The 72,089-nt window shown below is 40.2% G+C and overlaps 1 long non-coding RNA gene across 1 annotated transcript; it reads right to left on the reverse strand.

The window, feature by feature from the left end:
- Positions 1-24,039: 24,039 nt before the first annotated feature.
- LOC135964537 (uncharacterized) lies at positions 24,040-60,308 on the reverse strand. Its single transcript, XR_010577021.1, has 7 exons — positions 60,265-60,308; positions 32,476-32,612; positions 29,253-30,951; positions 28,423-28,442; positions 25,383-25,396; positions 24,616-24,931; positions 24,040-24,302 (listed from the first exon to the last, which is right to left on the reverse strand). It is a non-coding gene; the product is annotated as an uncharacterized lncRNA (long non-coding RNA).
- Positions 60,309-72,089: the final 11,781 nt, after the last annotated feature.

Consider the following 72,089-nt stretch of genomic DNA (forward strand, 5'->3'; position numbering starts at 1 on the left):
TTTGTTTTAATTCTGCTTATGTGGTGTATCACGTTTATTGACTTGTGTATGTTAAACCATGCCTGCATCCCTGGTATGAAACCCACCTGATCATGGTGGATTCTTTTTGATATGTTGTTGGATTCAGTTAGCTTTTGTTAAGAATTTTAGCATCTATGTTCATCAAAGATAGTTTTCTTTTTTGGTTACATCCTTTCCTGGTTTTGGTATTAGGGTGATACTGGCTTCATAGAATGAATTAGGGAGGGTTCTTTCTTTCTCTATCTTGTGGAACAGTGTCAAAAGGATTGGTACCAATTCTTCTTTGACTGTCTGGTAGAATTCTCCTGTGAATCTGTCTGGTCCTGGATTTAATTTTGTCAGTAATTTTTAAGTTACCATTCCAATCTCACTGCCTGTTATTGGTCTGTTCAGGGTATCTAATTTTTCTTGATTGAAGCTAGGAGGGTTATATTTTTCTAGGAATTTATCCATCTCTTCTAGGTTATCCAGTTTATGTACACAGAGGTGCTCATAGTAGCCTGGAATGATCTTTTGTATTTCAGTGGTGTCAGTTGTAATACCTCCTGTTTTGTTTCTTAGTGAGGTTATTTGGATTTTCTCTCTTCTTTTCTTGGTTAACCTTGCCAATGGTCTATCAATTTTATTTATCTTTTCAAAGAACAGCTCTTTGTTTCATTTATCTTTTATATTATTTTTGTTTCAATTTCATTCTGCTCTGATCTTCGTTATTTCTTTTTTTTGGCTGAGTTTGGATTTGGTTTCTTCTTGTTTCTCTAGTTCCTTGAGGTGTGACCTTAGATTGCCTGTTTGTGCTTTTTCAGTCTTTTTAATGTAGGTGTTTAGGGCTGTGAACTTTCCTCTTAGCACCACCTTTGTTGTATTCCAGAGGTTTTGATAGGTTGTGTCATTATTGTAGTTCAGTTTGAATAATTTTTTAATTTCCATCTTTATTTTGTTTTTGACCCAATGCTCATTCAGTAGCAGGTTATTTAATTTCCATGTATTTGAATTGCTTGAGGGTTCCTTTTGGAGTTGATTTCCAATTTTATTCCACTGTGGTCTGAGCAAGTGCTTGATACAATTTCAATTTTCTTAAATTTATTGAGGCTCGCTTTATGGCCTATCATATGGTTTATCTCGGAGAAAGTTCCATGTGCTATTGAATAGAATGTGTATTCTGCAGTTGTTGGATGAAATGTTCTGTGTATATCTGTGAAGTCCATTTGTTCCAAGGTATAATTTAGATACATTGTTTCTTTGTTGACTTTCTGTCTTGATTACCTGTCCAGTGCTGTCAGTGGAGTATTGAAGTCCTCCACTATTATTGTGTTGCTGCCTATCTCATTTCTTAGGTCTATTAGTAATTGTTTTATAAATTTGGGATCTCCAGTATTAGCTGCACATATGTTTAGGATTATAATATTTTCCTATTGGATAAGGTCTTTTATCATTATATAGTGTTCCTCTTTGTCTCTTTTTAACCACGGTTGCTTTGAAGTTTGTTTTGTCTGATATAAGAATAGATACCCCTGCTTGCTTTTGATGTCCGTTTACATGAAATGCCTTTTTCCACCCCTTTACTTTAAGTTTATGTGAGTCCTTAAGCTAGTGTATGTCACCTTAAGCTAAGTTTATGTTACCTTAAGTGAGGTGAGTCTCCTGAAGGCAGCAGATAGTTAGTTGGTGAATTCTTATCCAGTGGAGCATTTAGGCCATTTACATTCAATATTAGTATTAAAATGTGAGGTATCTTTGCATTCATCATGCTCTTTGTTGCCTGTGTACTTTTGTTTTTTTGTTTTTTGTTTTTGCTTTTTAACTTGTATTTTTGTTTTATAGGTCCTGTGTAATTTATCCTTTAAAGAGATTCTGTTTTGATATGTTTCCAGGATTTGTTTCAAGATTTAGGGCTCCTTTTAGCAGTTCCTGTAGTGGTGGCTTGGTAATGGAGAATTCTCTCAGCATTTGTTTGTCTGAAAAAGACTGTATCTTTCTTTCATATATGATGCTTAGTTTCACTGGATACAAAATTCTTGGCGATAATTGTTTTGTTTGAGGAGGCTGAAGATAGGGCCCCAATCCATTCTAGCTTATAGGGTTTCTGCCAAGAAATCTGCTCTTAATCTGATAGATTTTCCTTTAGAGGTTACCTGGTGCTTGTGTCTTACAGCTCTTAAGATTCTTTTCTTCATCTTAATTTTGGACAACCTGATGACAATGTGCTTATGTGAAGATGTTTTTGTGATGAATTTCCCAGTTGTTCTTTGTGCTTCTTGTATTTGGATGTCTAGGTCTCTAGCAAGGCCAGGGAAGTTTTCCTCAATTGTTCCCCCAAATAAGTTTTCTAAGCTTTCAGAATTCTCTTCTTCCTCAGGAACACCAACTTTTCTTAGGTTTGGTCATTTAACATAATCCCAGACTTCTTGGAGGCTTTGTTTATATTTTCTGGTTTTCTTTTCTTTTCTTTTCTTTTTTTTTTTTTTTTTTTTGAGATGCTCTTGCTCTGTCACCCAGGCTGGAGTGCGGTGACATGATCTCGGCTCACTGCAACCTCCACCTCCCAGGTTCAAGCAATTCTTCTGCCTCAGTCTCCCAAGTACCTGGGACTACAGGTGCACGCCCCCATGCCTGGCTAATTTTTGTATTTTTAGTAAAGATGGGATTTCACCATATTGGCCAGGCGGGTCTCAAACTCCTGGCCTCGTGATCTGTCCACCTCAGCCTCCCAAAGTGCTGGGATTACAGGTGTGAGCCACTGCACCTAGCCCCTGTTTATATTGTCTTATTCTTTTTTCTTTGTCTTTGTTGGATTGGGTTAATTCGAAGACCTTGTCTTTGAGCTCTGAATTTCTTTCTTCTACTTGTTCAATTCTATTGCTGAGACATCCCAGAGCATTTCATATTGCTAAAAGTGTGTCCAAAGTTTCCTGAATTTTTTATTGTTTTATCTTAAAGTTATCTATTTCCTTCAATATTTCTCCCTTCACTTCTTGTATCATTTTTTGGATTTCCTTGCATTGGGCTTTGCCTTTCTCTGGTCCTTCCCTGATTAGCTTAATAGCTAACCTCCTGAATTTTTCTTTCTTTTTTTTTTTTTTTTTTTCCAGGTAAATCGGGGATTTCTTCTTGGTTTGGATCCATTGCTGGTGAACTAGTGTGATTTTGGGGGGTGTTGAAGAGCCTTGTTTTGTCATATTACCACAATTGGTTTTCTAGTTCCTTCTCATTTGGGTAGGCTCTGTCAGAGGGAAAGTCTAGGGCTGAAGGCTGTTGTTCAAATTCTTTTGTCTCACGAGGTGTTCCCTTGATGTAGTACTCTCTCCCTCCTCCTATGGATGTGGCTTCCTGTGAGCCTAACTGCAATGATTGTTGTCTCTCTTCTGAGTCTAGCCACCCAGCAAGTCTACCCAGATCCAGGCTGGTACTGGGGGTTGTCTGCACAGAGTCCTATGATGTGAACTGTCTATGGGTCTCTCAGCCATGGATGCCTGTTCCAGTGGAGGGGGGCGTGCATGCAATGGACGCCGTGAGGTTTCTTAGCTTTGGTGGTTTAATGCTCTAATTTTGTGCTGGTTGGCCTCCTGCCAGAAGATGGAACTTTCCAGAGAGCATCAGCTGTGGTAATATGAGGAGGAACCAGCGGTGGGCAGTGCCCTAAAACTCCCAAGATTATATGCTCTTTTTCTTCTGCTACCAGAGTGGGTAGGGAAGGACCATCAGGTGGGGGCAGGGCTAGCCTGTCTGAACTCGGACTCTACTTGGGCAGGTCTTGCTGGGGCTGCTGTGGGGGATGGGGGTGAGATTCGCAAGTCACTGGAGTTGTGTACCTAAGAGAATTATGACTGCCTCTGCTGAGTCATGCAGGTTGACAGGGAAGTGGGAGAAAGCCAGCAGTCACAGGCCTCATCCAGCTCCCACACAAACCAAAGGGCTGGTCTCACTCCCAACATGCTGCCCCCAGTCCGTTTCCAGTTGGAGGGCAGAGAGTGGAGAGCCATACAGGCTTGAAAACCTGCCCCAGGCTACCCTCCTCCCAGCTGCGAAAGAAAGGGCTTGGTTCTTCCCCAGCCTGTGGAGTCTGCACACCAGATTTGCACTCTCCCCCAAGTTCTAGCCAGGAGGCTTCTCACCCCGTTCAAATTGTTAGAGTTCAGCTAGAGATTTCCTTCTCCCTGTGGAGTTTTACCCCCTGCTCCTCTCCTGTTGGATCCCTGTGGTGCCAGGCAGGAATGGGCTGCTTAGGGAGCCAGCGAGCTCTCAGGACCTTTCTGCTACTTCCTCTACCCCTGTATTTCACTCCACTCTCCGAATTGACTCAGCTCCAGGTAAAGTTGGAAAATTCTCCCGCTAACAGACCTTCAGCTTCTCCAGTGGGAGTGGGTGTTCAGGAGAGGAGGGTCTCCCTTCCCCACTTCCACAGTTGGGGCACTCACAGTTTTGCGGGGTTTGGGGGGGAGTCTCCCGGGTCCTGCAGGAGCAGTCTATTTCCTTCAGAGGGTTTGTGGGTCCCCTCGGATTGCTGATTTGTTCTTGCAGTTGATCTGGAGCTAAAATTCACAATGCGAGCCCCGCAAGCTTCTCTGTCTGGAGCTGCAATCTAGTCCTGCCTCCCGCCCGCCATGACGATCCGAACGGTCAGAAGAGAAAGCTGGTCTTAAATTTTTCTACAGGACTTATCTAATATATAATTCTATAAACATTTACAAATAGATTAATAATTAAATTATTCACCCTACCGCTACTAATAGAATATTTGTTGGGATTTTAGTTCTTAAAATTAAATGCCTTCATTTATCCTTTCTTCCTTCTTTTCCTTCTTCACCATATATTTACTTTAGCTGCATAGACAGTTTGGCAACAACCTTAGAACAAATGTGAATCTGGCGGGTATAAGAGAAAGTCACCCCGTTTTGTGACCAAGCCCTACCTAAGACAAACCCATGAAAAAGAAATGAAATATATGTGAGGTGTAGAGAAGGCTCCTAAAGAACCAGCCCATCTGCCTTTTCAGACACCCAGTCTCAGATGCAAAATCACTGTGAGACTCATTGGTTCAGGGATGACAGTATAGTTGGCACTAGGCAGGATTCTGAGGACACAGTGCCTGCCTAGTAGAAGATCAAAGGCTGGACAGAAGACAGACATGGAACCAACAATTACAGAGCCATTTGACTAGAGTTGTAGTATGCACCAGATGCAGTGGCTATGAAAGAGTGTTCACCCTTGAATTAAAAGGCTCTCTTATTCTGGTGTATTAACATGTACCGCATATAAATATTTGCTGGCAGGCTGGGTGCAGTGGCTCACGCCTGTAATTCCAGCACTTTGGGAGGCCAAGGCAAGAGGGTCACGAGGTCAAGAGATCGAGACCATTCTGGCCAACATGATGAAATCCCATCTCTACTAAAAAATACAAAAATTAGCTGGGTGTGGTGGCACATGCCTATAGTCCCAGCTACTCGGGAGGCTGAGGCAGGAGAATCGCTTGAACCTGGGAGGTAGAGGTGGCAGTGAGCCGAGATCGCACCACTGCACTCCAGCCTGGCAACAGAGTGAGATTGTCTCTAAATAAATAAATAAATAAATAAATAAATAAATAAATATTTGCTGACATAAAGTACAGATGACAAAAGATCCATATGATATACCCAGACCATCTTTTCCACCATTGCATACCAGTGAGCTTTAACTTATCAAATCCTTACGTCAGCGCCAAGTTGCAGATCACTACCATCCCATGTCCTCTAATATTTAATCTCATTTTCCACCTTTAGTTTCCAAACCAACATGGACTTTGTCAGACACCTTCCAGTTTAGGTTGAAGGTCATCACCTGGTCATTTAGATTGCTGTGTTCTCAATATAATAGAGGCATATGGCTAATGTGTCCTTAATTGTGTTATTTTGTTGTGCTCTGTTGCTATCGCATCTCCTGAATTTTCTTCAGCCAATTGCTGTCAAGTGCATTTAATGTCTTCTATCTCATTTTAGCTCATTGCCAATATTTACCTCCCCATAGAGTCAATATTCTGCTGTAGAAATATTTTACACTGGCACAAAGATTCACTCTGTGATAGTTTCTTGAAAGTGAAGCTATTCCTTTCTGGAAGGCCTGCACAGCCATTGTAAGAGCTGATTTCTTTTAGCTTTTCAGTGTATAGCAACATTCTTTATTCAGTATGTCACTGTTCCCATGTTACACTTAAATTACATGATAATGTACACAGTGTCACTGTATTCTGGGAAAATAGGTTACTGTAGATGTCAGCAACAAGTGGCAGAGCCCACAGACAATGTCATTTACTCACCCTCCAGTCAATAAAAAATACACCTAAGATCTTAATAGAAAGATCTTAAGGTATGAATGAAAGATCCAAAATCTCTGTACTCCTGTATAATGAAATGCTTTTTCCCTGAATGCACTATACTTACTGTAGCTTCAAGTTTCCTCTTCCTTCTCACAAAATGGGGTAAGAACCATTTTTAATATCCTTGGTCTATAATACAATTGAAATGCTTCATATAGAAATTAGAAAACACTGTGATTGTACTTAGTGTATACTTTTCTAATTTTTTACATTATGAAATTGGTTATATGGTTTTACAAAATCAGTTGTATGGTTATATGGTTTTTCTAACCATAGAAACTGAACAGGTTACCTCGTACCTCCTGGACACAATTTACCTTTTTTTTATTTCTTTAATTTTTTTAAGTGTATTGTTTCCACACGTTTCAAACATTGGTTTTAAGATAGAATTTGTGATTTGAATCTTTTAGGTTAGATAACATCTATATTTTCAGTGAAAATCCTAAATGTAGTAAGAAGTGAAGCATTTTTCAAAACTTGATATAGCTTACTCCAGATCATGATTTTTATAATTTTAGCTATTCAGGGAAAACATTACCAACTTACAAAAAAATAGCACAGAGTTTCATTATGAAATTTGTAGTGCATCAATACCAAATTTCTCCACTAAGATTTTTCAAAGGTGTGTAGGCACCAAATTTCTCCACAAAGGTTTTAAAGAGGATATTAGAAGTGGACTTAGAATGCAGGGTGGCAGCTGGTCAGACATGACAGACTTGAACAAATGTGCCAATAAAGCTCTTATGGTTTATTGGGTAATTATGGGAAGTGGCATTGGTGCCAGCCAATCAGATTCCTGGGCAGCTACTTCTAAACCCACTTACTCTTAAAGTAGATCATTAAAAATGCACTTTGGTGGAGAAGCTTTTCTCCTACTCAACATAAATAGTCTATTTGCGAAGTTAGTCATTTGGTCAAAATGCAGCACATCAGTGCTGGTACAGTGAACAACCACCTCTATATTACACAATCATCTTCCATTAAAGGCTTTTCAGAGTGAAGCTTTCAAACATGAGAGAAACGAATGGACCTTCCACGGGCATGCCCCCATCCATTCCTGTCCATAAAACCACATATTGACACACAAAAGCAAGTTCGTTCCATTTGTTTTCAGAGCTCTAAAAATTTCACTCCAGAGCTCCTATGTACAGTACAAGTTGAAACACATTTTTAAAATACCAAACAGAGGACAAATTTTTTAACTTGAAAAGACAAATGTTAATTCCTGGAAGCTGGTTAAGTCCATCTCCTCCTGCCAAACCACTAAACAAAGAGGTGATAACTGAAAAGCCTTCCCCGCCCCCAACCAAAAAAAAAATCACTCAAGAAGATTAGAACTTTTCCTTAATGACCTGGAGGTAAATATTCTTAAATATGCAATCATTCATTTCCCAAAACTTACAAAAGCTGAGTTGGCTCCAAATACTGTCTTGGGGAAAAGGGGGATTGGAACACATCAAGCATATCAAGAAGATTTTAGCCCAGGACTGGAAAATTGTTTTAGGGTTACTACGGGATTTACATGGATTCAAATTTTATTTTCTAATATGACGCTTACCTTCATTTCCAGAAGTCAGTAGACATCTAATCCTGGAAGTCAAGCTTCCAACCAAATATTTTAGTCCCAGAAGAAGTATAGGCATGAAGGACTAGAAAGCTCTGCCAATAAAATCTGACTCATAACCAGGGGTGATGGTGATGTTCCAAATAGTTAATAACTAGGCACTGGCCAACCATTATGGATTCCGGATGTCACTGCCCTGGAGTAGGGTCTGAGATCCCTTTGTAGGGAGTTCCAAGGAAGCCTTTGGATTAGGGGCCAAATTAGCCCGGGCAGCAGAGGGGGTACCCAGGGTCTCAAGAAAGGGACCATTTACTGATCATCAATTCAGACATTTTTCAATATTTTAACCATTAGTGTGGACATACCTGTGCATACTGGCTGCAAATCAGTTTTGCACCTACCTATATGGAAACATCCATTTTAAAAGGAGCATTTTAAAAGGATACTGGTGACTCACATTGAAAACGTAGATGCGGGCCAGATGCAGTGGCTCACATCTGTAATCCCAGCATTTTGGGAGGCCAAGGTGGGAGGATTGCTTGAGCTCAGTAGTTCAAGACCAGCCTGGGCAATACAGAAAGACCCTGTTGCTACTTAAAAAAAAGAAGGAAGGAAGGAAGGAAGGAAGGAAGGAAGGAAGGAAGGAAGGAAGGAAGGAAGGAAGGAAGGAAGGAAGGAAGAAGAAAGAAAGAAAGGAAGGAATGGGAGGAAGAAGAAGGAGGCGGCAAAAAAATTTAAAAAAGAAAAGAAGAGAAAATGCAGATGCTGATCAAATACACCTGAGGTATTCCCCTCAGAACACGAGAAGGAAGGTGGGAGGGCAAGAAAGGAAAGAAAGGAAGAGACAAGTTCAGAAATAGCCCTGACCTATCACAACAACGAAAGGATTTAGCACTGTGGACCTTAAGGAAAACGAATCAACAGTGACTAGAAGGGAAATCTTCACCAAAAAGGGGCTCAAGGAGGTAAAAGGTAGCCTTTTCTCAAGCTGACAAGAATAACAAGTGTGCAGACCTCTGGGAGCAATGAAGTAGGTGCTGGTTTCCATCAGCATCCTAAATCCAATTTGAAACCATCATTCCATCTTCAAAGTAACAGATGAAAAAGTTTACACTGAAGACAAAGCACCTGAAGTGGAATCACATCATCAACCTGAGGCTGATGAGGCACTGCATGGATTTTCTATTACATTTCTACAGACTGAACATCTGTCTTAGAGTGAGCTTATTCAGCCTCAACCAAAAGCTTTCATATGCAGGCATAGTCATCATCACCTAAGGGCACTGAACTGAAAGATACTCTGAGGAGACAAGGCAGACCATCGGGAAATAGTTTTAACTCATGAAAGCTTATCCTGAATAAGAAAAACCACCCCAGATGAAGCAGCATGAGAAAGCAGCTATGGCCCGGCAACCAGGTTCTTTTAAAAGATGAGCCCCTTTACACCATTGCTGTGAGGAAAATGACCTTCCCCTTTCTGAAGCAAACCCAGGTACCAATGGGTAACTGACTTATTAAAAGCACAAAACACTATCATGGAGGCAGAAGAAAATTCATGTACTTCTATTTTCACACAATAGGCATCAGTAAATGTTGACCAAAAGAGTAAAAGAGCAAATATATCCAGCTCAATTTATTGTGTTATTCTGAAGGTAGGGAGTTACGACTTAAAATCCCTTCCCTGAAAACAGTGATGAGGGTAAGATCTACAGAAAATGGAGCAGGCAAAGATTCAGTATCAGCCCTGGCAGACCTTCCTTCCAGAAACCCTTAGGGAGGCCTCATAACATCCTGGAGCTCAACAGATTTGGGAAGCCATGACAGCATATCACAGGACATATCACTCTCTTCCATTTTGAAGTGTCAGCCTTTTCTTTGGGCTCTTCTACAAAGAAACACAAATTGCAAATTACTACCTTCTCCAAAACAGTTTCCCCTCAGCCTCACCATGAATAAGCAAATTGAATCCCATGTCTTAATTCTTCCCCAAGGAGATCTAAAGAAAATCTAAGCATCAAAGAAAAGACAATTTGAAGCAACCCTAACTTAAAGCTGTGCCTTCTTTCTCTGGGGAATTTTGATAGACAAGCTTCCAGATCTTAAGTTCTGAAACATTTTTGCAAATGATGTGGATGTGGAGGAAAATCTGTTGTTCTCTGTCATCTGCCCTTAAAGCTCTGCTTCTAGCCACTTGATCACAATCAGTCTCCTTGAGAGGCTGATAGACATATCTCAAAGCAGTGGCATGGTGCATTTCACAGAAAGCCTCTCCCTGGAAGGCAGAGCTCCTTGGAATGGTATCACTTTGGCCAGAAACCTTCATTTACTGCAGTGCAGCATCCATCCAAGAAATGCTCTCTCCAGGACCAATATTGCCAAGAATAATACAGACAAACGTGTTGGCATTCACAAACTTTGAAGGTAGCCCAAAAACTGAGATGCTCAGCCCACTCACAACAGAAAAAGACATGCTCCCCTAATTTTTGGTCTAGATTAACTACCACATATCTGAGAGGTCTAGCTAGGCCACTATTGGTGAGAAAAGGCTGGCACAAGAAATAATACTTTCTCTGAAAAAAAAAAAAAGTGGCTCATGCTTAGGAATTGGAGACTTGGGCAAAATCAGATTTTACTTAGAAGTGTACCTCTCAATGATGTCAACGATGGTGGTGTAGATCCTGCCAGTGTCTCTGTTCTACTTTGTGACTGAAGTGCAGCACTAAGGAAAAGGGTCTCCAATAGGTCAACTGAAACTAATTGACTGCCCTCAGTCTAGATCCAGTGGAATTCATACATTTGATAAAGCTGACTTGAAGTTTATCTCAGCCAACTTCCAAATGCCCTTGGGCTACAGAGAATGGAAGTGTGACTGTCATGGTCCCCTTCCTGAACACCTGTCCCTCAGCCTTTTTAACAAGGAAAGGAAATATGCAGAAGCTACAAGAGTTTTTTTTTGTCTGTTTTTTGTTTTGAGACGGAGTTTCACTCTGTCACACAGGCTGGAGTACAGAGGTGCAATCTCCACTGTACTCTGCCTCCTCTGCCTCCCTGGTTCAAGCAATTCTCCTGCTTCAGCCTCCCGAGTAGCTGATACTACAGGCACACACCACCACACCCAGCTAATTTTTGTATTTTTAGTAAAGTTGGGGTTTCACCATGTCGGCCAGGGTGGTCTCGAACTCCTGACCTCAGTTGATCCACCCACCTCAGCCTCCCAGAGTGTTGGGATTAGAGGTGTGAGCCACCACACCCGGCCTTACAAGAGATTTAAATATTGACAGGTACTGTTATACTCCCTCCAATTTTGTGCCAGGAAATCTTAGAATTTTCTAAACCCGTTTTCACCTTTCTAGGTAACCAGCAATCCCTCAAAATCCTAGATCTCTTTAGTGCTTACATACTCTTCTGGCTAAAATAACTTCTTACTATAAAAAGAGGGACCATTCTCTTACACGATAATTTTATTTCAGAACATTTCTGTATTTTATTCTATAAATATTCCCTAAGTTCTAAGTGCATTGATACACTGGGCTAATAGTTTGGCTTGTAAGCCTATTAGTAACTGAATTAATGCAATTTCATAAGGGACCAATTTATATTCTAGAAATAATTCACTATCCTGGACTACTTTAGGCAACTACATTCCCATGCATTAGGCTGAGCTTCATAAGCAAAATTTGCAGATGTTTTATAGCAAGGTTTGAGTTGAAGAAGAAGAGTGGCAGACACCCTGGAAAAAATAATGTTAGACATCGGAATCACAAGGCCATCAAGAGGCAGAGTAAAATTAAGAAAGATAGGCAAGGAGGCCGGGCACGGTGGCTCAAGCCTGTAATCCCAGCACTTTGGGAGGCCGAGACGGGCGGATCACAAGGTCAGGAGATCGAGACCATCCTGGCTAACACGGCGAAACCCCGTCTCTACTAAAAACACACAAAAAAAATTAGCCGGGCGGGGTGGCGGCGCCTGTGGTCCCAGCTACTCGGGAGGCTGAGGCAGGAGAATGGCGGGAACCCGGGAGGCGGAGCTTGCAGTGAGCTGAGATCTGGCCACTGCACTCCAGCCTGGGCGACAGAGCGAGACTCCGTCTCAAAAAAAAAAAAAAAAAAAGAAAGATAGGCAAGGAGAAAATATCTAAATATCTTTTAAATGAGATTTGAAAAAGAGATGGTGGGGCAATGAGGTGTAAAGATAAGACAAAGGCAACTTCCAGATTTCCAGATAAACAAGCAGACATCATTCACACCCAATGAACTAGTGATGCAGAGAGGCCATCAGACCTCACATGGAGCAATGCTTCCCCCTTGCATGTTAATTATAGCAGGAGGTCTAGTCCTTGTCTAGTGTATAGCTAGTTAGATTTCTAGTTTTCCATCTCACTGCTCTAAGGAATCATTTATGTTGGCTCAAGCCACCAGAGACTAATGGATATTCCCCACTCCATAAACCAGCCACCACATTCACGTGTTTCTATGGAGAGGCTGGGGAGGAGAACACATATGTGTGGTTTTCTACTTAACCAAAACTACCATCAACATTGATGGTGATATACTCCCATGTAAACCAAGTAGACACATATTTCTAAAATGCTGGTCACCTTAATACGTAGGCAAATATTTGTCTGATTGGGTAGTGAGTTTTGTACAAAGCTGCACCAAGAATGAGAAAGAAACTCCAAGCTTCAGTGGGACAAATCCCTGTGTGACAGTAAATTTTTTAAAAACCTGCATTGGTCTTTAGATCTGCTAAGGTTCCTAGAACAATGAAACATAACTGGCTTCCCAGGGCCCAGATTGGATTAGATAGTCGAAGAGATTGTTTGTGACTCCTTCTTCTACCAAAAATGCCAATTTTCAACCATATTACTATTTGCAGTAACTCCATCAAGGAAACTTTTTATTAATACTCAGACATTCTAATCTTAAAAGATTTCAAGTAACACCAAAGGAATAAACAGAGGAAAATAAGTAAAACAATTAGTTTATTTTCATCTTGCTTAAAAATGTCTGAAAGAATATTGAAATTATGGATATAGTTTCTTTTGACTTTGACCAGCTAAAAAGTTTAATCACTGATTAAAGTTGAGATATCATATTCAACCCAAGATACCAGGCACTCAATGACACTGTCTTCTATTTAATTAAGTAGACCATTCACATTTAAATATAAAGAAAATAAAATATATATATATATGAGAAAACATGAAAAATTGAATTGAGAAAACATGAAAAATTGAATCATATTATTTTGAATTAACTCCCAAGTCCCATGAAATTAGCACCAGAATAAAAGGAATTATTGGTAATTCTAGCTTTAATTTTAAAAAATTCACATTCCTGTCCTTGTGGCTTTTTGGTTGATATGTATTTGTGGGTGGGGGGGGGGGTGTTTTGTTTGTTTATTTGTTTGGTTTTTCTGCCAGGACCTGGCTCTGTTGCCCAGGCTGGAGTGCAGTGTCACAGTCACATACTTCACTGCAGCCTCAGATTCCTGGGCTCAAGCAGTCCTCCCATGTCACTGTCCCAAGTAGCTGGGACTACAGGTATGTGCCAGCACACACGGATTATTCATTTATTTATTTATTTATTTATTTATTTATTTATTTACTTTTTATAGACAGGGTCTTGCTATGTTGCCCAGGCTGGTCTCAAACTCCTGGCCTCAAATGATCCCTCGCCTTAGCCTCCCAAAGTGCCAGAATTACAGGCGTGAGCCACCACAGCTGTCCCTTGCTTGTCTTCTGTTGTGTTTTTTGCTGTTGTTCTCTACTGAGCTTCAGAAAATTCAAGGATGATGATGGCTGAAAATTTTGCTCTGTAGCCTAGAACCTAGAGGTTGGCATAACCAAATTTACATGGCAAATATAACAGTCCAGTTGCAGGGGCCCTCTGACATACTCAGGCTACTTTTGTAATTTCCAATTTAGGAATAGCAGGTTAATCTCAGTATAAGACATTTAACTCACCTACTGTAGAGCAAACCTAAATGCTGTTATGAAATAAAATGAATCTAAACCATTTCTGTGTCTGAATCAACAAGAAAGGAGTTGTATCTGCCTGAACAAGTATCCTCTAAAATTCATGGAGAGTCATTTGCCCAACACTGTGGAGAAATCACCATTATTTTGGGTGGTGAGTGGAAGTGACAGATGGCACTTAACCTTTCTGTTTTTAATAAAATTGTTTGTGAACAAGTCCTTATTTTTAAGGAGACATAATCTCTCCTTTTTCTTGTTTTTTTCCTAAAAACAATAAATGACAATTTCACTTTTTAGCCCCTCTCTAATTCTTAAAGAAAGCTGCAAGATGGAAACAGTGAGGATAAAAGCTCCATGGTAGCTGTGAAAAACAGCAGTCTTGTAGCTACTGGAGGAAACAATGTGTGCTTGGAGCTCCCACAAAAGCTTCATCCCCAGACACTTGTTACTATTTGACCTTCTGAGAGCTGACTGAAAAGCTCCACTCTTGGGCTTGTCTTTATTTGACATGACTCAGAGCTCACTTTGTGCAAGCAGCCCTATCTACAAGACATTTGTCAAAAACAATCAATGCCAATTGTTTAACATTGTGGCTGCCTGAGGCAGCATTGCAACTGTGTCTAAAAAGAGGCTGACCAAGAAAACCTAAAAGGAAAAATCAGGAAATGAGATGCCCATCAAGACTTTGAAAAACCTAAAATATTCCTGAGAGTCAAGAAAGTCATGTAAATGAGCAGGGCTATGTGCATAAACCAGGACTGTGCACGTGCCCAGAAAGATCTAAGAAGACCATGATCTCTCACCCCTGCCGACCTTGAGGCCCTCCTCATGCAGAAAGTGAAGGCTAAGGCAGACTTGTAAATAACCTCTCATGGCATTAAGGGTGTTCTCCAACACAAACACAAATACACACACACACACACACACACACACACACACACAGAGTTCTTCAACAAAGGCTGAGAGCCTTATTGGCTCAAAGTAATTAAGTAAGTCTCTGTCTAATCATTAGCTGATCACTAAGCTAATCAAGCAGAGACTTCAGTGGCCACGTATACCCGTATAGACTTTACACAGACTTTACAGAATACTAGCCCAGAAACATCACTTAATAAATAAACCAACAGGAACAACAAAAACTCTTGAGGGATGGGAGAGGAGTGAAGAGGAATGTGATTTCCAAAGCTGTCACATTATATAATTTCAATTGCCAGATTTCAACAACAACAACAAAAAAAACTACAAGATATGCAAAGAATAGGAAAGTATGACATATGTTTTTAAAATTCAGTAATAGATGCTGTTCCTAAGGAAGCCCAGATGATGGACTTAATAGACCAAGACTTTAAAATACATTTTCCTGAATTACATGATAACAACGTAATTATAAGAGTTCTTAAAAGCAGGAGGGAGAACAAAAGAAGTGGTCAGATTGATGCAATGTGAGAAGGACTCAATCTCCTGTTGTTGGCTTTGATGATGAAAGAAAGAAGCCAAAAGCCAAGGAATGTGGGCAGCCTCTAGAGGCTGAAAAAAAATACAAGGAAACAGATTCTCCCATGAGTCCTGTCAGGCTGCTGACACTTTGATTACAGCCCAGTGAGACCTGTGTCAGATGCCTAACCTTCTGACCCACAGATGATAAATTCGTATTGTTTTACACCACTAAGTGTGTGGTAACCTGTTACAGCAACAACAGAAAACCTATTATGAATAAACCAGGCACAGAAAGTCAAACATCACATGTTCTCACTCATGTGGGAGCTGAAAAAGCTGATCTCGTGGAGGTTAAGAGTAGAATGATGGTTACCAGGGGCTGGGAAGGGTGTGAGTTGGTTAATGGGTACCAACACACAGTTAAATAAATGGCATAAATTCTATTCAATAGCACAGTAGGGTGACTATAGTTAACAATAATTTATTATATATTTCAAAATAGCTAAAAGATTTGAAATACTCCCAACTCAAAGAAATGATAAGCATTTGAGGTGATGGATATCCCAAATACCCTGATTTGATCACTACACATTACATGCATGTATCAAAAGATCATGTGCACCCCATTAATACATACAATCATTATGTATCAATAAAAAATTTTAAGTAAAAAGTAAAATTAATTTTGCTAATATATTTTATGGCAGGGCTCATACCTGTAATCCCAGCACTCTGGGAGGCTAAAGCAGGCAGATCACTTGAGCCCAGGAGTTTGAGACCAGCCTGGGCAACATGGTGAAATCCAGTCTCTACAAAAAATACAAAAATTAGCCAGACATGGTGGTGCACACCTGTGATCTCAGATACTCGGGAGGCTGAGGTGGGAGGATCACCTGAGTCAGGGAGGTTGAGGCCACAGGGAGCTATGATCTGTGCCACTGCATTCCAGCCTGGGCAACAGAGTGAGACCTCATCTCAAAAAATACACATTTATTTTGTATTTTACCCAATATATCAAAAATATTATTTCAATAAGAAATTGATATAAAAATGATTAAAGCATTATTTTACATTTTTAAAAGCCAATCACAGCTTTTGTTTATGAGAGTGGGGTGCTGATGTAACCAATACCTGAAAATGTGGAAGTGACTTTTGACTTGGGCGTGGACAAAGGCTGGAAACATTTTGAGGAGAACGATAGAAAAATCCTAGATTGCCATGAACAGACTGAGAGTCTGTTCAAGAAATAAGGACATTAATGACGCTGCTGATGAAGTCTGAGAAGGAAATAAGGGAGCATAGTAGAGAAAGCATACATCACCTTAGAAAGTTGCTCAGTAGGCTGGGCACAGTGGCTCACGCCTGTAATCCCAGCACTTTGGGAAGCGGAGGCGCGTGGATCATCTGAGGTCAGGAATTCAAGATAGGCCTGGCTAACATGGTGAAACCCCATCTCTACAAAAATACAAAAAGTAGCCAGACATGATGGTGGGTGCCTGTAATCCTAGTTACTCAGGAGGTTGAGGCAGGAGAATCGCTTGAACCCGGCAGGCGATGGTTGCAGTGAGCCAAGATCGCGCCATTGCACTCCACCCTGGGCGACAGAGCAAGACTCCATCTCAGAAAAAGAAAAGAAAAGAAAGGAAAGGAAAAGAACAGAACAGAACAGAACAGAAAAGAAAAGAAAAGAAAAGAGAAAAGAAAAGAGTCACTCAGTAATCATTAACAGACTGTTGGTAGGTTTAGGGGAAAAACTACTCAGCAAAAATGTAACCAGTTAACCAGGACTTGCTGGTTTGGGGGATTCTCAGCCTTTCTGAATTGCAATTGATGTTAAAATTTAAGACTTTCACTGGCAGGAGAGGAAAAAGAGCTGAGTATGTGGATGCATAAACTTTTGCTAATACCTCAAAACCATCGAAAGGTCAAGGTATTTAGTCATATGTCACAAAAAAGATTAAGTGTGTGACTAATAAATCTCTTCAACCCTCCCAGGAGAAGCCAAAAATAAAGATGAGACTGTCTAAGAAAAATTTTGAAGGACCCTCTTGTCTAATTGAGTGAGTCTCCAGTGCACGTGACGTATACTGGAGACCTACAAGGTTCTTGGGAATTTTAAATACGAGCAGAAACATTCCCATCTTGGATCTAAAAGGACAGATAGAGTACAAAATGAAAGATGGCTGTTGGACAACCAAAAGTCTATAGGCAGGAAACTGGTAGAACGACTCAGTTGCAAAAATGTGCTACTTTTTCTGAAAAAAAAGAGGTAACTCAGAGCTGAGAGGCTAGAGAGTAGGACCCAAGCTACAGAGAGGATTCTCAGGCCTTGAAACCCAATAAAGTTTTCTCATTGAACTTTTTTTTTTTTTTTTTTTGAGACAGATTCTTGCTCTGTTGCCCAGGCTGGAGTGCAGTGGCTTGATCTCGGCCCACTGCAAGCTCCGCCTCCAGGGTTCAAGTGATTCTCCTGCCTCAGCCTCCCGAGTAGCTGGGACTATAGGCACCCACCACGCATGTCTAATTTGTTGTATTTTTAGTAGAGACGGGGTTTCACCGTGTTAGCCAGTAGGGTCTTGATCTCCTGACCTCGTGATCTGCCCAACTTGTTGAATTTTTTAATTACTGGGGTCTACTGGCTCCTTTTTTTCATTTCATGGCTTCTGTTTTTGAACAGAAATGTCTAAAACTGCTATCCTATGCCAGTCTCACTATTGCATCTTGTATGCAGATCTTTTGTTTTCTAGTTTCACAGGTTGATAGATGGAGATTAATTTTGCCCCAGGATGGATTACACCAGAGCCTCATCCATACCTAATTTAGATTATTTAGATAATCAAATTTAGAATGGTCAAGCTAACAATATGTAGATGAGATTGTGGAGTTTGGGGTGATGCTGTAATGCGTTGAGAATTAAAGACATATGTCCTTGCAAAAATGGGCACAACATGTGTGAACTTTAGAAACAGTATGCTAAGTTAAAGAAGCCATACACAAAAAGTCACATAGTGTATAATGTCATTTTTGTGGAATTTCCAGAATATGCAAACACATAGAGATAGAAAGTAGATTGGTGGTTGCCAGGGGCTAGGGGAAAGGAAATGACTGCTATGGCTATGGGGTTTCTTTTTGAGATTATGAAAATATTCTGGATTAGATAGAGATAATGGATGCACAGCTCTGTGAAAATACTGCAAACCATTGAATTGTATATTTTAAAGGATACACTTTATGGTATGGTATATGACATATTTCTTTCTTTTTTTTTTTTTTTTTTTTTTTTTTTTTTGAGATGGAGTCTCACTCTATTACCAAGGCGCAAGTACAGTGGCACATCCTCAGCTCACTACAACCTCTGCCTCCTGGGTTCAAGTGAATCTCCTGCCTCAGTCACTGAGTCACTGCCTCAGTCCCATACCTGGGACTACAGGCATGGGCCACCATGCCCAGCTAATTTTTGTATTTTTAGCAGAGACAGAGTTTCACTATATTGGTCAGGCTGGTCTTGAACTCCTAACCTCATGATCCACCCTCCTCGGCCTCCCAGAGTGCTGGGATTACAGGCGTGAGCCACCGCGCCCAGCCAACATGTTTGAACAAAGCTGTTATTTTTTAAAAAGTTATTGCTTATCAAAATGTTCTTAGATGATCATAAAAACTTTTATTTCGAGAATAAAACGTTCATTATATCTTGCTAACAACTTCTAACCTTCATAAAGAAGGACTAAAAATACGAGATTTCATTTTGTTTCTTATCAGGCTTAAAATCTAATTTTTAGTTTGTGTATATTCAAAGCCATAAATATTGAGCTTTTCATTTTTATTCATTCATTCAAGAAACATTTGTTGAATGACTATTGTAAATTAGGCACGGGGCCATGCACAAAAATGCAGTGATAATCTTTGTCTTTAAGGAGGTTCATAAAGGATTTTTCTAAATAAACAGAAAGTAAATGTTAAGATGTCTTGAGACGGCTGGGCGCAGTGGCTCATGTCTGTAATCTCAGCACTTGGGAAGTAGAGGCGAGCGGATCACCTGAGCTCAGGAGTTCGAGACCAGCCTGACCAACATGGAGAAACCCCGTCTCTACAAAACATACAAAATTAGCTGGGCATGGTGGCGCATACCTGTAATCCTAGCTACTCAGGAGGTTGAGGCAGAATTGCTTGAACCCGGGAGGCAGAGGCTGTGGTGAAGCGAGATCACGCCATTGCACTCCAGCCTGGGCAACAAGAGTCAAACTCCATCTCAAAAAAAAAAAAAAAAAAAGATGCCTTGAGGTCTATGTGCAAACTGCCACTATCACATCGTCCCGCTTACCTTCATGTGTGCATATGTGCTCTAACTTCTCTCAGGTTTCTTCAAATTGCATCAGTTCCTTAAACCCAAGTTCATGTTTCATACAAAGTTATTTCTCCAGCAATTATTTCCCTCTCTCCTGCACCATCAGTGTTCCCTAGATGTTTCCTGCTAGATTATTTCCATCACCATGCAAACCTGCAGTTATTTCTTCTTTATTCTTTTAATTTCTTTTGACTTCAATTCTCTTTTTTAGCTACTACTATTTTTCTTTCCTTCTATTTATAGTAAAACTTCTTGAAGTAGTTTTTGGTACTGTGAAAGTTGTCAGAATCAAAATGGAGTCACTTGTGTTAAAAAAAAAAGAAAAGAAAAAGAAAACCTGAAGAACAGCCAGGAAAGGTCATGAAGGGAGAGTTCTTATGCACAAATGCCTGACAACAAAACTATCACAAAAGACTGAAAAAAAACTCAACCTTGTACAAAGTCCATCACAATCTTACACATAAAAAATACTTCTTCGAGGACATATGCCCAGCAATGGCCCGTCCAATATTGGGCTGACACCACCCATGCTGTTGATCTTTGCAGCCAAAGATAATTATCTCAGAGCCATTATATAATCCTCCTCTTTTTTCTTTTGAAAAGCTTTCTCTTTCTTTACCTCCCTGAATACACACATAGTTTACTGTAGTATGCGTATGCATTGCAATGCCCATTCCCAAATAGACATTATTTTCTTTTAGAAAGTCACCCTCTCTGTTTGCTATTTCTGATGATAGTACTCTGTTTCTTCCTATTTCTCCACTCTCATTTTCTCTTGAGTACGTATCAGTTTTCACTCCTACTGATTCACTGAAACTATTTAACATCACCAGTGATTCAAACACTACACGCTCTAGGTTTTACCCCTGCTTTTGACTGTTCCTTCTAAATTTCTTTTGGAGATAAAAGATAAATAACAAGTGTTGGTGAGGATGTGGAGTAAAGGGAACACTGGTACGCTGTTAGTGGGAATGTAAATTAGTACAATCCTTACGGAAATCAGTAGGGAGGTTCCTCAAAAAATTGAAAATAGCACTATCATATGACCCAGCAATCCTACTACTAGGTATATGTTCAAAAACTATAAAAATCAGCATAGCAAAGAGATATCTGCACCCCTTTGTTCATTTCAGCATTATTCACAATAGCCGATATATGAAATCAGTCTAAGTATCCATCAACAGATGAAAGAATAAACAAAATGTGGCACATATACACAATGGAGTACTAGTCAGCCTTCAAAAAGAAGGAAATCCTATCATTGGTGACAACACGGATAAACCTGACAGATATTATGTTAGGTGAAATAAGCCAGGCGCAGAAAGACAATTACTGCATTATCTTACTTATATGTGGACTCTAAAACTTCAAACTCATGGAAGCAGATAAAATGATAGTTATCAGAGCCTGGGGGCTAGATGGATTAGGAAGATGTTAGTCAAAAAACACAAAATTTCTGTTGAATGGGAGAAATAAACTCAGGAGATCTATTGTATAAATAATGACTATAATTCATAATAATGTATTATATACCGAAAAATTGCTAAGAGTAGATTTTAAATGTTCTCACCACAATAAATGAGAAACATGTGAGGTAATGGACTGTTAATTAGCTTGATTTAGCCTTTCCACAATGTATACATAAATTAAAACATCATGTAGTATACCATAAATATGTACAATTTTTATTTGTCAATTCAAAAATAAATGCAATTTAAAATTTAAAAAAATAAATAAATCTCTTTTGCCCCAGAGATTTTTTTTTTTATTCAACTTTCCTATTCTAAGGAAACTCTAGAGATTTCAATCTCCCCAATCTTGGAATGTTGGAAAGCCCCAGAGCTCCATTCTTGGTCTTATTCTCTCTATATTCATTCTCTATTTTCTCTCATCTGGTCACATGATCTTAAATACATCCTTTTGCCCCAAATGTATATCTATAATCCGAACCTCTCCCCTGAACTCCAAACCTATATATCCAACTGCCTACTTGATATCAACAATTGATGCCTAATAAGCATCTCAAGGTCAGTATGTCCAAAATGAGCTCTTAAGATTCTTTCCAAAACAATTCCTTCACCTATAGTCTTCTGCATCTCATTGAAAGTAACTCTATCCTTCCAATCACTCTAGCTTAAAAACTCACCTCCCCTTTTTCTTTTTTCTCAACTCCTACATCTGGTCCTACCATCTGTGAATCCTATCAGTAGTACCTTCAAAATAAAATTAATCAAAAACTCAAGTATTTTTCATTATCCTCACTGTCCCCATTTTGATGCAACAATCGTCTCCCTTCTAGATTAGTTCAGTAACCTCCTAACTAGTCTCTCTCCTTCAGCCCCTGTCGAATCAGGGTTTTTTTCAACCCAGACAGATCATATTACTTTCATGCTGGAAACCTGCAAAGTGATCCAGCTCGCTCAAAGTCTTTACCATTACTTAAAAGATCCTACATGGTATGGCTCTCCATTACCTCACGTGTCTCCTCTCCGCCACTCATCCTCCCTCCAACCACACTGGCCCTCTGCAGTTCCCTGAACCCCTCAGGCACGTTTCCACATCAGGACCTCAATGCTTGCTGGATCCTCTGCCTGGGATGTCCTTCTCCAAGACCGCTCCCTCACTTTATCCTTATCTTTATTCAAAATGTACCTTCTTAGTGAGGCTCCACTGGCCACCTTATCATAGTTCAATATTCCCCAGCAATTTACATCTTTTTCCTCTTTGAGTTTTTGCAGTTATCACTAGAACTATATTTGACTCCTGTGTTTTATTCATCTTGTTTCTCCCTCACTAGAGTGTAAGCTCCATGGGGACAGAAATTTTGTCCATTTTGTTCACAGTGTACCCCCAATGCATGCATGAGAGAGTCAGGCTGTGTGCAAGTCACATAGTGCTCAGAAATTAGTTATTGAATGATTCACAAATGAAGGAATACAGATGTTTTTATGAAAACAATGAAGAGGGAGAATGGAGTTATCTTAAGGAAGAAAATGATAACTTATTATTGGATACAATCATAATTTGTCTCTCATATTGTGAAGAATTCTACAACAATCTTGATTCTTACTGGTCTTTGAAGCTCCAACTCATGTTTCATCTTTTTCATGAACTCTTCCCTGATAGACTTAGTACTCAGGGGTTCTTACCCTTGCCCATCTCCTGAACCCTTACAGTCAATATTAACCACTTACCACTTAAAGGCCTGGTATGGTACATTAGTTGTACATGTGTATGTGTGTGGGTACACTTGCAAATTCTTTTTCCCGCCCAACTGTCATCTCCTTGAGAACATGATCCTTATCTTATACTTCTATGTATCCCTCTTCCCTCCACTGAGAACTCTTGTAATTCTGTGTATGTCTTTTATCTGTTTTTAATGGATACGAGGGGAACCAGAGCATCAAGATGTTTTTAAAAGTCAAGATTCACCAGGGCTCAGAGCCCTGGACACTCCTAGCAGTCTACCAGGAGATACCAGTCTGAATAACAGGGGAAAGTAAGAATGGCAACATTAGGATTGCAGTTTTTCTCTTTCTTTTCTTCTTCCCCCCCCCCCCGCCCCCGCCAATTATTATTCTTTTTTTTTTTTTTGGTAACATAACATAGATAAAATTTGCCATCTTAACTATTTTTAAGTACAGTTCAGTGGTATGAAGTGCATTCCCACGGTTGTGAACCATTATCCCCATCTCTTTCTTACATGAGCCTTTTCAGATGTCTGCTTCAGAAGCAAGTTAAAGATTTTCATGTTCTTACTTACATGGCACCACTACGTCAGCGGCAACCCCTAAATTCCTGGGAGCCAAAGCTGCCCTTCATTTTTTGTTTTTGTGTTTGCTTGTCTGTTTTCTAAAGCTACCTCAGGACTTTAAGACACCATAATTACTGAAAAGGGATCCTGGCACTGGACATGCTAACTAGATAGGAATAGGCAAATACAGAAAACCATCAAAAAGTGTCAAGTAACAGCAAGCCTGGCAAATAACTTTTAAAACTGTCCCAAATAAAGTTAAAGATAACTTCAAGTAAGTTTACATTACCAAGAAAGCTTCACCGTAATAGTTTGTTTTCATTTCCCAAAGGTTATTTTATAAATTTATTACAAGTATTTCACAACAAGTAATTTTGGACAACAGAGGTTTTCCCCTCATCCTTGTCCATTTAGCAGTTGTCCTGTATGATGAGTTACCTCATTCTATGTTCCCAGTAATTGCACGCCAGGTAAACCAAGTGAGGTTGCTGAGCCATTATAACCAACCTCTTTACCTTCCACTGGCCTCCAGCAAGCAGCATTTCCCCTTAATCTCCTATTCCTCTCCCTGTGAAACATTTTAATAGGTTTCTTTTGCTTTTTCGTTTTGTTTTGTTTTGTTTTTTTGAGACAGAGTCACTCTGTCATCCAGGCTGGAGTGCACTGGCGCGATCTCCGCTCACTGCAACCTCCACCTCCTGGGTTCAAGCAATTCTCCTGCTTCAGCCTCCTGAGTAGCTGGGATTACAGGCGTGTGCCACCATACCCGGCTAATTTTTATATTCTTAGCAGAGACAGGGTTTCACTATGTTGGCCAGGCGGGTCTCGAACCCCTGACCTCAAGTGATTACTTGCCTCGGCCTCCCAAAGTGCTGGAATCACAGGCATGAGCCAAGGCGCCTGGCTTCAATAGGTTTCTGTTTTTTTGTTTTTTGTTTTTTGACGGAGTCTAGCTCTGTCGTCAGGCTAGAGTGCAGTGGCATGATCTCGGCTCACTGCAACCTCCACCTTCCAGGTTCAAGTGATTCTCCTGCCTCAGCCTCCTGAGTAGCTGGGATTACAGGCGCCCGCCACCACACCCAGCTAATTTTTGTACTTTTAGTAGAGACGGGGATTTCACCATGTTGGTCAGGCTGGTCTCAAACTCCTGACCTTGTGATCTGCCCACCTCGGCCTCCCAAAGTGCTGGGATTACAGGCAGGAGCCACCGCACCCGGCCCTCAGTAGGTTAAAAAAAAAAAAAAAAACTCATAAGTTATTTATTAAATACATACATGTAAGTCCAGAAGAAGGCACCGGGAAAAGGTATTGCCTGTGTAGTACAAATTTGCTGTCCAGGACAGTCCTCCTCAGGAAGCCATATTTGCAGCACTTCAAAGCAAAGACTTTGAGCCATGCAGGCTTCAGTTCCCATCCTGATCCCTCCATGCATGAGCTGCACAACTCAGGAAAGACACCGTATCTCTGAACTTCACCTCCAGACACTGGAAAATGGAGTGTAATAGCAGTAGTTACTTCTCATGATGTTTGTAAAGGTTAAATGCAATAGGTGCAACTGTAGCTCTAAGTTCTGTGTCCATACACAGTAAAATGTTTGATAAGAATTCATGACGCATACTAATAAATAATTATTAGTATTATTATTATGTAAGAGGAAGAAAAAGGAGCAGCAATATAAAAATCAATCAGTACTCTTGAAGTGGGGAGAATAAATTTTAAACTTCAGCCCTTCACTAACAAACTGTGAGTAGGAAAAAAAACTGCTTAAAAATTTGATCACAGTCTGGGCAACACAGTGAGATTCTGTCTCTACAAAAAATTTAAAAATTAGCCAGGTGTGGTGGTGCATGTCTGTAGTCCTACCTACTCAAGAGGCTAAGGTGGGAGGATCCCATGAGCCCAGGAGTTCAAAGTTGCAGTGAGCCATGATCATGCCACTGCACTCCAGCCTAGGCGACAGGGTGAGACTCTGTATCCAAAGGGGAAAACAAACAAAAAAAGAGGTCATCAAGAATTTGATTTTCTTTCTCCAAAAATCAAAGCTTTTACCAGTTCTTCATATCGCATTTCCTGAGGACCAGGATAGAGAATAACCCAGCAACAGAGTTGCAAGCTATGAAAGGAGAGGCCTGGAGTTCATCCTGATTGGCAGGTTGAAATGAGCCTAGATTACTGAATGAAAGAGCAGGAATTTGGGGCGCTGCCTCTGGGTAACTCCAAGGATGCAGGGACCCTGGAAACTGAGGAGAGGAAGATGATGAGCTCTCCAGCTACTGAAGAAAGGCCAGCAATATTAAGACAGTTTAGGGCCCTTGGCCAGACTGTAGTCAGTAAAAAGTGCCCTGTGATGGAAAGTGGTTAGTAAACTATGTTTGGAGAAATCATGTCTCCTGTCAACCTTGACTTCCTTGTTCTGAGCTGTAATCATTCTATGATCCCTAGACCTTCTTCTTTTTTTTTTTTTTTTTTTTTTTTTTGGAGACAGAATCTGGCTCTGTTGCCCCGGCTGGAGTCCAGTGGCACAATCTCGACTCACTGCAACCTCTGCCTCCTGGGTTCAAGCAATTCTCCTGCCTCAGCCTCCTGAATAGACAGTATTACAGGCACGTGCCACTTCACCTAGTTAATTTTTTTTTTTTTTTTTTTTTTTTTTTTTTTTAAGTAGAGATGGTGTTTCACCATATTGGTCAGGCTGGTCTTGAAATCCTGGCCTCAGGAATTCAAGAACTCGGCCGCCCAAAGTGTTGGGATTACAGGCGTGAGCCACCATGCCCAGCCTAATTTTTGTATTTTTAGTAGAGACAAGGTTTCACCATGTTGGCCAGACTGGTCTCAAACTCCTGACCTCAAGTGATCCTCCTGCCTCAGACTTCCAAAGTTCTGGGATTACAGGCATGAGCCACCACACACAGCCCCTACAACCTTCGTAATAGTCTGTTGTGCACATTGCCTTGTCGGTGGTGAATGAGGCAATGGGGAAGCAGGCGCTGGGGCCGATCTGGGGTCATGTGGGCAGGGAAAAGCCAGGAGCCAAAGGGCAGGACATTGGTGAGGAGAAAATGAAATAAAAGAGCTAATATGAATTATGAGTTTGAAAGACAGGAGAGAATAGAAGCTCTAACGGGAATCCTAGAAAGTACTGGGGAGGGCACTAGACCGACAACATGTGATGGGATGAAAGCTTCAGTTATGCTGTTTGGAACAGATGTTAAAGAAAAATATGAAAGCTGGAGGACTCGGGGATGCTATGATTACAATTGTTAATTCACATATCTGCTACTAACTTAAAATTTTATGTAACTGTTCACTTATATTTGGTCAGATCTAATTACAAAATGTTAGCTAAGAATCATCAGCTAGGAAGTTAAAATTACAACGATATTTTACTTAAAACATGTGGACATGGTGATTATTTGATCAAAACTCTTACATTTAAATAAGTGCAAAAGTACAAATCAGTAACTATTTTAAAAGATCATATAATATATTGAAAGCATGCCAAGCGTGGTGGCTCACACCTATAATCCCAGCCCTTGGGGAGGCTGAGGCTGAAGGATCGCTTTAGCCCAAGAGTTCGAGACCAACTTGGGCAAGTCTCTACAAAATTTAAAAATTAGCCAGGCATGGTGGTGTGTGCCTGTAGTCCCAGCTACTGAAGAGGCTGAGGCAGAAGGATCACTTGAGCCCAGGAATTCGAGGCAGTAAGTTGTGATCATGCCCCCACACTCCAGTCTGGGCAATAGAAAGACCTTGCCTCAAAAAAATAAAATAAAAACTAGTATGTATCCATGTGTGTGTATATACATGTATTTTTATATGTGTGTGTGTATATATATATAAAGAGAGAGAGAAAAAGCAAAATTCATGTAGGAATCAGCCTAAGCCAATGCAAATTCCAGTTTTGCTGCTTTGTGTGAGTTGGAAAATTCACTTAAGTTGGCAAATTTCCATGAGTCTTATCTGTCAGTGAGGACAAGGAAGCCGTGGTCTGTTAGGCTGGACATATACGACCCTCACACCTGACCCCACCATTCATTCATCAGTGGGCTCCCTCCATTACTGAAGCTGCCATCTCTCCAGCCCTCTTGGATTTTTTTGGACTCTCTAAAATCCTCTGTGGATTTTTTTTGGCTTGAACATCCCCTAAGAGTCTGGGCCTGGCTCATTCATTCAGTTTCTGCAGCTCCTTCACTCCACCCCTCCCCACTGCCTTGGACGTGGACTTCCTACTGCAGACACCATTCCTGCCACTGCACCTGCTCATGCCCAAGAAGCCCAGCCTCAGGAAGTAGACAAGATTTTGACAATAACACCCACCACTAAGTTCCCATCATAATCAAATGAAATCATGTCTACAGAAGTTTTGTATAAAAATAAGGCTTTAGAACATGATTTTGTATTAGTCGTCACAAAAAGATGCCTAAATACCCCATGTTTTATATTAAGTCCTTCCAGCTTGGATTTAAATATATATATGCTAATCTAGATAGTGTGCTTTCAGTTGCTATTTCTCTTATGATGACATTCTCAACAGAATACTCCTTAACTGAGATTTTAGCACCTTAGTCCAGGACATAAGCTCTACTAGATGGTTCCAGGTGCCAAGTCATTTGGTAGCTGTAACTGAGCAACCCAGCATTCCTGAGGTTTGTGTAAAGTTGATGCACTGGGGTATTCTAAGTAAGAAACAGAATTTTGCCAATCATTGAAAGTTAAAATAGCTGAGCATAGTGGCTTATGCCTGTAATCCCAACATTTTGGGAGGCTGAAGGAGGCGGATCACTTGAGCCTAAGAGTTTAAGACCAGTCTGGGAAACATGTCAAAACCCTGTCTCTATAAAAAACACAAAAATTAGCAGGGCATGGTGGCACATGCCTATGGTCCCAGCTACTCAGGAGGCGGCATTAGAAGGATTATTTGAGCTCCGGGAGGCGGAGGCTATGGTGAACTGAGATCCCACCATTACACTCCTACCTGGGTGATACAGTGAGACTCTGTCTCAAAAAAAAAAAAAAAAAAAGGTTAAAATTATTTTAAGATTGTCAAGAAATTTAGTATTAAATTCATTACTGGAAAAAGAAACAGTCAACATAGCATTTGTAGAGGGCAATTGCAAGCACTTTCGGGAAACTAAGTCTATTCACACAGACCCTGGTTAGCCGGTTTCATTAAGGCTGTCTTTCCTACCCAAACACTGTCCCGTCTGTCAATTACAGTCACTGGCTAACTCAGCCACAAAAGCTCCCTGTCATTTCTGGACAGGATTCCGACAGCTTCCAGAGCATCAATTCTGTCACTAACGCTTATTTCTCTCCAACCTACATAAGATTATATTAACTTAACCAGGCTAGAGACCTTCTTGTTCTGTTAAGATCAACCTTTAGGCCAGACCTGTCCTCGCTCTGAGTTTTTCTGCAGGGTCCACTTCAAGGCCTCTCCTTCCTGCTCCCTTTCAGCTGCCTCAGTCAGTGACTCAGTTCATGGTAGTCACGCTCAAGAACACACACAAAAATGTTTCCCTCGGTTAACACTCCATTAGCTTTGGAGGTGAATGACTTTAGAGGTGTGCTTCTGCTAAATTATAACTGGCACATTCAGGTCAATTTCCCTCCTCTATCTATTCTGACATATTTCTCTCTGGGGCGGTAAGAACTGCCACTTCTCTCCCGGAACCACCCGCTGTGCAGAGAATTCCTCAGCCAGGTGACTGCGGGAGCTGCCCAGGTGGGGGAGCATTCCAAACTATCTCCCTTGAAGAACACTCATGCTTCCAAGTGTCCCTCATGTATGTCATGAAAACTCACACAACACTGAAGGTGCGTCATGGTTATTTTCCACACAGAGGATACCCCGGAACCTTTTGCTGATTTCTGTAGAAATAACACAATATGCGTTAGTGTTTGCTAATAATAATTAAGCTCAGTGAACTAGTCCATGTAGGTAGGATATCATGCAAAATTGACTGGACTTGGAAACTAACTGGAAATGGAGGTGAGAGAGGTTTTACATAAGGTTGAGTAGAGTGAGGAGGCGGGTGGTGAAGCCTTTACATGAAAATGGAATTTCAGGAGTGGGAGCAGGATGGGAAAGGGATTGAAAGGTGGAGGAGCAGGGAATAGCAGGGAATGAAATTGATTTTAGATATGTTGTGTTTGAGATACCTACAAAATGAGAATTGAGAACTGAAATGTAAAAGAAAGGTAGAGGCTGGAGAAACTGATTTGAGAATGATCATTGTAAGAGATTATTCCTGAAGCCAGGCAAGTAGTTAAGAATTGCAGAAAAAAGAAGACAGAGGAAGAAAAGAGAAAACTAATCTGTAAGACATGTTGCCATGCTTCTTTTGTCTGTCCCCTTTTGGGCACACATCTATTTATGGAAGAATGAGTAAGTGTTGTGACTAGAGAGAGCTTAGGATGGATGGAGAGACACAGCACGATACAAGAACAAGACTGAGGAGGACACATTTCAGTTAAGGAAGTCCTTATTTTCTCAGCTTTATCATTAGAAGTTAAGCCATTCTCTTAACACCAACCAGGAATTCAGTAGTAAATTAATTCCCAGAATATGAATCAGTCAGCATAGCAATTGTGGAGAGAAATTGCAAGCAGTTTATGCTAAGTCTACTCTCATACCCAGCAAAGTACACAAGTCCTGCTAAAACTGTCTGCATCACCCAGGCCCCCACCAACTTATTTATTCACACTGGACAAGGAAGCTTAGTAATCTACTAGACAGATCCCGAAAACAAAACTCTATTCTATCTGTGGTTAGACAATAAAAACCCAATTTATTTTTTTTTCTACAAGATCTCAGAAAAGTCCACCTAAAATTTTGCATGCAAGCATTGATTTGTTCAATCAAAATCATTATTTTCCCCATGATAACAAAATCTAGATTGGAAATGTTAACTTTCACTTTAAAGTTTTTCAACCGTACTCGATACTAGCACCAAAGAACGTGGTTTCTACCTGCTATATGTCAGTCATACTGTAAACTTCTAGAATTATAACAGTGTTATGTCTAGGTTAAGTCTGTACTTGCATTGCCCAATAAAAAACACAGATTACTGGTTCAGTTTCTGCTTCATCTCACTGGACACTCAAGGATCTCCCACATGGGACTTTTTGCCAAGCCCTACAACAGTTCGGTAGAGTGTCACTGAAAATTGCTATTCTGTGCATCTCCTTTTGTTAACGTGACTATAACAGAAAAGAAGAGAATGAAATACAGGCCCATGCCAGGCGCAATGGCTCACGCCTGTTATCCCAGCACTTTGGGAGGCTGAGGCGAGTGGATCACCTAAGGTCAGGAGTTCAAGTCCAGCCTGGCCAACATGGTGAAACCCTATCTCTACTAAAAATAAAAAATTAGCCAGACATGGTGGTGGGTTCCAGCTACTCAGGAGGCTGAGGTGAGAGGATCACTCGAGCCCAGGAGGTTGAGGTTGAAGTGAACCGAGATTGTGCCACTGCATTCCAGCCTGGGTGACAAAGTGAGACCCTGTCTCAAAAAAAAAGAAAAGAAAAGAAATACAGGCATCAGATATATCATCTTCTCTCTCCTTGAATCTGATCCACTCACTCCCAGATATTCTTATTGGGCTGGTTTGTTGTTAATAGTTTCAGGCTCAGCTGTTTAGCATAGAGACTCCCAAACACAACTCTTTTTTTCTCTCTCTCTCACACAACCTGACGATGGACAGTCCTGAAAGCCAACAGCTCTGCTCCCTGAGATCATCCAGGGACCCACATTCCTTCTACCTTCTTGTCCCCACTGTATCCAAAAGCTGCTGTTTACATCCCCATTTTCAAAGCTAGCTAACCAGCACCATGGCCTGCAAACGAGGGAAGTAGAAAGTGGAGGTAGCACATTTCACTTCTGCTCACCCCCCACTGGCCAGAGGTTAGGAAATATAGTCCCTAACCGGACACTGTGCTCACTGAAATTAATAGGTATATAGGGGTTTTTTAACTGAAGGAAGAAGGAGAGAATGGACTTTGGGAGACAATGAGCAGTCTCTACAGCAGCTAGTTCAGATTTAGGCTTAGAAATGCCAGGCTCAGCTGGGCACGGTGGCTCACACCTGTAATCCCAGCACTTTAGGAGGCCAAGGTGGGTGGTTCACTTGAGCCCAGGAATTCGAGACCAGACTGGGCAACATGGCGAAACCCCATCTCTACAAAAAATACAAAACTTATCTGGGCACGGTGACACACACCTGTAGCCCCAAGTGAGAATCGCACCTCAGCCCCCTTACCCCTGAGAACAGGGGCCCGAGTACAGAGGACAGGGGTCCAAGCACAGGGATCAGCGGGCCAAATACAGAGGTCAAGGGGCCGAGTACAGGGTTCAGGGGGCCAAGTACAGTGGTCAGGGGGCCAAGGTTCAAGGATCACTTGAGCCCTGGAGGCAGAGATTACAGTGAGCTAAGATTGCACCACTGTACTCCAGCCTGGGCGACAGAGTGAGAACCTGTCTCAAAATAAAAAGAAAATGCCAGGCTCACCCAGTCAGATCACAAAGACAGACATTTTTCATATGAGATCTCTGAGAAGCCTCAGCTATGGGTGCAGTATTAATCATGTCTCCAGGAAATATATTATGTCTCAGGTATTCTGCCAAACACTTTATATACATGAGCCCATATAATCCTCACAGCAAACATGTGATATGGATACCACCGTTCTCATTTTAGGGATATGAAAAAATGTATTTAGAGTAGTAAGGCAACTTTCCCAAGCTCAGACAGCTACATGGCAGCATCAGGGGATAGGGTAGAGGGAGAAATAAACTAGACAATTGGACAAAGCTTCAAGCTAATAGGAATGGGATTAAAAGTAAGGATCCATGAGGTACTGGAGTGTGGACCAGGAACCAAGGACAATGGCAGAAGGTCATTCAGCTTGGATGACCCATGATGCTAGGATTAAATAAATAAGCCCTGGACTGCTTCTCACTAGGACACTGAGCAAGGGATGTGCTTACCCTGGGGCCCACCAAACCCTGAATCTAGTAGTAACTCGCCTCTTTTGCCCCAGCTCACTGGGTGGGGAAACTCCTGTATGGTGCTATAATTAGTTTCCTCGTTTCAGGACCAGGAAGGGACTCTGCCCCTATTCAGTCATTCAGCACATGTATTGGGTGCCATCCTTTGATCAGACCTTGGGAATGTAGAGGTAAACAAGAGCAAAATCATTCCTTCTCTCACAGGATGCATGGAAGAGAAAGCAGACACTAGATATTGTGCCCACAATAATGGGTAGCAAATGTTGTGGTAGGGAAAATGCCAACTGATGAGGGCCATGGCCTTCCTGATGTGAAGAGAGAGGTGCCCTCCAACAGGAGGGAGGGATCCATTCACAACCAGGAGGGAGAAGCCCATTCATCACCAGGAGGGAGGGGTCCATTCACAACCAGGAGAGAGGGGCCCATTCACAACCAGAAGGGAGGGGCACTTCATCAGGATGGAGGGGCCCATTTATAACAAGGAGGGAAGCGCTCATCCACAACCAGGAGGGAAGGCCCATTCTTTCCCGAGATCTAAAGGAGAATGGTTTAAGCGACTGGCCAGGAAGACTGTGAAGACTGAGAACAAGGATGAGCTGACATAATAACCAGAGAAGTATTCTGTTGTAGAGACCACAGAACACAAGTACTGCTGCTTTAAGTCACTGTTCTATGGTTGCAAAAAGAAGATGACTTAAGAGTTTTTAAAAGGACCCAATAATCAAATTATTGTACCGTTGACTTTCTTCTTGAAACCTCATTTCCAAAATCCTGACTCTGATTTATTTTAATTTGATCTTTTATCAAGGACTATCTTTTTCTGGCGACCCTTGCCTCCCTGGTATTGATGCTTTCATTTAATCCCTTCACCTTCACTGATCTGATTCCTTTCCCCTATCACTTTTTCCTGGGGCAACCAGTGCCTATGACAGACAACATCATCTAAGTAAACAGTTGCTACAAAATGTTAGTGACAATCACTACTGCTAATGAAAGTAAACTACAAGAATATTTGTATCATCAGTCTAACTGTCAAAGGCGTTCGAACAACAGCAACTCTATTTTGAATAGGGGCTGGATAAAATAAGGCTGAGACCTACTGGGCTACATTCCCAGAGGGTTAAACATCCTAAGTCACAGGATAAGATAGGAGGTCGGCACAAGATACAGGTCATGAACACCTTCTGATAAAACAGGTTGCAGTAAAGAAGCTGGCCAAAACCCACCAAAAGCAAGATGGCAATGAGAGTGACCTCTGCTCTCCTCACTGCTACACTCCCACTAGCACCATGACAGTTTACAAATGCCATGGCAACATCAAGAAGTTACCCTCTGTGACCTAAAAAGGAAGGCATAAATAATCCACCCCTCGTTTAACATATAATAAAGAAATAACCATAAAAATGGGCAACCTGGGCCGGACGCAGTGGCTCACACCTGTAATCCCAGCACGTTGGGAGGCTGAGGCGGGTGGATCACCTGAGGTCAGCAGTTTCAGACCAGTCTGGGCCAACACAGTGAAACCTCATCTCTACTAAAAACACAAAAATTAGCCAGGCGTGGTGGTGGATGCCTGTAATCCCAGCTACTCAGGAGGCTGAGGCAGGAGAATCACTTGAACCCGGGAGGTGGAGGTTGCAGGGAGCCGAGATCAGGCCACTGAACTCCAGCCTGGTAAAGGAGCCACACTCCATCTCAAAAAAAAAAAAAAAAAAGGGCAACCTGCAGCACTCAAGCTGCTCTGCGTACGGAGTACCCATTCTTTTATTCCTTTACTTTCTTCATAAACTTACTTTCACTTTATGGACTTGCCTGAAATTCTTTCTCGCATGAGATCCAATAACCCTCTCCTGGGGTCTGGACTGAGACCTTTTTCCGGTGACACAACTATAACACTCCTTGAACACTTTCAGTTTAAAGTATCTTTCCCACATGTTCTTAGGATCAGAAACATACACTATTGTAAAGGAGAATTAAGTGACATAATGAACAGTGTTGGTGTCATTACCCACAGGAGCTAAGATTGCAGACTGTTAGGTAAAGAATGGGGAAGGCAGCCAGGCACGGTGGCTCACGCCTATAATCCCAACACTTTGGGAGGCCAAAGCGGATGGATCATTTGAGGTCAGGAATTCAAGACCAGCCTGGCCAACATGGCGAAACCCCATGTCTACTAAAAATACAAAACATTAGCTTAACGTGGTGGCGGGCGCCTATAATCTCAGCTACTCAGGAGACTGAGACAGGAGAATTGCTTGTACCCAGGAGGCAGAGGTCGCAGTGAGCCAAGCTGGCGCCACTGCACTCTAGCCTGGGCGATAGAGCAAGACTCCATCTTCAAAAAAAAAAAAAAGAAGAACGGGGAAGGCTACACAGTGTGTGTCTTGGAGTGTGGACCCTCATTATTGAGTAGGTCCAGAATTAACTCAGTTCAAAGAGCAATGACAGAACAGAAAAAATCCCTTGGCAAAAAGTAAACACAGCAAAAAATTTAAGAAACTGTGTTTGCAGCTTCAGAGGGTGCTAAGATTTGAATATTTGTCACCTCCAAAAACTCATGTTAAAATTTAATCTCCAATTGTCAGTTTTATCAGGTTGGGCTTTTATCATGATTAAGCCATGAGGGGTCTGCTCTCATGAATGGACTCGTCCATTCATGGATTAATGGGCATCGTGGGAGTAGGACTGGTGGCTTTACAGGAAGAAGAGAGACGAAAACCAGCACTCTCAACCCCTCACCATGTGATGCTCTGCACCACCTTGAGACTCGCACAGAGTCCTCACAAGCAGAAAGCCCTCACCAGATGTAGCCCCTTCACCTTGGACTTCTCAGCCTCCATAATTGTAAGAAATAAATTTCTTTACTTTGTAATTTACCCAGTCTCAGGTATTCTGTTATAAGCAACAGAAAATGGGCTAAAACAGAGGAGTAAGTTCTCCATTTTGGGGTACTTTATACCTCAGACTGTGTTGCTGTATACACCGCAAATACTTCATCCCACAAGTACTTGTTGAATACCTACTACATGCCACACCATCTGATGGGTACTGAAAATAACACAGAAACAGATGCAGTTCTTGCCATGTGGACAGGTAGACATTCAAATAAATCTATGATCATAAACTGTGATAAAGGCTATGGAGGAAAGTTAAAGAGTTTGATGAACAGTTTGAAATGACAGTAATTTAGATTAAGAAGCCAGGGAAAGCATCTTTGGAGAAAATATTGAAGCCCAAAATAAATAGGAACAGGCCCGCAAAGTGACAGGAAGTGAAAATGGCGGAGAGCACTGAACACAGATGAACACAGAATTAGACGATCTGGTCTCCCGCAGAGGGGAGCAAGGCTCCTGTATTCTGCAGCACCTTCGCTCCCTGGGCTGCAGCAACCCAAGAGGGCTATAAAAGATCCTTTTCTAGGCTGGGCACAGTGGCTCACACCTGTAATCCCAGCACTTTGGGAGGCCAAGGCTGGTGGATTACCTGAGGTCAGGAGTTCGAGACCAGCCTGGCCAACACGGGGAAACCTCGTCTCTACTAAAAATACAAAAAAAAAAAAAAAAATTAGCCGGGCATGGTGGCACATGCCTGTAGTCACAGGTACTCCAGAGGCTGAGGCAGGAGAATCGCTTGAACCTGAGAGAGGGAGGTTGCAGTGAGCCACGATCGCACCACTGCCCTCCAGTCTGGACGACAGAGCAAGACTCTGTCTCAAAAAAAAAAAAAAAAAAAAAATTAGCTGGGCATGGTGGCATGCGCCTGTAGGCCTAGCTACTCAGGAGGCTGAGGCAGGAGAAACGCTTGTACCCAGAAGACGGAGGTTGCAGTGAGCCGAGAGCACGCCACTGCACTCCAGCCTGGGCAACAGAGTGAGACTCCGTCTCAAAAAGAAAAAAGATCCAGGGTTGACCTTCTCAACCCAGGTCACCAGACCTTCAGAGGTAGGTTGTTCTCTGCCTTTAGAGCCAAGATAGGAGGCAAGAAGCTACAGACAGTTTGAATTCTGACTGTGAGGTTGTCACTAAGTCAATCCTTGAACTCTCAGGTAGAATTAATCGTTAGATATTCTGACTTCCCATAATGTTTTGACTACATTTTTCTGTCTCACTGCTGCTATATTATAATTACATCTTTACACATTTTTCTCCATTTTAGCTTTTGAGGTTATAGAGCACAGAAATATGTTACTTCTATTTATACCCCTGGAGTCTAGCACACTGCCTGGAAAAGAGTAGCTGCTCTATAGATGTAAAATAAATAAATGCATGAAAAAACACATTAATTCATCAATCAGTTGTTAGGCTTTATAGAATTTTTTTATAATTTGAGTTGATATAGGTTTACATACATTATGTATTTTTATGTGAAAGTGTCTAAAGATAACAGTTTAATAAGAAACAGCTTCTTTATTGAATGTTTCTCAAAATCTTAATGAAAGAAAAGAAAATGGAAAAATATGCTGACCCAACCATTGGGTATGCTACTAGTTATTTTCTTAAAGAAATGTCAGTGCAGACCGGGCACGGTGGCTCATGCCTGTAATCCCAGCACTTTGGGAGACCAAGGCGGGTGGATTACTTGAGGCCAGGAGTTCGAGACCAGCCTGGCCAACACGGTGAAACCCCGTCTCCACTAAAAATACAAAAATTAGCCGGGCGTGGTGGTGCATGCTTGTAATTCCAGCTACTCAGGAGGCTGAGGCAGGAGGATGGCTTGAACCTGGGAGGTGGAGGTTGCAGTGAGCCGAGATTGTGCCACTGCACTCCAGCCTGGGTGACAGAGCTAGACTCTGTCTCAAGAAAAAAAAAAAAAAAGAAAAGAAATGTCAGTGGATTATGAAGGCAAATCAACTGAAGATACAGAGCCCTCCACATCACCACCTGACTCCAAAAATAAATGCATCCAGCTGCAAAAAAGCAAGTCAGCACTGAGTTCTTCTGTGCACTCATTGAAAATCTGATGATTTTGACGAGGAAAAGACTTATATTCCAAACTAATAGCCTATGAATGCAATTATTCACAAAACGTCCTATTTGGAATCATTACATTTTGCACAACAATGCCAGCCACCCACAGTTGCTGAGACTCACCACCGACAATGGCTGGATATCAAGTGTAATAGGACCAGACGCAGCAAACAAATTAAAATGTGTGTCTTTGTCGAATGATACTGTTTCAAGGAGTGTAAGTGACATGGCAATTAATGTCTGTGAACAGCTGGTTTTAAAGATTAAAGAAAGTGATTATTTTGCCCAGGCAATGGACAGATACACCTAAATGTGCTGAGATGCTGGCATTTTAAGTCACTTTTCTGTGAAATACTATGGATAAGAGCATGCTGTTTAGAAAAATTTTATCCAGTATTACAACAGAAGACCATTTTGAAATATTTCAAGAGACAACCGAAAATTTCCATATGCCAACTGGGAATTGTGTATTGCTGTTTATATGGTTCGGAGAGTAATTACAGACTTCTCAAAACAGGAAATTATTTGATTACAAAGAATGATTCAGACCCTTTTTTTTTTTCTTCTTTTTTTTTTCTTTTTTTTTTTTTTTTTTTGAGATAGTCTTGCTCTGTCACCCAGGCTGGAGTGCAGTGGTGTGATCTCGGTTCACTGCAGCCTCCACCTCCCAGGTTCAAGCAGTTATCATACCTCAGCCTCCTGAATAGCTGGAACTACAGGTACGTGCCACCACACATGGCTAATTTTTGTATTTTTAGTAGAGACGGGGTTTTGCCATGTTGGCCAGGCTGGTCTCGAACTCCTGTCCTCAAGTCATCCACCTGCGTCGGCCTCCCAAAGTGCTGGGATTACAGGCATGAGCCACCACACTCGGCAGATTCAGATTCCTATTGGTTTTTAAAAGGGAGAGAGAGAGAGGGAGAGAGAGAGAGAGAGAAAACATGTTTCCCCATAGCGGGAGGACTATCATCAGTTTTAACAGGAGCAACCCTCAAAATGGCTATGTAATAAAGAAGCGCCAAGGCCATGAGTATAAAGAATATCCAAGTCCAGTTATCAGTATCTCTTTAAACCAAAATGTCTCCACAAGCAAACTGGCATAGTAAGCATAGTGATCAAACCCACAATAGTATAGTCACAACATCCCAAGGGACACATCCTGTGAACTTCCATATCTTAAGAACATTCTAGAACAGTAGCACAGACTAGCAATGGATTGTGGGGGTTTTGGGGTTTTTTGTTGTTTTTTTTTTTTAAGACAGAGTTTTGTTCTTGTCTCCCAGGCTGGAGTACAATGGCGCGATCTTTGCTCACTGCAACTTCTGCCTCCAGGGTTCAAGCCATTCTCCTGCCTCAGCCTCCCGAGTAGCTGGGATTACAGCCACCCACCATCACGCCTGGCTAATTTTTTGTATTTCTTAGTAGAGATGGGGTTTCACCATGTTGGCAGACTGTTCTCAAACTCCTGACCTCAGGTGATTCACCCGCTTCGGACTGTGTTTTAAAGGATAGTTTTCACAAAGCAGTCATACTCCTGTCACTTAAGAGGTTTATTCCTTGGAAAATGAGGTCAATTCGTTCACATACCAAATATGCATTCAGGTCTTTCTTTTGCAACTCAGATGCCTCCAAATGCCAGTTTCACAATGATCTTGACTTCACACTCCAGGAAATGTACAAACTAGGGAGTTGCTTCCACACAGCCAATGCTCATGTTATGCTTTCATACATACAAACATTTGTAGAAGATTTTTAAAGAGATGATTACACACTTTAAACTTTCCCGAATTTTATTCCTTATTTGGAAAAATGTGACAAATGCATTGCCCTGAGGCCAGTCAAGACCTAATTTCAGACAGCATGCATGACCTTAACCCTCTTTCTTGCCAAGGCAGGCCCTTTTTTAATTGTTTAAAACGAGTAATCTTTGCTTCTCCTCTTCATAGAGATATTTTTATCTCAGGTCTCTCAGGGGCCCAACAGTAAGCCCACAAGCTGTCTTCACCACAGAAGACCTAGGAGACTATAGGACTCCTAGTCCTGTTATGGGAATAAGTTGTCTGCTATTCGCACTGTTATCCCAGATTTCTTAAGACATACTTGCCAATTAGGCCTCATCCATGACCTTGTTTCATAAGAAATAGCTAAAAAAATGCAAGTAAGTACATGAAGTGAATTAGTTAGAAATGAAATCTTTGAGACAATAAGTCTTGACCTTGATCATGAAGAAGGTGTCAGGGCAATACCTCAAACAAAGGTGGGAACAAGCACCTCTTTGTTGTCAGCCTTGCCTGAAAAGAAGAGGCCATGACAGAGGAATGGCGTGCATAGGTAGAGAGGCAATAAGCTGGTCGGTCTCTCTTATTGTAAAGCAAAGGAACTCGGATTTGATCAGGCAGGTAAATTCTTCAATAGAAGAATAGCAGACTAACAAATATCTGAGAAAATTTAATCTATTAACAAAAAAGATGCAAGAAAATGAAGTGAAAGGAAACTGAGCTACAGTATTATCTTGATAATTTGAACACCCAGTGATGAAAACTGGAAAGGTCTACAGTTTTGCAAACAATGAGAGAGAACCCCATCTAAGTGATACTGTCCATAGTGAATCAGCAGACTCTGGAAACTGACCAGATAGAAGCCTAATATACATATGCAACAAACCTGCACGTTGTGCACACGTACCCTAGAACTTAAAGTATAATAATAATAATAATAATGATGATGATGATAATAATAAAGAAGCCTGAAGCAGGGACTAGCACCAAAATAACTCAAAAATGTTGACCCAGGAGCATACTGTAGAATTTAATACGAAAGGAGGTTGAACCAGATAACCTGTAAGGTCCAGTTCAACTCCTACTGTTATGATTCTAAAAAAGGCAAAGACCTCACATATTTAAAAAAAAACAAGGAAGTCCTCAAACTTTCTTAATTCTGAAAGTATTTACTGAGCACTATGTACCAGGCACGGTCCAAAGCCCCCAAAATACAATGGTACACAAGAAAGGTCTTTGTCTTATGTAGAAATATATTCTAAAGGGGGTGCACATAAAAAAATTCACTGAAGGGCTTAAACAGAGATTGATCCAATCCAATTTATGTTGTAGGATTATTTTTCTGCTGGGTAGGGATCAAAGGCTAAAGAGGGAAGATTTTTTTGAAGGCAGTTAGAGGGATACGGGGGGTCATACTGAAAATGTAAAGAAGTAAAACTTAAAAGATATTTACAGATAGAGTTTCTAATTGGACTGGATATAGTCAATGAGAATAATGGTGGAATCTTGAATAATTGCTATGTTTCTGGCTGAAGTAATCAGGGGTATGTGATACCTTTTGCTGTGATGTGGAAAATTAGGGGGAAGTAGGAAGAATGGAAGTTTAAGGGGAAAACAAACCTCCTGAGGAAAACATTATTGTTGAAGAAGGTATTATTGACTGACAATGTAAGTAAGAAAATGTGTGTCAATTCCTCCATCAATGGACATTCCAGTTGTTTCCTATATATCTTGACTATTGTGAATAATGCTGCAATCAATATGGGGGTACAAGTGTCTCTTCAAGATCCTGATTTTAATTATTTTGTAGAAATACCCAGAGGTGGGATTGCTGAATCATATTGTAATTCTATTTTTAATTTTGTTATATACCTTGACTGGGATATTATTCAGTCGTTAACTAAAGGAAAATCTGTGAAATACAACAACATGGATGAACCTTAAGGATCCTATGCTAGGTAAAATAAACAAGTCACAGAAGGACAAATACTGGATTATTCCATTTGTATGACGTATCTAAAGTAGTCAAGTTCACAGAAGCACAGAGCAGAATGGTGGATGCCAGGGTCTGCAGGGAGGGGGAAATGGGGAGATGTTGTTCAATGGATGTAAAGTTTCAGTTTTGCAAGATGAATAAGTTCTAGAGATCTGCTGCACAAAGATTGTGCTTGTAGTTAACAATACTGTGTTGTACATTTAAAATTTTGTTTAAAAAAGAAAAAAATGCTGCTGGGCACAGTGGCTCATGCCTGCAATCCCAACACTTTGGAAGGTGGAGATGGTAAGATCGCCTTAGCTCAGGAGTTCAAGGCCAGCCTGTGCAACATAGGGAGACTGCGTTTTTAATAAAAATAAGAAATAAAAATTAGCACAGCATGATGGACCATGCCTGTAGTCCCAACTGCTCAGGGGAGGCTGAGGTAGGAGCCCAGGAGATAGAGGCTGCAGTGAGTTGTGATCACACCACTGCACTCCAGCCTGAGTGACAGAGCAAAACCTGTCTCAAATTTTAAAAAGAGAAAGAAAAATAAAAAGAAATGCTGCATTATTGATGATCTTGATGGTCTAGAGACTGATACCCTGTGAAAAAGATAGGATTTTGACATGTAATTCAGAGGGATCAAATATAAATGTGGAGTCATTTTAGGGATATTTTAACTAATTTATTGAATTTATATTTTACTTTTTTGAATGGAAATTAAAGTTCTAAATAATAAAAGTCTATTTCCAAGGTTTTTTAATAAAAAGAAAAGGTGTATCAAGTGTCAGGTATTTGAGCCATGCCAAATGAGTTTCCACCTGTGGAGGACTCATCCCTCTACAGTGAGTATCAACATTTAGGGTTTGATCTGTTGGCTTTTTGAGTATCCAAGAGCAAGTATTTGGGGTTTCAGTGGGCAGGGTGAAAGTGAAGCTTGCGGATTGAAGCTGAGTAGGTCTTTCATATGTAAGTCAGAAAAAAATTACAAAATATTTATGCATCATCAAGTAGCTTATTAGCACTGTCACACCACATATTGATGACAGTGAAGAGTCTAGGCAGGGATGTTCTTTACCATCTTAGTGCCACAGGCAAGACTCAAAGGCAAACAGAAATGTTTTGGGGGAAAAATTAAGTGACTTCCCGGTAATATGTGAGTCTTAATGACAAAGTCAATATTCTTCCCCATAAGCTCATGTAATAGAAAATCTTTATTTACAATATTGGTCTCTGTTATCATTGCTTTAATTGTTATCTAAAAGTTACCATTTCTACTTTAATCCTTACTTAGAAACATCCAGTGCTGAAATATACTCATAGTTGCCAGAAGCAGCTAATCAATGTTGTAAAGATTCTTCTGACATAGAAAATCAGAACTTAACACATAAACGGACTTTCTGTCTTGTCTCTAATCAATAGGTCAACTGGTTCTGGCCCAAGTATTCAATATATATTTAACCTTAAAATAATAGACCCTTTTAACCTAGTTCCATGAATCTCTCTAAGTTAGGGGGCTATGTCTATTAGTTATTTGGAATAAATGGACAGAATCATTCAATGTTAAAAGGAAGGAAATCATTTTCATACAGCATCTTAAACGCATCTCTGGTTCATTTCTTCTCTAAGTCTTACAGCTCTCAAATCTTTCCTCTCTTCTTACCCATTGCCACTCTTGGTATCTCATCCTTCAGCAGTCTTCAAACTCTCTAATACTATTTAATTAATCCATCCAACATACATTAATTGAGCAGCTACTTATGTGACAGACATTCTAGGTACTTCAGAACCAAGCAGACAAAACTTTCTGTCCTCGAGTTTACATTCTACTGAGGGGAGATGGGCAAACAAGAAACCTAGTAAGTAAATAAATTAAATAGTATCTTAGAAAGTGGTAAGTGCTATGAAAAAAAAAACCAAAAAGACAAAGTAAAGGAAGATAAGGAGGATCAGTACGGTAGTGTGAGGTTAGATCATTGGACCAGGGAGTCCTCATGGAGAAGGAGAGATCTGAGCAGACTTGGAGGAGGAGGAGTTGACCAAGCAGATAGCTGTGGGAAGAGCATTCCAGGCAGGGGAAATAGCCAGAGCAAATGCCCAAAGCCAGAAATGTGCCTAGCTTTTTCCAGGAACAGCAAGGAAGCCCTTGTTGGCTATTGTGGCCAAGTGAGAGGTAGAGCTGCAGTAACAAAGTCACTTTCTTTTCTGTTTCCCACACCAGGACTCAAGTCAGAAATGTAGGCATTATCATAGACTCCTCCTTCCTCCACCATCCATTCTATCATTAAATCATGTTGATTTTGCCTCATCCATATCTTTCTAATATCTTTTCTGGCTTATCTTATCTGGGTGATAGGAATGCCTGTAAATTTTAATTTTTTAGACATTTTTATTGCTTACTTTTTCTTTGTAAAAGTGTATATTATATTTATAAAAAATAGTAAAATAATTTTATAATAAAATGTTAATAATAAGCTCTTTCATTAGGGAGAAGCCCTGCCCTACTTATTTATTGACATGGGGAAATATATGACATTGTTTAGCATAAAAGCAATCTATCATTTTATACCACGTCTGTCGTCTGTCTTTAGAGAAGAGAGACTACGAGATACACAATAATATGTTAGAGATGATTTTCTCTGGACACTGTGATAACAGGTGACTTTCCATTTCCATTTTTCTACACTGTTACATGTCTTATGCATTGAATATATATTATTTCTATAATTTTTTTTGAGATGGAGTTTTGCTCTTTCACCCAGACTGGAGTGAAATGGTTTGATCTCCGCTCACTTCAACCTCCACCTCCCAGGTTCAAGCAATCCTCCTGCCTCAGCCTCCCAAGTAGCTGCAATTATAGGCACCCGCCACCACGCCCGGCTAATCTTTGTATTTTTAGTAGGGGTGGAGTTTCTCCATGTTGGCCAGGCTGGTCTCAAACCCCCAACCTCAGGTTATCTACCCACCTCAGCCTCCCAACCTGCTGGGATTACAGGCGTGAGCCACCACACCCGGCCTGTTTCTATAATTTTTAAAAATTAGCAATGTTGTTTTTTATATGTTTTACATATTTTAGTAAAACTAATACTAAAAACCTGAGTAGTATCATATATATTTGCATTGAAGCTACCTTTGTTAATGCTAATTAAATATTCTACCCCATTCCTCCTTCTTGATATGCACTACAACCCTACTGACTGATTGGCCACATCTAGAAATCCAAGAAAAGAAGACATTCGTGCAATTGTTTCTTGTTTATGCAGCCCTAAGATAAGTGAAAATGACTGAAAAAAGATGACATTGGAGAGACTACATAGGAAGAATCTGCCGTTCTTCTAAATGGCAATATGGTTAAGGGCTGGAACTATCAACATAAACTAGGGAATACTCATTACATTTTTGTTCAGATTCCCAGCACCAATACTATTGTCTATTTGTCTCAGCTGTTTAATACCATTTAATTTCTATTTCTCTGACCTGAAAGCCTGTCTTCCCTCATATTGAGAAGAGTTCATTATCATTTCCATCTCTCCCCTGGGAACTGCATTCATTTGCTCACATCCTAATCATAAAGGGTTAAACTATGGACCTCACCTTACCTTGTTCCTAGAAATCCTGACCAGAAACGCTCTCCTCAATGAGCCCTCGGTGTCTTTATTTTATATCTAAGCCATCTTCCCAGTCAATGAGCCTCCCTAAAAGATTAATGTAGTTTGAACTTTTATAGAGGAATATCATTTGTGCACTGTCATATTTAGCACAAATGGTGCTTCAGTCACAGTTCAGTAATACTCTAGCATATTACTTCCAAGGCATTTGAGAGTTTAAAGAATTATTGAAGGGCACGCTGTACTCATTTGGTAATAAGGCAGAGAGCACTGCTTTCTACATATGATTTCAGCAAATGGAATCTCTGCTAATTTCATTGCACGTAGCAAAATAGTTGTGATAATAACCAAGGTAAAATATCCCACTGGAGGGAATAGATGAGATACATTTTTTATAAGACCTCCAAGAAATATTGAGGAGGAAGTTCTAGAATTTGAGGGCAAGATGTTGAGAAATCATCTTCTTTCACTGAATACGTACCCTTGACACTGTGGTTTGTCAGTCCTGGGTGTGAAGTCACAGCCATTACTTGGCCATTATTTGGCTGCAGAGTCCACTGAGCTACACACGCGCCATGCAGAGGGATGGGGGCAGCACAGGCATTAAAGAGAAATAAAGCCGTTAATATCATTTAGAGAAAAAAATGTAGCTACACCAAAGCCCAGGTATTTGGTGAGAAAATTCCCTATTGCAGCTTTGTAAAGAGCATACATGAGATAAGTTTGGGTATTTTTTTTTAACATTTAAATTGATAGGTACCTTTTAGAGGAAGGAAAGGTCTTGCTCACTGTCAGGTGTCACCAAATAGTAGTTTACAGGTTTCTGGATGAGTGTGAATCAGAAAGAAAGAGAGACACCTGCTGTCATGAAAGGACCTTTTCATATAGATCCTGTTCCAGCTCTGTCTCAGGTGTTGGCCTTATTTCTTTACCAAATTATACATTCTAAGCAATTATAGCATTTACATTAATATCTCTTAGTTGTGAGAATCCCGAGAGCAGAAGTGGAACTCCCTTTTCTAGGTAAAGGAAGGCATAATTTTGCCATGTGGGGAACAAGCATATTTGAAATCCATTACAATTTCTTCTGCTTATTAAAAGTTACTCTCTGGTATTAGAATCAGCTTGCTGAGACATTTGGATAATACTCAGTTTGTATTAGTTTGAAAATATCCAACCCTTAATTTAGAGAGCAAACAGCTGCGCTCCTCTCTCCTCCCACTGCTTCTCAACAGTGTTGAGCCCTTCTCCTCCACTGCTCTGTCTTTGCTTCCGACCAGAGGAATGTCTCTCCCTTTTAAGTGGACACTCCTGGGATATTCTGTGGGCAGCCTCTTCATATCTCTTACTAAGGTAATATGAAATTATTTCTGCAACATTTTGGTATCACCCACCACTTAGAAAAAGTGGTCAAAAGTACAGGTAGCACATGAAGCTCTTTAGATTTTAAACCAGATATAAACCCAATAAAAACCTTACGAAGTATACAAATACCCAGAATGACTCATCTGACTACTGCTGAGGTGACAATATGCCAAAATCCTTAAAAGGATAAAAAGATGCTTTTACAGATTTTTTAAATACAGAAAATTTATTGTATAGTATTTAGTGTCTTGTACATAAGACTATACATATATATATATACATATATATATATATATATATATATTTTTTTTTTTTTTTAGAGAGAAAATCTTGCTCTATCACCCAGGCTGGAGTGCAACGCCCAGGCAGTGATCTCGGCTCACTGCCACCTCCGCCTCCTGGGTTCAAGAGATTCTCCTGCCTCAGCCTCCCGAGTAACTGGGATTATGGGCATGTAGTGCCACAGCCAGCTAATTTTTGTATTTTTAATAGAGACGGGGTGTCACCATGTTGATCAGGCTGGTCTTGAATTCCTGACCTTGTGATCTGCCCACTTTGATCTCCCAAAGTGCTGGGATTACAGGCGTTTGAGCCACCACGCCCGGCCAAGACTACAATTTTTTTTTTCAGGTACCTTACTCCTCTCCAGGTATCCTACGTTGACGTCAACAACCAACATATTCTATTTCCCTGCATAAGTCATTGTTCAGGGATGACCATGGGCCTTTACAAGAGCCAGTAAACATGAAATTCAGAATATTGGTTCAGATGTATTCTTTTCCTCATTAAAATAAATTATAAAAACACACAACACTAAGAGTTACTGGACATTATCTTGCAAGCACTAAAGAGAATCAGACTTGGGATAAAGCTGACACCTTAAAGGGCAAAGTAGAGAGAAGAAAAACAATGGCCCCCATTGATAACATTATTGAGCCTTGACACCACATTCTGAAGCCCAACTTAGCTTTGTTTTACAGCAACATAAACTAATTGGCCCCTTATAATAATAAGGCAATTTAAGATAGGTTTTCAGTTTTTTGGGTTTTTTGTTTTTTTGGTTTTTGGTGGGTTTTCTTTGAGAAGGAGTCTGGCTCTATCGCCCAGGCTGGAGTGCAGTGGTGCAGTCTCGACTCACTGCAACCTCCACCTCCCAGGTTCAAGTGATTCTTCTGCCTCAGTCTCATGAGTAGCTGGGACTGCAGGCACCAACCACTAAGCCTGCCTAATTTTTGTATTTTTGGTAGAGATGGGGTCTTACCATGTTGGTCAGGCTGGTCTCAAACCCCTGACCTCAGGTGATCCTCCCACCTCAGCCTCCCAAAGTGCTGGGAGAACAAACATGAGCCACCATGCCTGGCTGGTTTTCAGTTATTTATAACAACATAAAGTTCTAACTGATAAAGATCTAACAGATCCAGAAAAAAATATTAAAACTCTAATCAAGAAGCACATTGTCAAAGACTAAATAAAGCATTTTTTGGCTTATAATTTTATATAGTACTCATCACCAGGCCACCCAGGCTCTGTGACAAATGAGCAAGTGTGATAATTTAGAACTAAACACCATACCGTTTCTCAGGTTCTGCCTGCAAAAGACCTTTTTTAATTTTTTATTTTCTTCTTTTTTTTTTTAAATCTCTGAACAAAACTGGAATCAGGATTAGATGCAATTTTCTCTTTCATTCAGGGCCCAGATGGCAGACTGCACGAACTTAATTTCTGGTCTCTTGGTAAAAATTTGAGGACTGTCAGCTCTTAAGATTTTAAGTAATTCAGTTAAGTGACTATAAGCTCTGAGGTTTGAGAACTGTGTTGTCTTCAGTTTTGTGGTTGTTGTTTTGTTTTGTTTTTAATCATTGTAACATATCTCAATATTCATAGGCCATCCTTGGAGAAAATTGGCAGGACTCTCCCCTGTGTCTGACAACACGGATTTGTGTACAAGCCAAAGATCCCCACGGATCTGAATTGGAGCAGCTGGAGCTTCTAAGGACTGGTGTGATAGAGCTCAGTGAACATTTGGGGAACTGCACCATGAGATGCTTCCTTGAGAGAGGCTTGAGAATAGAAGAATGATGACATAGCAGAAGCAGACCAGAGGCCAGAGGAATGTAGGTTGTCCACAGTACTCTGGAGAGGCTTTTAAAGCTCACAGATTCGATGCACCATAGGGTTGTGTGTGGGGCAGCAGGCAAGATGCTAAAACGGTCACCAAGATTTCCTGCCTCCTCCTCCCACCTCTGTACACAAGCTGCAGGATCCCCAGGACTGTTAATGTGATGTATGTTTCCCCCATGATTCCATTATGCAATATGGTACAGGTGACTGTAAGAAAGAAGGATTATCGAGATGTACATGACCCAATGACCTGAAAGCCTTAAAAGCTGGGAGTTTTCTCTAGCTAGTGGCAGAAGAAAAGATTAGAGACTAGGAGCATCAGAGGGATTTGCTTCACCATTGCAGGTCTGCAAATGGAGGGGCTGTGTGGCAGGGAATGTGAGCAGGATCTGGTTGCTGAGAGCAGTCCCAGCTGACAAGCAGCAAGGAGATGGAAATCCTAGCCCTGCAACTGCAACCAAGGGAATTCTGCTAACAACAAGCATAAACTGAAAAGTTGATTTTTCTTTAGAGCCTTCAGACGAGAACTCAGCCCAACTGACATCCTGATTTTGGCCTTGAGTTCATCCTGAACAGAGAATTCCACCTTGCCATGCTAGACTTTGACTTACAGAACTGTGGGCTAATAAGTGGGTGCTGCTTTAAGCCTCTAAATTTGTGGTAAGTTGTTCCACAGCAATAGATAATGAATGCATTTCTCAAATCAAAACAGTAAACAGAGGAAACTATTTTGGCAGGAACAGTGAAGAATGAATGCAAGGAGATAGAGCCACATGTAGAAAACCTACTGAAATCATCCAGGGTTTCCATGCATAATAAGAACCAGTGGCAAACAGTAACATAGTTCAGACCTGCACATTTTGATACTAATCATATTACTGAGTTGGAGAGGAAAGGTTATCAACACAGAAGATGTATAAAAATCACGTGAAAAGGGATATCGTCTTCATAACTTCCAAAGCTCAGCCCTTATGCAGTGTTGGTGGCAACACCGGGAATGAATAACTGATTTATAATTGTATTTGTAACTCAGCCAAGTGAGTATAAATTTGTTGGCTACACATATATATGTGTGTATATATGTCTGTGTGTGTGTATATATATGTGTGTATATATGGGGGTGTGTGTATATATATGTGTGTGTGGTTTTTTTTGATAGATATTTACTAATGATGGGACAAATACGTAAGAAGAACCTTGAGACTTCCCGCCAGATTCCTAGCTCAGCAAATGATCCCATGCATGTGGGTTAAGAAATCAGAGGTGATGGGAATAAACTAATTTTTATGTGTCTTGGTTTTCACATTAGCCCCTATATCAATTGTTTTCTGGTTTTGTTTTTATTTCTATTGAGTGATCTTGAACTATTTTCACCAACTAGAGATTGATAGATTAAATGACAGACAAATAGACAGAGGCAACTTTGTTGTTTACTAAAGAGTTGTACCTGATTATGTACAGCTTTCTACATGTGAATCTTCAAGCCCTATTTTAAAGAATAATGTGAAGCTATCATTCACAAAAAGTTTTTTTAATAGGCATCATTTTTTAAAGCAGTTATATACTCACAGCAAAATTGGGTGGAAAGTGCAGAGAATTTCTGTATATCCCTGCCCCAACCCATGCACAGCCTCCCCCACTATCAACATCCTCCACCAGAATGGTACATTTGTTACAACTGATGAACATACACTGCCACATCATTATCAACCAAGGTCTATAGTTTAGACCAGGTGTTGTGCATTCTATGAGTTTGGACAAATGTATAATGACATATATCCACTGCTGTGGTATCATAAAGAACAGCTTCACTGCCCTAAATATCCTCCATGCTCCACCTGCTGCTCCCCCAGGCCCCTAGCACCCACAACTTTTTTGTACTGTCTCCATAGTTTCACCTTTTCAAGAATTTCATCTAACTGGAATCATACAACTTCTTTTACTTGGTAATATGCATGTCAGTTCCCTCCATGTCTTTTCATGGCTTCATAATTCATTTCTTTTTAGCACTGAATAATATTCCATTGACTGGGTGTATATCTTGGTTGTTGCCAAGTTTTGACAATTATGAATAAAGGTTTAATAAACATCTGTGTGGAGGTTTTTGTGTGGACCTAAGTTTTCAGCTCCTTTAGGAAATACCAAGGAGTGCAATTGCTGAATCATATGGTAAGAGTGTGTTTCGTTTTGTAAGAAACTGTCAACTTGCCTTCCAAAGTTGGGGTACCATGTTGCATTCTCACCAGCAATGAATGAGAGTTCCTGTTGCTTCACATCCTCACCAGCATTTGGTGTTGTCAGTGTTCTGGATTTTGGCCATTCTAATAGGCATGAAGTGATATCTTATTGTTATTTTAGTTTGCATTTCCCTAAGGAGATGTAATGTGGAGCATCAATTCATATGTTTGTTTGCCTTCTTTGGTGAGATGTGTGTTCAGATCTGTTGCCCATTTTTTAATTGGGCTGTTTAATCAGGTCGTTTAATTGGGTTGTTAGGTTTTTAGGAGCTCTTTGTATATTTTGGATTGCAATCCTTCATCACACAGGTCTTTTGCAAATATTTTCTCCCAGTTTGTGGCTTATCTTTTCATTCTTTTGACACTGTCTACTGTCTTTTGCAGAGCAGATATTCTTTTTTTTTTTTTTTTTTTTCTTTTTGGGGATAGGGCTTCGCTCTGTCACCCAGGCTGGAGTGCAGTGATGCAATCATGGCTCAATGCAGCCTAGACCTCTGGGGCTCAAGCAATCCTCCCACCTCAGCCTCCCAAGTAGCTGGTACTACAGGCATGTGCCACCACACCTAGCTATTTTTTTATTACTATTTGTAGAGACAGGGTCTGTGATGTTTCCCAGACTAGTCTCAAACTCCTGGGCTAAAGTGATCATCTTTCCCCAGCCTCCCAAAGTATTGGGATTACAGATATGAGCCACTGCGCCCAGCCAAAATTATTCATTTTAATGAAGTCCAGCTCATCAATTCTTTCTTTCATGGATCATGCCTTTGGTGTTGTATCTAAAAAGTTTTCATCAAACCCAAGGTCATCAAGATTTTTCTCCTGTTATCTTCTGTTTTACGGTTTTGTATTGTGCATTTAGGTCTATGATACATTTTGAGTTAATTTTCATGAAGAGGTTAAGGTCTGTGTCTAGGTTCATTTTTTGGTATGTGAATGTCCAGTTGTTTCGGCACCATTTGTTGAAACACAAAACACTTTTCCTTTCACTGCCAATCCAAAGAAGACAAAAGTGGGGTGCCCTAGTGGTGGGGAGGACGCATCTGTGGAGACAGTCTCAGAGTTGTCATATATGAGTCAAGACTTTAGACAAGTTTACTCACATTGATTCCCCCCCTGTACATTTTGCAGAGGGATTAAATGATACACTGCACATAAAACACACAGTATTCCATGGAACAACAGATGTGGAATTGATAGGTATTTTATTCAGAGAAGCCATTTCACCTCTCTGCCTCTTTTTTTTTTTTTTAAATCTTTAAAATGGTAGTGGTAATATGAGGAGTGGCCGTCAATGGAAATAGAGAAAGCATGCAGGGTGTGTGGTCAGCAGTGAGCACTGCGTGAGCAGCAGCCCTCCCACCTGGGACCAATATAGGAATTACCACCTGATAGAAGTTGTGTGATTCTGTGATTCTTAAAACTTACACTTTTTTTTTTTTTTTTAAGATGGCCTGCTCTGTCGCCCAGACTGGAGTGCAGTAGTGCGATGTCAGCTCACTACAACCTCCGTCTCCCAGGTTCAAGTGATTCTCTTGCCTCAGCCTCTGTGTAGTTGCGATTACAGGCACACACCACCATGCATGGCTAATTTTTTTGTGCTTTTAGCAGAGACAGGGTTTCACCATGTTGGCCAGGCTGGTCTCGAACTCCTGACCTCAGGTGAGCTGCCCACCTCAGCCTCTCAAAGTGCTGGGATTACAGGCGTGAGCCAATGCGTCTGGCCAAAACTTACTTTTATTTATTTATTTATTTTTTTTTATTTTTTTTTTTTTTAGTAATATTAAGGGTCTTTAATTAGGTACTGCTCATTTGAGGCAGTGTCCCATTTTTCACTGTCTTGGTTAGAAAAATACTGTGACCTTTGTTTATTTGTGTGTGAACTGATGAATCACAAGTGAGTTTAAGATCATTGCAGTTCCCCACTCATGAACTGGTACCTCCTGATACACACATCGAAGACTTTGATGTCCAGTCAACACTGAGAAAAACTGCTGTGGAAAGTTCACATGGATTCTGAAGACACCAGCCATTCCGGATTTTGACACGTGGTTTGACATAATAATTTCTACTCCACAATAAGCCAAATCCTATTCCTTCCTCCCTGAAGCCATAGGCACTCACTAGGCCATAGGTGGCCAGAAGGTACAAGGCCTCTCTAACCACAGAAAATCTCCATCAAGACTCCTATGAGATCTGACTTGGGAGCTGAACAGGTCCAGTATTCTAGCACAAGGCAAGACACTCATTTGACACTCAGTGTAAGTTTTTTGAATAAATGGCATTTTCAAACTTTGTGGGTTAGTTATAGATAACTCTATTTTATATATTATTGAAATTCTGACAGTGACTACATTCGAATTAGTAAGATAATCTCTGTGGTTCTTTCTCACTTCATCCTTTTGTACTATTAGAAGTAGTAGTATCTAGAACCTGACCAAAATAATACCTCTAACTGGACTGGTGCTTAACAACTCCTCTCAGGGGTCTTTGAAACTTACTAAAATGAGTGACCCAATTGTATTCGTGTTCTACTGCTGTGATAGCAGATTACCAAAAACTACATGGCGTAAAACAACCAAATGTATCATCTTACAGCTCTGGAGGTCACAATCCTCCCTCTGGAGGCATCAGAGTACAATGTATTTCCTTTTCCTTGCAGGACCTCCATTCCCTGACCATCCTCCCCTTCTCACATCACTTCAACCTCTTGCTTCCATTGTCATATCTCCTCCTAAGTCCTCCTGCCTCACTCTTATAAAGACCCTTGCAATGACATTGGCTCATCTGGATAATCCAGGATAATCTCATCTTAACATTCTTGACCATATCTGCAAAGTACCCTTTACTATATAAGATGACATATTCCTGGGTCTCAAGCATCAGGACATGAACATCTTTGGGTGGCCACTATAACAGCCTACTACACCAGTGATTTCTTAATTCATCTAAAATATGTATTGACAGATTGACTATCTAAAATGTACAAGGCACACTTGGGCATTGTCAGGATCATAAGGATAAGACCAAGTTCCCATCTTAAAGAATTTATTACATAATAAAGCAAAATAAGATACATTCATAAATGACTCTCAGTTTAAAGATCCATATAGGCAAGCACAAAGGACAGAACAATACGGCTCTCAGAGCCAAATACAGGAAATTAAGTAGGACACTAAATTCAGAAAGTGCCAAAAGTTAAGGTTGTCATGGCAACATGAACTCAGCAACACAGCAAAACCTGTTCATCAAAAGTATACACTTAACAGCTTTTCACAATTATGATCTGCTGAAAGAGCAGCTTTCATTCAATGATCCAGAAACCCTTACAACTATGGATTAGCTCTTGTTCTGTGGCTATAAGAAAAGAAATGGTTTCACTAACCAAACTCAATATCACAAATATTTAGATGTCATCGACTATGTGTGAGATGTGTAAGGCAAGAAGATGAGGTCTGAGGGCATGCAAAGATAGAGAAGACATCATTCTTGATCCCAAGGAACTTTTCATCTAGGGCTACGGGCATGCAAATGACGGTAGGGAAAGTACACTAAGCAGAACATTGCTAAGGAAAGTCAAAGGGGTGAGTGGGCTCAGACGGCTGGGAGTGAAGAAAATTCTCCTGGATTGGGTTGCATTTGAAATGGGCTTCCAATGATGAATGGTATATTTGCAAGGAAGTGGTATGGTGAGAACAGCCAAATAAAAGATCCAAAGCTGGAAAGAGCAAGGCGTGTAGGGAAACAGTAGCAGTCTGGCTGAAATAAAGACTACAGGAAAGAGTCAAGTTGCTTGAAATGTGAGATTCCTACTTGTCTTACAAAGCCAGGGCCTGGAATGATATATAGTAATGTACTTAGTAGACAGCAGGGTTTTTCATAAAGACATTACCAAATTTAAAAGATCAAAGGCCTCTTTCCCCTATCTACTTTCCCTGATTCCCTACTGTAAAAATTTACTTTCAGAAAACCTCATATCTGATTTTCTCAAGCCTCTTATGTCCATGCTGTTTTGTGGCCTATGTTGTTCCCCCGAAATGCAAGGCAAAAGTTATATCCATTTTCTAATAAGGAGACTGAAAATCAGAGGTAAATTTCTCAAGTTTACACAAGGAAGGCAGTGGTGACGCAGCTTGTCTGTGTGACTACAAAGCCCAAGCCATTTTTTTTTTTACTTTGTTGATCTTATCACACTGTGCTGCAATTACTTGTCTGAATGTCTCTCTCTCCCAAGTTAAACTGTGAGGACCTTTTGGACAAGTTCATATCTTGCTCAATTTTGTATTCTTAGAATCTAATTCAACAAATGACACAGAGTCGGACCCATGTAAGTTTTGTCAAATAAGGAATTATGGATTTTGGGCAACCAGTTACTGATGGCAAAGAGTTCTTTTCTTTGTGAAAATGTAGCAGTAATGTCAGCTGTATGACCTGTTATAGCAAACACTTAGTTGGTTTTATTCATCACTTGGCTATTTTAAAAATACAAACATAGATATGAACTACATGGATGTCTCTCATGTTAATTCACACTTGCATCTTGCCCTTTGTCTGTGTCTGTTCTGCCCAAAACTTGTTCCCAGCAATACTGAAAAAAATAAAATAATTGCCAATCCTGCTGGTATCCTTGGAGGACAAAAGTCTAGCTTCCTTGCCAATTGGGTTGCTATGGCCCATGGTCCAGAGATCCCACATCAAACTTCTCTGTAACTTGTGACACCACAGGGCACCATCGGCCTCTCAGCATCCTGTTTGAGCTGGTGCCCAGTAAAACTCTGGCCTGGATCGCAGCTTCCCTCAGCCTTTCTGTCCTCTCCCGGAAGTTTTTTTTATCATCTAAGAGCACTGGAATGACAATTTCCTTTTTCTAATTAGGATAAGAGAAAATCATTTGCTCTTTGGCTATTACTTCGCCTGACCCCACGAAACTCCCAATCTCCTTTATCCTGAATTTTCATCCCATGGGTTTATGTAAGAACTTTTTCTATAAGAACTGTTATATTAAGCATTTCTCAAGAGACACATTACCTACTCTTCATGCGTGGCCCTTCCCTGGTTCTAGTTTCCAAGTATTGGAAAGACTGCCAGCATCTCTTCAAAGCTACAAAGTAGAAACCTTGGAATAGTATTGAATTCATCTCCTAGCCCATACTCAGAATGCTAAATTAGTTGCCAAGTTCTGCCAATGTTTTCTGTAACAAATTTTTCATAACTACCCCTTCCCTTCTATCCCTCGCTCACTACAGCTTTGTTGAGTTTCTTATATTTTCCCAACACTCTTTGCCTTTAGACTAGCCTTATTACTGCTGAGAAGGTATTTTCTCCATGTTCTGCTATAAACTGGGGGCTATTTCACTCTTTAAACCATAATGGAATCGCACAGGCCTTTTGATCACATCAAAAGTCTTTACCGTGTGCTTCATCAAGATGCTACAAATTACTGAATTCTTAGCCTCCTCCCAAAACTCTCCCTCCCTTGACAGGATTATCTCTTTAATGATCCTACCCTACTCTGCTCTTTTAAATTTTTATCTTCGGCTTCTCCCCATTCACTTAAATTGTTTTAGAAATTCCCTCCTTCCTTGGAGTCTTGCTAGGTAGATCCTGTACTATCAGGAAAAATTGATTTGGAAGGTCAGCATCACCTTCAAAATACAGGCACAATCTCTATTTCCACTGCTACCCCCTGGGACAGGCCACCGTCACCTCTTTCTAGAGCTGCAGCAATCAATTCTATAGGTCTCCTCTGTCTGTCCTCAATACACCAGCTTTAATAACCTTTTAAAAATCAAATCAAATCACTTTACTCCTCTACTTAAAATCCAAAATGGTTCCCCCAAGTTACTCATAGTAAAGGCAAAGTCCTGTCCAGCCTACACAGGCCCATGTAGTCTAGCCCTTTTCCCTCTCTGAGCTAGCATCATACTCTCTCCTTCTGCAATCCACTCCCACCACAAAGGCCTGACCTCATACTTGCCAGGCATTTGCCATCCGTCCTGCTTAGGGCACTGCTTTCCCCTCCATCTACTCCTTCAGGTCATTGTTCAAATGCCATCCTACTCATCCATGAGTAAGGCCTACCCTGACGTCCCACCTAACAGTGCAATTCATCCCCTTTCCATGCTTTGTTTTTCTCCTTGGCACTGATCACCACCTCATATACTAAGAATGGTTAATTCGCTTACTGTCCCTACATACTAAAATTTGAGTGCCCTGAGGGCAAGAAGTTTTATCTCTTTTGCTCATAAAACAGTGACAAGAACAATACCTGGCATACAGCAATTTCTCAATGCAAACTTGTTGAATGAATGAACTCAAAATATTAATTTACTACAAGTTTTCTATTTGGCCATTGTTACTACTCAAACTTCATAGAGATACAGAACGTATAAAACACAGCCTCTGCAGTGCAGAGGGCACATTCAATGCTTTAACTTTCCAACGTTTCACTCATAAGCAGCAAAACCATACTGCTTTTTTTTTTTTCTATAGTCACCAACAATGCATTTGCTGCCCTCAGAACCTAAAGGGAGCCTCTCAAACACCAGATCCACATCTAGGAGTCCAGTCTACAAAACTAGACACAGTTCAAAATGGAGCAAGCAGAGGCAGACATTATTGTAAAAGAATAATGAGGGCCAGGTTCGGTGGCTCACGCCTGTAATCCCAGCACGTTGGGAGGCTGAAGCAGGCGGATCATGAGGTCAGGAGTTCAAGACCAGCCTGGCCAAAATCGTGAAACCCCGTCTCTACCAAAAATACAAAAATTAGCCGGGCATGGTGGCACTTGCCTGCAGTCCCAGCGACTCAGGAGGCTGAGGCAGGAGAATCCCTTGAACCTGGGAGATGGACGTTGCAGTGAGCAGAGATCAAGCCACTGCACTCCAGCTTGGGCAACAGAGTGAGACTTCGTCTCAAAAAAAATAAAAAATAGAAATAATGAGAAAATGGATGCCTTATATGGTAAGAAAAAGTTCTGTCTAATGGTCTTGTTTACAAATCCCAGGACCTTATAAATGGAAGAGTCCGGATCTTTTTCAAGATCCTTGTTACCCAGGATCTTTTTAAATATCACCTAGTTGATAAAGGTTGAGATCACCCATTGCTGCAATCCCAGAGACACCCTCCAGGCCCCAAAAAAAGGCCAGATACTCAGTTTATAGAACCACTGGGATACAAGATTCGATTAAAAAATACTCATGGGACTTGAAAAGGAGTTCTGAATGTGAAATGTTACACCTGTTGTCTTATATTTGAATTTCCATTATTTGTATAAAATGTTTTCCTTCCTTTTCATGAAATAAATAAGAGTCTGAATCCCTTGGCTGAGAAATCCTGTCATAAAACAATACTTTGCCAGCGTTCGCCCCTCCGTGTGAAGTGGCAGAGATGATGAGATGATCTCCGCAGCTCGGCGGGCCTGCGGGTGAGGGGGCCGCCATAAGGCGACCACTCAGGAAAACGCTGGAGCAAACAGATGGGGCCTCCGCTGTGCCCCGAAGGCAAACAGCCCCGGCCCTGCCGGACCCGGGCGGAGCGCATTCCAGAGTCTTCAGTGCCTCCTTGACAATGCCCTGCCCCTGGCTTCCCAGACTTCAGACCTTCCCCTCCTTGATCTCTGGCACCGTGGAGGAATCGAAGAGAAGGAGGGTCCCGAGGGAGAGCGCATTTCAATCCTGCCTGGCTGTGTAGATAAAAGCCAACACCTGCTGGCGAGGCGAGGTGCGCCTGGAGCCGGTACTATCGGGGCCTCACAGGTGTGAAGACCGCAGCGGGGGGCCGAGCACGGGGGAAGCCGTGGCCACGGAGTGCGTGGTGCAAGCTGAGAGCCGGGCGCGCGCTGCCGCTGTTCACACACAGGCTTCATCCCAGTGCTCTCAAAAAGAAGAGAGCTTCACCAGTGTGTTCCCACGTGTAATATACCAGCTCTGTCCATGTGGGTGTCATCATAGGATTTTATTACTAATTTCAATTGTGGTGTTCCACTTCTGAAAATGCTATTTGGTCAAAAGTTTAGATTTTAAATACTCACAGAAAAGCACACAATATTGCTCCGTGCAGCATTGTAATTATAGCAACAAAAGCATGGAAAACAATATCCATCAATAGAGTTAGTTTAAAACATTATGTCAGGAACATGTAATGAAATCATCTGTAGCTTATAAAAACCAAACATGGAAAGATGTCCATGATAGAGTAAATCTGAAACCTAAGTTGCAACGCAGTATCAGAGCTGTATGATCTCATTTGTTAAAATATGTAAATATGTTCATCTTTCCTTAGAGAAATATCTGCAAGAATATTCACAAACTACCTCAAGGGGTTGTGGGACTCTTCATTTTCTATTTCATATATTCCTGTATGATTTAAAAGTTTGCAACAAGCATGTCCTATTTATATAAACAAAAAGCACATTCAAGCATGCATATGTGTGTTGTGTGTGTGTGTGTGCTTGTGTGTGTGCTTATGTGTGTGCGCATGTGTGTGTGTAATTAAGTTTCCAAGCTTCAGGCATAATGAAATCCAAAGTAATAAATGATACAGAGTAATGATAATTAATTTGTTATTAATTATATCTATAGAACAGACTTATATTGTGCCTTTTATCACTTCATAAGAAATACATGACACTAAAATTAGAAAATTGAGGTCATTTATAGGAAAACAATTTCTTTTCTTCTGAATAAAAAGCACCTGCAATGATCTATTGTTAACTCCAATTACTCCCTCTAACAGATAAGTGAAAACGTAGCTGATAATATAAATATAATACAAATTTAGGTGAAAACTGCAGTCTCTATGGAAATATCCTTTTTCCCCCACACACTCCCTCTCTTCTTACCCCACTCACCACCCACTCCCCCACCTAAACTCAGGCTCCAATACCTGAAAACCATCTCTTTCACTTTCTTGTTTGTTCCTAAAGGATGGTGGCATCAGGTTGTAAATCACCACAAAGAACACTTTTAGTGATGTCCCAAAATTTATTGTTCCCAGCTTTGCTAAGATTACTTATGAGAATGCTCACTGTGAAAGAAAAACATAGCTCGGCAAGTACATTTCCAGGCATTTAGACCTGGTTCTTGCTGCAAAATGTAGAGAGCAAGGAAAACAACTTTAAGACCAATAAAAAATAAAATAAAATAAAACCCTCATTACGTCTCTCATAAAAGACATGAGAAATGACTTAAAAATTCTAACTGGCTACTCTATGTTTAGAAAGGACCAAATTACAAAGGTTAGTCTATTTTTTGTTAAAGTGCACTTGTAACAACCTCTCCATAGATGATACATTTAAATGAACATTTCTCTGCTGCCATCTCGTGGATTATTTAGGTAATGTGGTCAAAGGCAAAGGCAAATCTAAAGTCCTTCCCACCAAAATTTTACCGGATGTGAAAAGTCATATTGATTACTTAGTCATTTATTTGACAGAACAAAACATAACTTAATGTATATAGCATGCTACATATAACATAGTAATCCTCATCCTAAGAACAAGGTTTAAGATCCTTTCCCTTTTAAATGTTGTTAACCTTGATAGAGAAAACAACAAAATGCTTTTTGCCGTTGCATAAGCAATAATTACTACAAAAGACATTATATCTCTATTCAATAATCACTAAAAGTAACAAGATCACACCAGTGCACTCCAGCCCGGGCAACAAGAGCGAAACTCCGTCTCAAAAAACAAAAAGGCGGGGAGTGGAAAGCAGGGCGTTGCTGTTGCGTGCTCTCAGTTGGATATTTCTTTACCTTTGGTTGTAATTTAGATGGCTCTATGGGAAGAGAAGGGTGTTGGCCTAACAGATCATGCCTTCTGAACTAGATCCTGGCCTCCAAGATTCTACTTCTCCATTAGATTCTAGAACCTCAGTTTGGAAGGCTTCAATATAGAATATTAAATACTCCAGGAGTAGAGCCTGGGATTAGTAGATTTAGGGGGGAAAAAATAGAACACCCAGTTAAATTAAAATTTCAGAAACACAACGAACAATTGGGACATACTTACCCTAAAAAAATCCTTGTTGTTTACCTGAAAGTCAAATTTCTAATGGACATCCTGAATTTTATCTAGTTACCCCATATAAATGTTCTCCTTCCCCAAAGTACTATTGATGCCAGTTAAAGAACACGGATATTGCAACTAGAGAAAAATAAACTGCTTCTCTTTTTAACATAAAGTTATTTTTTAATCATTGAGATAAAATAGCAGCATGGTGGCTCACACCTGTAATCCCAGCACTTTGGGAGGCCCAGGCAGGAGGATTGCTTGAGCTTAGAAGTTTGAGACCAGCCTGGGCAAATCCTGTCTTTACAAAAAAATTTTTTTAATTAAATTGTAAAAAGATAAAATAGCATAAGAATACTCTGAGTAAGAGGTTTTCCAAATATTATGGGGATAAAATAAGGCAAATTATATCAAGGTTATAATTTAAAGGTAGAATTGAAGGTTGGTGGAATTATCCAGTTTAGTCATTCAGATATTTGGTAAGCACCACATTAGATAAGCACCATCTATGCTGGACACGGGGAAGAAGATGAACAAGACACAGCCCCTGTTCCCAAGAAGCTTACAGTCTAGTAGAGGAAAGAGACAAAAAGGGATGATAAACCTGTGATATAAATAGGAATATAAAGTAAATGGGGATTTCATGCCTGTCCTCTCCCTTCTCGCCTGCCCGCCAGCAAAGCCTACAGTGCCTGGTCTCATCACTAATGAGATATGACTATCACATGAAGAGATTTATTTACAAGAAATAGACTAGAACTGTCTGCACTGATTCTTGATAAACATCAAAACCTGTACCTTGTCTGCCAGATAATAAAATGTCAAAGTGGGTAATAACCTTGGAGATCTCATCCAGCATGTGCGTTTTATGAACAGAAGCCTGCCGTCCCCCAGCCAGCAGGCATCAAAGCAGCTGACCAACTTTATCCAGAGTTTTTCCTGGCTGCTGCTTCCTTAGGTGAGGTCTGGCCATGAAGATGGTTTGGCCCATATCTGTTTCCAAATAATTTATTAATTCATGCTTCCAGGGACCAAAACTATTAAAGCAGAAAGAATTATCAAAAGAGTTACAAGAAAGCCTGCTGCCCACATTGGAACTAACACTCCAACCAGAGTAACATGCACAGTGAGCTTAGGAAAGTAAAGGAAAAAAGTTATTAACATCAGAGGTGATGCTTCCACCTTATTCAGCAAATAATATCTACTCATCCCATCCTTTGCCCTCATATAGTTGCTTCAAAAGGCTCATCTCTGAACTTTGATACAAACTGACCAGGAAAATTCACCTTGTGTTGACAACCGGTTCACAGAAGCAGGTAGAGGGTAGACGACGACTGATAAACTACTCATGTTAGCTCTTTATGCTAAAAGTCCTGCTTGTTACATTAACTTAAAAGAATAAAGAGGGGCAAGAAGAAAGAAGAATAGAGGTAAGATCCAGTCCCTGAGAAAAGGAGAAAATGGCATCAAAGTAGTAGAGAATATGTCTTCATTTTCCTCTAACTTCCAGTTCTTCCAATCTCTCCTTCCCTAGGACATCTTCCTCTTCGAAGTCCTTGATGTCATATTGAGAAAGTCTCCTCTCCCTCTCCCATGTTCCCATATATGCAAGTATAATATAGGCTGATCTCTTCTAGAAATAGGAAAATTGATTAAGATCATTCTCAATAAAATGTGAGTGATCAATAGTTTTCAACCTTCTCAATCCACCCAGTAGCACCTCCCTGTTCTAACAAAACTGATGAAATTTCAGATAGAAACACAGAGATACTTTTAATCATCAGGGTTTAGGTTGGGTGCCGAAGCTCACACCTGTAATCTCAGCACTTTGGGAGGCTGAGATGGAAGGATGGTTTGAGCCCAGGAGATCAAGACTCCAGTGAGCTGTGTTTGAACCACTGCACTCCAGCCTGGGCAACAGAGAAAGACACTGTCTCAAACACATACACCCACACACGCACAAGGTTTATTTCTCTGCCCACCCCTCCACGCATGCTCACATACATCTGTAACGGTGAGATATAAGGGATCTCTGGACAATTTTTATGGTACATACTTACCACTCCCCAGTTTACTACCCTCCATCTCGGTAAAATGCCCAATACTCATTTACATTTTGCACCTACTTATTCAAAACACTCAATATTTATCTATATTGTATTATTGCAGAAAGTATTTGTTATGTGTTATGGCTAGGACTCCCTGTCCTGAGGTTGCCTCATTTTGCTCTGTTGGGCCATATACTGCTACAGTCAGCCTTTGTGTTTGAATCTACTCTGTGACCTAGACCAAAACTCTATGGTCAGACAGGCTCTTCCCTAATGGAAGAAAGGACTATGGCTGCACTAGTATACACCTTCCCACTTCCATTCCCACAGCCACTGGAATTTGTTCAGGAACGTGTCCAGTCAGAGACAGCATGCTGCAATGAGACCCCTGCTGGGAACTCTAGGAAAAGAACTTCACTCATTCTCATGGAACATTAGCTTGTGTGGGTTGAGCCTACTGCTGTCTATTGCTACCATGAAGGGAGAGTGAGAATAGAGCTACAACAAGCAAAGGTAAGATGAAAATGGAAATCAGGTCCTTGTGACATCATTTAAGCTCATATGTTAAACTAAACTACACTCAAAATAAGCCCTACTACTGAACTTTTTAGTTTTGTGAGCATTAAGTTCCTCCTTTCCTTATGCAGTTTAGATTTGATTTTCTATCACTTGCAATCAAAAGAAGTTGATATCATTAGTATACTTAGGAATATCTGAGACAATAGGTGAGCTATGCCTCTCTAAAAGCAGGGCCGAGTGCCAGAAAGATTCCTTAAAATCAAAACTATGGTTTCCTTAATTAAAATTTCAATAAAAGGTCTAGAAGAGAAAGTTGAGAAAATGTCTTAGAATGTAAACCAGAAAGATGAAACCATGAAAATACAAGAAAAAAGTTAGAGAATGGAGATGAACTGAGGAAGCCCAGTATTAGTCAAATAGTCATTACAGGAGAAAAAAAGAGACAACTAACTGGGAGAAAATAGAAGAAAATTCATAGAGCTAAAAAGATGTAAGTGTATAGCACAGAATGCCATTAGGATAAATAAAAAGATTTATACCGAAGTGTATCCTTATAGACCTACAGGACTCCAAGGAAAAGGTGAATATCTTAAAGCTTCTAGAGTTATAAACAGGTTCCCTACAAAAGAATGGAATTTTACATAATATTAGATTTCTCAACAGGGTCCCTGAATATTAGAAGACAATGTCTTTCAAATTTGGAAGAAAAAAAAACGGTATGGACCTACAATTCTATACTACATAGTACTGGATGTTCTGACCAATGCGATAAGAAAAATGTAAGGACTGGAAGGAAAAAGATCAAACTGATTATTTGTAGATGCTTTCATCTTCAAAAAAGTTAACTCTTAGACCTAATAAGAGAGTTGAGAAAAGTTCCCAACTAAAAGATCAACTCATCAGTAGTGTTGTTCTGCACTCACCATTTAGAAAAGATAATCGAAAGTAAGCTACCGTTCACAGCAGCAACAAAATCAAGTGTGAGGAAAAAAAGCTTTATAGATATAAAAGTACTATTTTGACATGCCCTTCTGAAAAAATTACATAGTATCCGAAAAAAATGACACCAACCCAGGGAATGCAATAAAAAGAAATTCCTGGACGGCAGCTCTGTGACTGGAACACAAAGTTAGAAGGTATGAAAAAGAACACTTTCAATGTCGGAATAGACTTCATTCTACAAATCATAGATTAGGAGGCTGAAAGAATTTAGTGAGATGGCCAAGAAGCATTATTTTTTTCTCAACAAGAATTTAAAAGCCACTCTAGAACTCTGAGAAAAATTTGAGAAATTACAAAAAAGTCATCAGCCAAATAGGAAGCATTCTCCTTCAAAGGCACAGGTTTAGTGAAGCAGGAGTGTATTTCCTTCTCTGCTGTTCCAATCCTACTGACTCAGTGTTAAATAATATTACATGTTTACATAATAAGGCTCTATATTTAAATCTCATAATGCTAATAATTTAAATGCTGTATTTATTTCTAACTTGTTTATTTGTTTGTTTGTTTTAGAGATGGGATCTCACTGTGTCGCCCAGGCTGTGTCACCCACGCAGTGGTGTCATCATAGCTCACTGCAGCTTCCAACTTCTGGGCTCAAGCAATCCTCCTGCCTCAACCTACTAGGTAACTGGCATTACAGGCACTGGCTGTACCTGGCTTATTTATTTTATTTTTGTTTTTTGAAACAGAGTCTCACTGTCACACAGGCTGGAGTGCAGTGGCACAATCTTGGCTCACTGCAGCCTCGACCTCCTGGGCTCAGGTGATCTTCTCACTTCAGTCTCTCAAGTAGCTGGGATTACAGGCTCACTCTATCATGCCTGGCTAATTTTGTGTAGAGACAGGGTTTTGCCATGTTGCCCCGGCTGGTCCTGAACTCTGGGCTCAAGCTATTTTCTGGCCTAGACCTCCCAAAGTGCTAGGATTAAAGGTGTGAGCCACCATGCCCGGTTTATTTTTTATTGATACATAATATTTAAAAATCAATGGGGTACATGTGATGTTTTGTAACATGCATAGAATGTGTAATTATCAGGTCAGGTGAGGGTATTGAGGTGTCATTCATCACTTTGAGCATTTATGATTTCTACATATTGGGAACAACTCAAGTCCTCTCTTCTAGCTACATTGAAGTAACAATACACTGATATTAATGATAATCACTCTTCTCTGCTGTGAAAAAATAGAACTTCTACCTTTTATCTAACTGTATGTGTATACCCCTTAACTTACCTCTTTTCATACCCCAATCCCACCCACTCACCTTTGATACCTATCATTCTACTCTCTATCTTTATGAGATCAACTATTTTAGCTCCCACAAATGAGTGAGAACATGCAATATTTGTCTTTCTAGGCCTGGCTTATTTCATTCAACATGATGACCTCCAGTTCCACCATGGTTTTTTGTTTGTTTGTTTGTTTGTTTGTTTGTTTTTTGAGACAGCATCTTGCTCTGTTGCCCAGGCTGAAGTGCAGTGGCACAATCTTGGCTCGCTGCAACCTCCACTTCCTAGGCTCAAGCAATTATTGTGCTTTTTGGTCTCCTGAGTAGCTGGGACTACAGGTGCCCGCCACCACATCTGGCTAAGTTTTAAATTTTTAGTAGAGATGGGGTTTCACCATGTTGGCCAGGCTGGTGTCAAACTCCCAGGCTTGACCTCCTAAAGTGCTGAGATTACAGGTGTGAGCCACCAAGCCCAGCCTTATTTCATGATTTTTTAATGGTTTAATAGTATTTCATTGTGTATATATACCATATTTTCTTTATCCAGTTATCCATTGACGGACATTTAGGTTGATTATATATCTTTGCTATCGTGAATAGTATTGCAATAAATAGGCAAGTGCAGGTCCCTTTGATACATTAATTTCTTTTCATTTGGGTAGGTACCCAGGAGTGGGATTGATGGATACTATGGTAGTTCTATTTTTAGTTTTCTGAGAAATTTCCATACTGTTTATCATAGAGGTTGTACTAATTTACATTCTCACCAACAGTGCGTGAGAATGCCCTTTTCTCCACATCCTTACCACCATCTGTTATTTTTTGACTTTTTAGTAATAGCCATTCTAGCAGGGTAAGCTGATATCTCATGGTGGTTTTGACTTGAATTTCCCTGATGACTAGTGCTGTTGAACATTTTTTCATATACCTGTTGGCCATTTGTATGTCTTCTTTTGAGAATTGTCTATTCATGTATTTGCCCACTTTTTGATGGGATATTATTGTTATTATTGAGTTCCTTGAATTCCTTGTATATTCTGGATATTAATCCCTTATCAAATGAATAGTTTGCAAATATTTTCTCCCATTCTGCAGGTTGTCTGTTCATTCTGTTGACTGTTACCTTTGCTGGCAGAAGCGTTTTAGTTTAATTAAGTCCCATTTGTCTATTTTTGTTTTAGGTGTCTGTGTTTTGTCTTTTTTTGTCTTAACCACAAAATCTTTGCATAGGCCAGTATCCTGAAGTTCTTTCCCTATGTTTTCTTTTATTCGTTTTATAGATTCAAGTCTTATATTTAAGTCTTAAATCCATCTTGAGTAGATTTTTTTTGTATATGGTGAGAGATAGGGGTCTAGTTTTATTCATTTGCATATGGATATCCAGTTTTTCCAGCACCATTTATTGAAGAGGGTGTCATTTCCCCAGTGTATGTTCCTGGTGCTTTTGTCAAAAATCAGTTGGCTGTAAATATGTGGCTTTATTTCTGGGTTCTCTATTCTGCTCTATGTGTCTATTTTTATACCGATAACATACTGTTTTGGTTACTGTAGCCTTGTAATATATTTTTGAAGTAAGGTGGTATGATGTTCCAGCTTTGTTCTTTTTGCTCAGGATTGCTTTAGTTATTTGGGCTCTTTCTGTTGTTGTTGTTCCATATGAATTTTCTAATTTTTCTTCTAATTCTGTGAAAAGTGACTTTGGTATTTTCATAGGGATTGCATCGAATCTGTAGATTGAGGCAATGTAGTCATTTTATTAATTGCTCAACTTGGTAATTTCCAATCCACGAACATGGAATGTCTTTCCATTTGCTTGTGTCCTCTTTAATTTCTTTCATCAGTGTTTTGTAGTTCTCCTTGTAGAGGGCTTTCACCTTCTTGGTTAAATTTACTTTTGGGTTTTTTTTGTAGCTATTGTAAATGAGATTGCCTTCTTGATTCCTTTTTTGGCTATTTCATTATTGGTGTATAGAAGTACTACTGATGTCTCTAAAATAATCATTAGATTTTTTAGAATTTTAAAAATAAAGAAATGCTATTGATTTTTGTAATGTTGACTTCATCTGCAACTCCTAGCCTCAAGCACTTCTCTCACTTCAGCCTCCCAAGTAACTGAAATTACAGACACACTATATGTTGATTTTGTTCACTGAAACTTTTCTGTATTTGTTCATCAGTTCTAAGAGGTTTTTGGTGGAGTCTTTTGGTTTTTCTGAATGTAAAATCATGTCATCTACAAAGAGGGGCGATATGACTTCCTTTTTTTTTTTTTTTTTTTTGAGATGGAGTCTCCCTCCATTTTGCCCAGGCTAGAGTGCAGTGGTGCGATTGCGGCTCACTGCAACCTCCGCCTCCCGGGTTCAAGTGACTCTCCTGCCTCAGCCTCCCCACTAACTGGGACTACAGGCACACAACACACCTCCACGTCCAGCAAATTTTTTGTATTTTTCGTAGAGACGGTGTTTCATCATGTTAGCCAGGATGGTCTTGATCTCCTGACCTCATGATTTGCCCACCTTGGCCTCCCAAAGTGCTGGAATTACAGGCGTGAGCCACTGCACCTGGCTCATTTCCTCTTTCCGAATTTGGATGCTGATATGGTTTGGATGTTTGTCCAAATCTAAAGTTGAAATATAATCCCCAATGTTGTAGGTGAGGCCTGTTGGAAGGTGTTTGGATCATGGAGGCAGATCCCTCATGAATGGCTTAGCACCATCCCCTTGGTGATGAGTGAGTTCTTGCTCAGTTAGTTCACATGAGATCTAGTAGCTTAAAAGTCTGGGATCTCCCTCCTCTTCTTGCTTCCTGTCTCACCATGTGATACATCTGCTCCTGCTTCGCCTTCCACCAATATTGAAAGCTTCCTGAGACCCTCACCAGGAGCAGATGTTAGCACCATGCTTCCTGTACAGCCTGCAAGCCATGAGTTAATTCATCCTCTTTTCTTTATCAATTACCCAGCCTCAGGTATTTCTTTATAGCAATGAAAGAATGGACTAACATAGATGCCTTTTATTTCTTTCTCTTGCTGATTGCTCTGGCTAAGACTTCCAGAACAATGCTGAATAGGGTTGGTGAAAGTAAGCATCTTTGTCTTGTTCCAGTTCTTACAGGAAAGGCTTTCAACTTTACCCCATTCATTAAGACACTAGTTGTGGGTTTGTCATACATGGCCTTTATCAGTTTGAGGTATGTTCCTCCTATACCTACGTTGTTGAGCATTTTATCATGAAATAATGTTAAATTTTACTAAATGCTTTTTCTGCATCTATTGAAATGATTATATAGTTTTTCTTTGATTCTGTTGATGTGATGTATCACGTTTATTTATTTGCACCTGTGCATGGTAGCTCACATCCAGCACTTTAGGAGGCCAAGGTAGGAGGAATTCCTGAGTCCTGGAGTTCAAGACCAGCCTGAGCAACAGAGCAAGACCCTGTCTCTACAATAATTTTTTTTTTAATTAGCTGGGCATGGTGGTGTACATCTGTAGTCTCAGCTACTCAGGAGGCTGAGGCAGAAGGATCACTTGAGCTCAAGAGGTTGAAGCTAAAGTGAGCCATGATCATGCCGTTCCACTCCAGCCTGGGCAAAAGAGAGAGATCCTGTCTCTAAAAACATTTTTAAATTAAAAATCTAAAAAAAAAAAAAATAGTGATTTGTATATGTTAAGCCATGTTTGCATCCCTGGCATAAATCCCAAATTGTCTTGATGCATTATCTTTTTATATGCAGTTGAATTTGGTTTGACAGCTTGTTTTTTGTTTCTTGTGTTTTTGTTTTGTTTTGGTTTGGTTTTTTGAGACAGAGTCTCCCTGTCACCCAGACTGGAATGAAGTGGCGTAATCTCGGCTCACTGCAACCTCTGCCTCGTGGGTTCAAGTGATTCTCCTGCCTCAGCCTCGCAAGTAGCTGGGATTACAAGCATGCATCACCATGCCCTGCTAATTTTTGTATTTTTAGTAGAGACGGGGTTTCGCCATGTTGGCCAGGCTGGTCTCAAACTCCTGGCTTCAAGTGATCCGCCCGCCTTGGCCTCCCAAAGTGCTGGGATTACAGGTGTGAGCCATTGCATCTGGCCGATTTGACAGTATTTTTTGAGGATTTTTGTATCTGTGTTCATCAGTGATATTGGCCGGGAGTTTTCTTTTTTTGTTGTATCCTTCTCTGGTTTGGTATCAGGGTAATGCTGTCCTCACAGAATAACTTAGGGAGAATTTTCTCTTCTTCAATTTTTTGGAATAATTTTAGAAGGATTGATATTAGTTCTCTATGTTTGGTAGAATTTGGCAGTAAATTCATCCTGCCCTAGGTTTTTCTTTGCTGGGAGACTTTCTATTACTGATTCGATCTCACTACTCATTATTGGTTTATTCAGGTTTTCTATGTTTTCCTCATTCGATCTAGGTAGGTTGTATGTTTCAAGGAATTTAGCCATTTTCTCTAGGTTTTCCAGTTTCTTAGTGTACAGATGTTCATGATAGTATCTGGTGATCTTTTGTATTTCCATGGTGCCAATTGTAATGTCTCCTTTTCCATTTCTGATTTTGTTTATTGGGTCTTCTCTCTTCTTTCCTTGGTTTGTGTAGCTAGCAGTTTATCAATTTTATTTATCTTTTCAAAGAATCAACTTTATTTCATTGATCCCTTGAATTTTTTTTAAGTTTCCATTTTATTTAGTTCTGATCTTTATTATTGCTTTCCTTCTGATTTTGGATTTGGTCTGTTTGCTTTTCGAGTTTCTAAGATGCATTATTAGATTGTTTATCTGAAATATTTTTACTTTTTTGATATAGGTGTTTATTGCTATAAGCTACCCTCTTAGTACTGCCTCTGCTGTGTTGCACAGATGATAGTATATTGATTTTAATTTTCAAGAAATTGTTTTATTTTCATCTTAATTTCTTTATTGACTCAATGTTCATTCAGGAGCATGTGTTCAATTTCCATGTATTTGTATAGTTTCCAAAGTTTCTCTTGGTATTGATTTCTAGTTTTATCCCACTGTGTGTAAGAAGATACTTGATATGATTTCAGTTTTTCTAAATTTGTTGAGACTTGTTTTGTGGCCTGACATATGGTATATCCTAGAGAGTGTTCCATGTGCTGATGAAAAGAATGTGTATTTTGTAGTTGTTAAATAAAATGTTCTGTAAATGTCTGTTTGGAGCCATTTGTTCTAAAGTCCAGTTAAAATCCATTGGTTTTTTGTTGATCTTATGCCTAGATGATCTGTCTAATGATGAAAGTGGGGTGTTGAAGTCTCCCACTATTATTGTATGGGAGTCTCTCTCTTTAGATCTGGTAATATTTGCTTTATGAATCTGGTGCTCCATTGTTGGGTGCACATATATTTAGCTTGTTATTTCCTTGCTGAATTGATCCATTTATTATTACATAATGACCTTTTTTGTCTGTTTTACTGTTTTAGCTTAATGTCCTGTTTACCTGATATAGGTATACTTACTACTGCTTGCTTTTGGTTTCTGCTTGCATAGAATATCTTTTTCCATCTGTTTACTTTCATTCTATACATATCTCTACAAGTAAAATCAATTTCTTCTAAACAGCATGTAGTTGGATCATTGTTTTAATCCACTCAGCCAGTGTATATCTTTTAAGTGAAGAATATAATCCATTTATATTCAAGATTATTATTGATATGTGCAGTTTTTGTCTGTTATATTGTTAATTATTCACTGGTTGTTTTGTACATTCTTTGTTTCTTTCTTTTTCTCTTATTGTCATTTTGGTTTGGTGGTTATCTGTAGTGGTACCATTTGAGTCCTTCTCTTTCTCATTTGTGTGTTTGCTTTCCTAGTGAGTTGTATACTTTTGTGTGTTTTCATGATGGTAAATGTCATCCTTTTGCTTCCAGATTTAGGAATCCCTTGAGCATTTTTGTAGGGCTAGAGTGGTGATGATTAATTCTCCTACTTTTATTTATCTAAGAAAGACTTTTTCTCCTTCATTTATAAAGGATCATTTTGCTGTATATGTTATCTTGGCTGGCAGTTGTTTTCTCTCAGCACTTCAAATACATTATCCCATTCTTTCCTGGCCTGTAACATTTCTGCTGAGAAACCTGCTATTAGTCTGTTTGCCTTATGGGTGGTCCTTTAAAGGTAACTAGACACTTTTCTCTTGCTGTTTTTAGAATTTGTTATTGACTTTCAACATTTTGACTATAACGTGCTGTAGAGAAGATCTTTTGCATTATACCTGTTTGGGGATTACTGGGCCTCCTGTATCTGGATGTCTAAATCTCTTGTTATACTTGGGAAGTTCACATCTATTATTTCATTACATTGATATTTGAATGCTTTCATTCTTTCTTTGCCTTCTAGGATACCAATAATTTCTTTATATGGTCACTTTATGATCTCCCATCTATCAAGAAGGAAGGCTTTGTTCATTCCTTTTTATTGTTTTTTATTTTTCTCTGACTGGGGTATTTCAAAAGATCTGTCTTTAAGTTCTGAGATTTTTTTTTTTTTTTTTTTTTTTTTTTTTTTTGTAGAGACAAGACTCACCTGTCACCCAGGCTAGAGTGCACTGCAACCTTAAACTCCTGGGCTCAAGTGATCCTCCCACCTCGGCCTCCCAAAGGTTAGGAATACAGGTGTGAGCCACCATGCCCAGTGATTCTTTTGTTTGATCTACTCTATTGTTGAAGCTTTCAAATGTATTTTGTAATTAAATGAATTCTTCAGTTCCAGATTTTCTGTTTGGTTCTTTTTTATGATATCTATCTCCTTGGTAAATTTCTCAT

This window comes from Macaca fascicularis, chromosome 8 (assembly GCF_037993035.2).
Source record: "Macaca fascicularis isolate 582-1 chromosome 8, T2T-MFA8v1.1".
NCBI classification, from domain to species: Eukaryota; Metazoa; Chordata; class Mammalia; order Primates; family Cercopithecidae; genus Macaca; species Macaca fascicularis.